Source organism: Danio aesculapii, chromosome 1 (assembly GCF_903798145.1).
Source record: "Danio aesculapii chromosome 1, fDanAes4.1, whole genome shotgun sequence".
Taxonomy (NCBI): domain Eukaryota; kingdom Metazoa; phylum Chordata; class Actinopteri; order Cypriniformes; family Danionidae; genus Danio; species Danio aesculapii.
Window position 1 is genome coordinate 13823564 of NC_079435.1, and position 71907 is coordinate 13895470.

General features: G+C 35.5%; 5 protein-coding genes across 9 annotated transcripts in view; 4 read left to right on the top strand and 1 right to left on the bottom strand.

Annotated features, from left to right (window-relative positions):
• Window positions 1-2098: 2098 nt before the first annotated feature.
• On the top strand, window positions 2099-11232 carry LOC130226339 (H-2 class I histocompatibility antigen, Q10 alpha chain). Of its 2 annotated transcripts, none has more exons than XM_056456619.1 (7): window positions 2099-2214; window positions 2613-2885; window positions 4832-5119; window positions 6967-7248; window positions 7663-7788; window positions 9466-9492; window positions 11029-11232. In XM_056456619.1, exons 1-7 carry the CDS (start codon window positions 2151-2153, stop codon window positions 11094-11096), a joined length of 1128 nt encoding a protein of 375 aa, XP_056312594.1. In that variant the 5' UTR covers window positions 2099-2150; the 3' UTR covers window positions 11097-11232. The 2 variants fall into 2 exon arrangements, with proteins under 2 accessions (XP_056312594.1, XP_056312595.1); XM_056456620.1 differs by lacking the exon at window positions 11029-11232 and adding an exon at window positions 10027-10082.
• Window positions 11233-15611: 4379 nt separating this feature from the next.
• Window positions 15612-25454, top strand: LOC130226367 (H-2 class I histocompatibility antigen, Q9 alpha chain-like). 2 transcript variants are annotated; one of them, XM_056456621.1, is made up of 7 exons: window positions 15612-15719; window positions 16887-17159; window positions 22457-22744; window positions 22819-23097; window positions 23219-23343; window positions 23728-23760; window positions 24141-25454. In XM_056456621.1, exons 1-6 carry the CDS (start codon window positions 15656-15658, stop codon window positions 23743-23745), a joined length of 1047 nt encoding a protein of 348 aa, XP_056312596.1. In that variant the 5' UTR covers window positions 15612-15655; the 3' UTR covers window positions 23746-23760; window positions 24141-25454. The 2 variants fall into 2 exon arrangements, with proteins under 2 accessions (XP_056312596.1, XP_056312597.1); XM_056456622.1 differs by lacking the exon at window positions 24141-25454 and having other exon boundaries at window positions 23728-23761.
• Window positions 25455-28701: 3247 nt separating this feature from the next.
• Window positions 28702-36125, top strand: setd4 (SET domain containing 4). The gene is made up of 10 exons (XM_056456626.1): window positions 28702-28915; window positions 29016-29111; window positions 29227-29264; window positions 29353-29441; window positions 32610-33039; window positions 33795-33969; window positions 34046-34127; window positions 34863-34943; window positions 35510-35633; window positions 35729-36125. Exons 1-10 carry the CDS (start codon window positions 28840-28842, stop codon window positions 35858-35860), a joined length of 1323 nt encoding a protein of 440 aa, XP_056312601.1. The 5' UTR covers window positions 28702-28839; the 3' UTR covers window positions 35861-36125.
• Window positions 36126-38265: 2140 nt separating this feature from the next.
• cryzl1 (crystallin, zeta (quinone reductase)-like 1) lies at window positions 38266-48953 on the bottom strand. Of its 2 annotated transcripts, XM_056456623.1 has the most exons (13): window positions 48529-48953; window positions 47993-48070; window positions 47467-47539; window positions 47337-47381; window positions 47185-47253; window positions 46584-46717; window positions 44323-44434; window positions 43951-43971; window positions 43454-43552; window positions 42061-42173; window positions 41872-41977; window positions 39003-39048; window positions 38266-38836 (listed from the first exon to the last, which is right to left on the bottom strand). In XM_056456623.1, the coding sequence occupies exons 1-13, from the start codon at window positions 48592-48594 to the stop codon at window positions 38737-38739; spliced, it is 1062 nt and encodes a 353-aa protein (XP_056312598.1). In that variant the 5' UTR covers window positions 48595-48953; the 3' UTR covers window positions 38266-38736. The 2 variants fall into 2 exon arrangements, with proteins under 2 accessions (XP_056312598.1, XP_056312600.1); XM_056456625.1 differs by lacking the exon at window positions 43951-43971 and having other exon boundaries at window positions 48529-48952.
• A 2397-nt stretch (window positions 48954-51350) lies between these two features.
• itsn1 (intersectin 1 (SH3 domain protein)) overlaps window positions 51351-71907 on the top strand; it is a 100213-nt gene continuing 79656 nt past the window's right edge. For both annotated transcript variants that reach the window (XM_056456627.1, XM_056456628.1), the window contains exons 1-2: window positions 51351-51520; window positions 70343-70406. In XM_056456627.1, the coding sequence (XP_056312602.1) occupies window positions 70379-70406 (28 nt within the window). In that variant the 5' untranslated portion in view covers window positions 51351-51520; window positions 70343-70378. The remainder of the gene's footprint in view (window positions 51521-70342; window positions 70407-71907) is intronic.

Sequence of the window (71907 nt, forward strand, 5' to 3'; positions counted from 1 at the left end):
AATGGTTTTGAGTTACCTTAACTTTTTGGATTTTACAGTGTAGTCATTATTCATGCTTATACAAATTTATGTCACATGTATATTTGAACCAAATAATAAGTAACAAAATGTTAACAAGACTTTTGTTGAAATTTTTATACAGAATAATCAGCTTTCAGTGTAATTATTATGATTAAAAAGTGGAATATGTAACGTGTAAATTAAATGGTAAGTTTGAACTAAGTTTTATTTTAAATGCAATAACAGTTTTTCCCATAGGCTGTTTAAACAAGGTCTGTCAGTAATAAGTGGTCTTTGCTGCCATCTAGTAACGTAATGACAAAACTTGAAGGGAATTTTGTATATTTGTTTAGAATCATGCCATATGTGCTTGAATAACGGAAGTTTTAAGTATTATTCCATCTGCTACTTGCATATTGTAGTTGTTATTATTATTATTACACTACACACTACATTTTGCTGTTGTCTATTTTGCTAGATAATAGGTATATGTCCTTTTAATTTGTTGTAATTCCTCTAGTATTATAATATTATAATAGTAGCATAGGGAACACTATAAATAAAGTATGAATACTAATATAGTATTATTCATAATAAAATTATAGCCTTATACATAGGTATGCACATTTCATATTATATTTGCTATTATTAATCTTTTTAAATATAATGTATTATTTTATTCTAGATTATTGTATAGGATTTGTACTGTCATAATAATGTGGGATTCATTCATTTTTTAATATTACTGTTTTTATTCACTTTTATATAGAGGCTACTGCTGTACATTATTGTTTGCTATTGTACTGTCAAATCTCTCTTTAAGAGATCAGATCTGGAGCAACTCTAACACTCCACAAGGTGCTTGGAAACAAACATAGCAAAACTGTACGCTTAAAGAGGATTCCAGCACTACTTGTGATAAAGGAGATACATTTAATGATAATACAGCTCTTTTATACCATAAAATATTCAAAATACGTTTCAGCTTTCTGGAGTTTTTCGCACCAAAAAAGTTCAGCAAATGCAATACGGATAGATATCTTCAAATATAATTCAAACAGAATAAGAGATATCGTTACCTTTGCGAATATATGATGCATCTTTTAGAGAAATCTACAACATCATTAGAGATATCTTAAATTGAGTTTTGACTAGTCAAAATATTACAGATATCTTGAATCTGCTATCTCTAATTGTCATTCTGACTAGTCGAATTATAATTATCATTCGTCAAAATATAATTAGAGATATCTTTAAATATATTGATGGATAGTCTGAACAAAAGCTTAACCCTGTACCGCATGGTGTTGCCATTTTGCAACATGATATTTATGTTCATTTCCCTGGCACTGTTTCTTAAAGACCAACGTTCTAATTTTTTGTTGGAAAGAGAAGACCTTAGCTTAGCCAATAATGTGCTTTGGTTAAGTCACATGACACGCTGTAGCCCGATTTCTGACAGACTGGCGTTTATAGTCGGTAGCTGCTGAATGCAAATGTAAACGTGAATAAAAATAAAGGATCAAATTATGTCAGATGCACAAAAAAAATCTGAAACATCAACAGTGAAGAAGACAGTTCAGGTAATTTAGCTCAGAGGCATATAAAACAGGCGTAGTATATAGAATAATAAACATTAGCTAGTAGCTACATTTTTCTGATGCATCTGGATGTATTAGACTTGTTATTTATTTGTTATTATAATATTTACTGGAGACAACATTTATATTTACTGTTATTATTATTTGTTTTCAATAATATTCAGCAAAAAAAAAAAAGCCTGAAATAAATGAAAGCTGATGGAATATGAGTTGTTGGAAAGTATAAGGTGTCATTTATACATTCTGTGTTAAAGCTTATAATACTGCAACACAAATTAAATCACTTCAAACAACAACAATATTAATTAGCCTATTAGGAAAATTCTAAATGAGAAATTTCGAAGATAGATCCACTGTTGGACGTTTTTCTTAGTACTTTAAAAAAAATTTATTTACAGCACTTCAATTTAAGCCATTCTAAGAAAAGAAAACAGTCAAATATTTTTTCATAGATTTGACATAATGCGTACTTGGGTCCAATGCTGAGCCGGCTTGCCATACGTTAGTGAAGGGGAAAACAGACACACGGCGGCCTCTTAAGGCTTTAAAATGGCTGTTTTTGCCGTTTTGTTTTCGGCAGTGATGCTCCTTGCTGTTGTACCAGCCTGGACCGGTGAGTCTGCTGTTATTTTCACTCAAAAATAGCAACTCTTTTAAGGATATTTCTTAAATACCGAAATTAAATTAATCGATGTCATTGTTGTTCCTCAGGCTGCTTATATAGCCTACGTATTCCATCGCCTAATATTGGTATATGTCTTAAAGGTTTATATGCCTGTTTTGGTGGGTGTTGGTTATTAGATCTGTTTATGGCCTCCCAGGCGTGTCGCAAATACTTTCGGTTCAGGAAACTTCCTGGTTCCGCCTTCAGTGTTGCCAGATGGAGCTGACAACACTGACCGCCTTTTTAGGTTATGTTGTGCTTGCGGATCTCTACCGGATCGAATAAAATGATAATATAATTAGATTAAAACACTGTTTTCTTTATTATTTATTCTTTTTTCAATACAGAAAAACACTCCCTCTACTACATATACACAGCTTTATCCAGACCTGTCGACCTACAGGGCATCTATGAATTCACTGCAATGGGTTTGCTTGATGACAGACAGATTGACTATTACAACAGCGAACAGCAGAAGAAGATTCCTAAACAGCACTGGATGAAAGAGAAAATGCAGGAAGATTACTGGGAAAAAGGCACCCAGTCCAGAAAGAGCAAAGAACAGTGGTTCAATGTGAATGTCAACATTCTGATGGACCGTATGAGACACAATAAATCAGGTGAGGAATGGTTATCTGTTTTAACCTGCATATATGCACTACTGGACAATAGAACATGTAAATCAGCATATTATACTGATGCAAAAAAATTCAGATTTCAAAAACACATGAATAAATTAATATTTTTTTAAAATTACATTTTTAAATATTCAAATAGAAATCAGCTTTTTGAAAATTACATATTGACTTTTTGCTCTGTTTGGATCAAATAAATTCAGGCTTGTTAAGCAGATGTGACTGATAGAGGGAAATATTCTACAGAATGTGTTAAAAAGAAAAGGTTAAGTTTAAGTTACATCACAAGTCTTTTCTGGGTTTAATTTTAGAGACTGCCACTTAAAGATCATCCTCCATGTTCAGTCGTGGCCTGTATTTATTTCAATGTAAGTGAGAGTCGTAAAGGTGTTAGAAAGTTTAGCTAGTGCCGTAAAATCAATCTGTTGCAACTGGTGCTATTGCTCTGTTAATCTAATGTAAAAACCCCCAGGGTTGCCATCCAATAGGAAAAAAATTAAAGTCTGATGGCTTTTTGTTTGGATGTTGCATTTTTATGTAACTATTTTTATCTTCTGTAGTTATGGATAAACAATGGTAATGAAATTTATTTGATTTTTGGAAATCACCAAGCGACCCCCTCTCATTGTCCTGACCCCCACTTTGAGAACCCCTGACCTAGGAGACCGGCAGCTTGAATTCATATTAAACAGCTCTATAAACGATGTCTGTGTCCTTATCATTCACAGGTATGGATAAACACTCATTTAAAGTGGTCTGTGTGAAATATTTATAATCTTTACTCTAAAGAAATGTTTGGAAAAGATGTTAGAATGTGTTAGTTCTATAAATTGATTAGTTTTTGGGTTTAATCATATGGTAAACATTATAGCCACTCGTGGTTAGCAAAAGTAGCTGAAGCAAATGATTAGTTAATGGTTAAAGTTAAAGTGATGTGAACAGAGCATGTAGTGATGTAGACATTCAGAAATATGCATTAGATCCTTTTCTAAACACCTTCATGTTAAGTATTTGTTACATTTTGTTATGAATGTCAGCCAGATTAAGTTTATATGGTGTATATTTTTGTAGTGATCTTCTTCTAAAATCTTTCTGAAAGCATAACACTGTCCCATACTCATCCAAATATTCAATTTGAATAGTAATAAGTGATAGTAAGAGTTTAATGTTTTAATGCGGGGTTTTTGGTTTTAAAACCAAATAATTTGCATTCTTAATAACTTAAGGTTATTAAACGAGTAAAAGGGAAATGTATTTAATTGTATATTGTTTGCATTCTTCATAAATATATTAACAAGTGTTAATATAAATGTTGATGTAATGTAATTTGGAAAGGGTGTGAAAGACAATGTTATATTGATTTAATTATAATGATTTGCATCATTTTTGCATTTATACAAGTAGTTATAGATGAGGGTAAGAAATATATTCTTTTAATAATTATTGTAATATGACTTCAGTATCTCAAAGTGTGACCAATACTGTATTCTAAGAAGGGTTTTCAAGTGTATTGAGTATTTTTGTTCAATGTATTAATGTATTTTGTTCACATAGAAATTCTAGTTACATTGCATTGAGTAATATGAGTATTGATTAAAGTGACACATTTTATTTTTATCTTATCGAGATGCGTTTGGTTTTATTCCTGAACACTTTGTACATTGTGTTAGCTTTAAAAAATTAATTATCTTTGTTATGTTAAACTGCACTCGAGCAATGCTATAAGATGTCTGTCTCCTTATCATTCAGTTTTGTGCATGATTTGGCTTGTGCCCGTCCAGATTCCCTTAGGTCTGGAGCGGGTAACACAGAGGAGACCTTTTTAGGCATTAAAACGCTTGACCTGTATTGATTATATCTTTATAACTTTATATCTGTATAATTTTTGCTTTAGTTTTTTCATCTCACAGTTTAATTGGTGTCTGTTTCAGATGTTCATGTTCTTCAGTGGAGACATGGTTGTGAAATTGAGAGTCAGGGCAATGAACTCCGGTTTTCCAGAGGCATTGATGAGTACAGCTATGATGGAGAAAACTTCCTGGCTTTTAATGATGCGGAGTCTCAGTGGGTTGCCCCAGTGGTCGCAGCTCTTCCAACCAAGAGAAAATGGGATAATGTGCCCATCCTAAATCAGTACACCAAGGGCTACCTGGAAAAAGAGTGTGTGGACTGGCTCAACAAATTCAGAGAATATGGAGATGAGGAGCTCAGACAAGTCTGTAAGTAAACATACAGCATTCATACAACCCAGGCTCATTCTGATTATGTACAGCTATATAGGTGAATTACCAACCTACATCACACATGACGTCACACGGGTTCATCTCCGCATACCGGTGGCAAAAAAGACCGATTGCAATAGCAAACATTTTGGATGCCAAAACCAAAAGTCCAAAAATGCCAACCGCAGACGTCTTTAACTAACAGGCATCAGAAGAGCTGAATGGAGTGAGGACCTAATTTAAAATGCTCGACTCTGCAGTTCTCATTTCATATCAGGTAAGTTCACGCTATGCTGAATTATACACATTACTTGTTTTTGATTGCAGCAATGATTTCAGCAAAAACAGTTCAATTTGGTGAATTAAACTGCAGACACTGAACGCTTAGAATGAAATGTAAAAATCTAAGTTCACATACCCTGCCGTACAGGTGCAGTTCACTGTCAGAATGCAGTTGTTTTGCTTGTTGATAATTACCCAGGCCTTGTGTAGCTCCGTCTTCTTTCCTTGTCTTTGGCTAGGCAGAACCTGGGTTTTTAGCACTACACAGTTTTGAATCTGGTAATCATGGAACATTATTTTTTGCACATGACCACACAGAACAAAATTGTAGGCATCTAAAGACTTGTAGGCCTTTAACTTCTGTCTTGTAAAATTACTTGGAGTTTCAATGAGATTGTATATTTCGGGCTGGATGCTTGGCCATTTCGTCTTATCCAATATTCATTGGGGGGTTGCTAACGCAAATGGACCTGTCAGATGAACGCCACTCACTTTAACGCTAATTTTGCCGAATCACTTTGCTTATCACTGAGTGACGAGCTGTTATAATACGTTAAAATCACTATGTAAATTCATTCATTCATTCATTTTTTTTTCAGCGTAGTCCCTTTATTAATCTGGGGTCGCCACAGCGGAATGAACCGCCAACTTATCCAGCACATGTTTTACGCAGCGGATGCCCTTCCAGCTGCAACCCATCACCGGGAAACATCCACACACTCACTCACACACATACACTTTGGTCAGTTTTAGCATACCCAATTCATCTATACCACATGTCTTTGGGCTTGTGGGGGAAACTGGGGCACCTGGAGGAAACCCACACGAACACGCATCAGATGTCATTCCCTTTCTATAAATGCTAGCGCTCCTGGTTTTTTTCTGCAACCTCGCTGCACGCGCATCCTGAATATTTACAAACCGATAATTCGCCTATACATTTCTGGAGAGCGCCAAATACATACCAGGAGCTACGTTTTTTTTATTTTCACGAATTCACCAGAGGCCGTTGCGTATGCTTTTTGTGATCTCAAATTTCTTTTGCGAGTGCCATTCGTGCCTGCTGTTCTCGCGTAAATCCACCAGAGGCTGACCGATGGACTAATCGACTGACCCACCCCCTTCCTTCCTAAACCCAACCGATGGTGTTTTCAAAAACAATCCAGAAAAAGAAAAGCCCTCGCGGCAGTCTGATTTATACCACGTTTTCAGATTTTACCACATTCGCACCCTGTTATTTACTTGTTTATTTTCTTTTTCGTCATCGCGGTCAGCTCCACTACACCTTACAAGTCTGCCAACGTACATGGCAAGCCACTGGACAAACTGGTAACAAACTGGTAACCGCCCATACGGAGGTAAACGATCAGCTGATAAGCGAGAAAAGGAACGGCATTATACCACCCTCTAGCGTTTGAAATGCAGCCAAACGTTCCTCTGGCTACATAATTTGCCATCGTCAGAAATGTTTATAATGGTATGTTTTCAGAATGAGCCTTTGTTGCATTCATTTGGTTAGTGTTATAGAATTGATTGATAAAAAATTCTACTTGTAATTTCAGCTCCCCCAGATGTTCATGTGTTTGCAAGGAGCATTATCAATGGCAAAGCCAAGCTAAAACTCATTTGTCTGGCCACTGGATTCTACCCCAAAGATGTGTATTTGACCATAAGGAAATACCGCACGGCACTGTCTAATGACGTAGAATCCTCAGGAGTTAGACCAAACCACGATGGGACCTTTCAGCTGAGAAAGAGCATTTACATCTACGAGGATGAAAAAGCAGAATATGACTGTTATGTGTCCCACAAAACCCTTGGAGCACCAATTATCAAAAAATGGGGTAATCAAAGCATACAGATTCAAAAAGCATGACAAACGCTGGAAACTTCCACTTCACTTTCTGTTGTTAATATTTAAAGGAACAGCTCAACCCCCCCTCCCTACCCCCCAAAAAATGTTCTCACCCTCAGGTGGTTCTAAACTTTTTTTTAAATATCTTTCTTGTGTAAATATTATTTGTGATAAAATGATATGCTGAGGAATGTTGGGGAAAAAAACAGCCGATGACGTCCATGTTAGGAACAAAAAATGTTAGGGTCAATGGCTTCTTTTCCCCACAACATTCTTCAGAATATTTTTCATTTGTGTTCAACAAAAGAAAGAAACTCAAACAGGTTTGGAACAAGTGGAGGATGAGTAAGACTGTACCTTTAAATAAAATGGTTTGTAAATGTTTTACTTTGCATTTGTTTAGATGGGAAATGCAGCGAGCATTTCTCCAAGGCGACGCTCCTAGGTATAATTGTTGGAGCGATAATCGGAGCGGTGATTGTGCTGACAGTCATTGGTGTGGCAATTTTGGTCTTAAGGAGGAAGAAAGGTGAGTAGAGACTGATACAGTAGATTATCTTTTTCCCCTACATTTTTTAAGTTGAGTATGTGAATTGAATAATGTCACGAAAGAGTGTTTGTTTCAGATGTTTAAATTATGGCTGTCAAAATTAGTGCGTTACGCACGCAATTAATTTAAAATATTTAACGCGTTAAAAAAATTATCGCAGTTGCAGTTTTTTTCTTTCCTGTTGTGGCTGATGTGTGTTTAACGTGCAAAGAAATATGGATAAGACCAAGGAAGTGCTTTTAGAAGGAAAGTTTGGGTATAAAACAATTATTGTCGCATCACCAGGCTATCCAGCATTTCCAGGCTATCCAGTGCTTGAGTTTCAAGCAATTTCGGGTGTTTCATTTTTAATCTTTGTAAATGAACTCAGTGAAAGTGCCAGATGATGTCGCAAGCTGTCAAAGACAGCCCATTTCTCTGTCTTTAAGTTGATTCCATGCACCCTCAAATGTTTCATTAATTTTGATGTGTTTCCTCCCTCCACGCAACTTTTGTAAAGCGTCTGCTTCACGTTGCTGTGTTAGAATCATTGCTTGTAAAATTCAGCCATACTTTAGAACACTTAGTTTAAGCAAAAACACGATTGTTCGTGTTGATGAATCTGAAGGGAACCCTTGCTCACCGAGTGCGCTGTACTGCGTGCATTGTCTGTGTGTGTGTATTTATATTTATGTGTGTATGTGCATGCGAGCGTGTGTGCAACAAGAGCAAATGCCTGACATCGCTGACTGTCCAAAGTCTCTTTAAGGCATTCTATATGTATTCTCTAGTCGTTCCGGTGTCCGTATCCTCAAAGCTGTTTAGAATAAAATGTTTAGAGATGGTGTGACCAAAGTCCCTGTAAGAAGTCTATAGTCTTTGGTACATGCCTTTGATGTACCCCTTGGCCACAATGTCCCCCGATAATGTCAAGAGACTAGACCAGGGGTCACCAATCTCGGTCCAGGAGGGCCGGTGTCCCTGCTGTGTTTAGCTTCAACTTACCTCAACACAGCTGCCTTGGTGTTTCTAGTATGCATAGTAAGACCTTGATTAGCTTGTTCAGGTGTGTTTGATTAGGGTTGGAGCTAAAATCTGCAGGACACCGGCCCTCCAGGAACAAGTTTGGTGACCCCTGGACTAGACTGTCTTAGCAACTGGCTAAATGTTAAGGAGGACTAAGCAAAACTGTTTCTACTTTATGATTAATGTTCTCAACTCGCAATACAACTTTACAATGAGTATAATTGTTTGTATTCAATACTTTATTATTATAATAATTTTCCATTTTCCATATTGGCAATGCCTGTATTTTGGATTTTTTTTGTAGTCCACTTAGAATTCAACGAGGAAATAATTTTAGTTTGTTATTGGCATTAATTGTTTTGAAATTCAACTGGCATTTACATGAAATTTCGTGACTTATATGGCGTTTCGTCATTAATCATGATTAATTACAAAAAAGTGTGATTAATTAGTTAATTTTTGAAATCATTTGACAGCCCTAATTTAAATATATAATGCTGAATGGATGTACTCAAGATAACATTACTGTACATTGGGTTAAATGTCTAAATCTGTCTAAATCAATGTCTTTCTATCCAATTGTATTTATTGTTATTTTTGTATCTGTATTAAAACTATTCTAAACTGATTTTTATCCATCACACGCTTTAGCTCTCAAGAAACCCTTTTACAAAAACGGTAATGGGCCATTTATCTAATTTCTAAAATGTAATCAGTCCACAATAGGATATTTCACTGTTTCTTTAACATGAAAAGAGTGCAGTTATCTAAACACAATTTATAATGGTTGATGTATGTAATTTTAATATATCAAAAAATAAATATTATTTGCAGGTCTTTTTATTTTAAAAGCAACAGCAAACTTGAATTGCTTAATAGCGACAATACAACATTTAACTATGAGTGTGCAAAGTTTCTGAAATGATTTGTTGATGGTGGACTTATTACAGGAAATAAGGAATGCTGTATATGTGTGTTTTTATTAATGCACTAAAATGTAACCGCATTATTAAATGCATCATGTCTTCATGCTATCTAAACTGGTGTGCAAAGCCTTGATGACACAACATCTGTTTATTGTCATTGCTTATTTCATTGTTGTTGTTGTTGTTGTTGTTGTTTGGCTGCACAAAATTTTGGTAAATCTTTTTAAAAACAACAAAGTAGCTTCTTATGTACAGCACACTTTGACATTTCAATGTTTCTCGGCAGGTATTGGGGATAATGATCCAAGTGCAATACCGCTAAAGTAATGATCAATTTGATCTAGATACATTGAACCATCTGGTAAGTAAACTAAATGTTATACTATTGCAGCAAGAGGGCTCTCACTATACTGTATAGCACTTTTCTGTTTTTACATAGGCTGCAGGAAAACAGGTTGTCCTTCCCATGATGACTATATTTTGCAAGACACTGTTCTGCTTAAAGTGCAATTTAAAGGCTTAACTAGGTTAATTGGGTTAACTAGCAAGTTAGGGTAATTAGAAAAGACAAAATTCTTAGGGGGTCTAATAACATTGACCTTGCAAATGTTTTTGTATAAATATTAAAAACTGCTTTTATTCCAACTAAACTAAAGGTTTTTTTTAACTATTACAAAATAATAATATCGAAAAATAATTACAATTTAAAAGGAGGGCTAAAATGTTTTGCTTTCAACTGTATGTGATCGAAGGATGACAACAGAGAAGGTGACAGCAGTGTGCAAATTGAGTCACTTCTCCCACTTCTGATAGTTTTACTGAGATATTGAGATTTCTTTTTGAATTGGTTATTAACATTATAAATGTCCAGCGTTAAATAAGCATAGTCCATTCACCCTTGTATAACGTAAATAAATAGTGTGTTTTAATGCTAACAGATTGCTGTGGTCAACAAATTTGTAAATTAGCCATGATATGGGCCTACGCTATTAAGCTAGCAGGGATAGGAATCCAGTGAGAGGTTGAGAGAAGACTTGGGAGTTTGATGGGAATATTTTGATGGGGGTCCAGGCTGCAGTTACGTCCAGAACTACTCTAGGGCTGTGATGCATGCACAACGATGTAGGTAGCTATTTTGCCAAAGTTCATTAGTGATGTTTACTTTATGGAATGCTACGAAAATATATTGATTTCAGATGTGTTGGTGTATTATAGCTGTAGTTCTATGTATTAGTACAAATTATTAGTATAAAATAAATAAATAACATGTTTATGTTTTGTATTTCAGTGAGGGAGTCCAAAAATAAACCGACAGCTGCAGAAGGACAATCTACTGGTGGAGATCTGAAAAGTTAAAGTCGGATTATTTTGGAAAATTTGTATTTGCAGAATGACAGTTGAATCACTTCTGAAAATGTGGTTTAGTTCATTATATTTTTTCTTACCTTATTACTCCTACATCTAAAATATGAAAGTAGACAAATTTTCAATACCAGTTTATTATATATATATATATATATATATATATATATATATATATATATATATATATATATATATATATATATATATAAATTATGTTTGATTTAATATTTCTTCATGATATAAGATGCATCAGTGTTATAATGTACTGTATATATTCATGCTGTTCATTAAGGGTCTTTATTAAGCTATGTCATAAATGTGGTTTATTCCATTTAATACCACTGTTTTTACTGTACTGCCCTCTAATGTGCATATTATTTCTGGTGTTTCTGTTCAAGTCTATTAATCTGTACATTAATTTGTCCCAATATGGTTTATTGAGGTAAAGTTGGCACATTCTGACTTTCTCCTTAAGTATATAGTTTCAGAAAATTGCTCTTTGCTAATTCTAAATAGGGAAATTATATTAGCAGCCAACGACTATCAAAGTACAACATTGTTCACAGTCAAAGAAATAGTGCTAATGTTGTTATGAACTCATACTCATGGTACTCATATTGAACTCATATTCATGGTAAACAATATAGGGAGCATCTCTTAAGTTGTCACTGAATGAATGCATGAATATAAAACCAACTTTACCTCAATATATAGTTTTGCCTGTGTTTAAAATCTGAGCACCTTGTGAACTTTTGCACTTTTTTGTTAACAATAAGATGATTGTACAAAATGGATATTGTGATCATTATTGTTATTGACTGTAATTAAAAACTAAAGTGTTTTAACTATTCAGTTTTTTTTTTTTAAAGGAAAAGCACTTTAAAGCTGTTTCTCAACCACGTTCCTGGAGGACCACCAACACTGCACATTTTGCATGTCTCCTTTGTCTGTCACACCCATTACAGGTCTTTCAGTCTCTGCTAATGAGCTGACAATCTGAATCAGGTGTGTTTGGAGACATGAAAATGTGCAGAGCTGGTGATCCTTCAGAAACGTGGTTGAGAAACACTAGAGTATCTAAAGGAGGGTTAAAGTTGTTTTTCGGTAGATTTGCTAGCACTTTATTTACTGTCATGTATATGTACAGTAGTAAATTGAAACTCAGTCAGTCCAGTTGTTCCAAGTTGAAGTTCAGTTTAGTTCAGTGTGGTTAAATGCAAATGCAATAAATAATCTTTAAATTCACAATAGGTAAACTTTGCCATTAATCTACAAGCTTCTAGTTGACCATAAGTATACTTACTGTAAGACCTCCTTACCCTTCTGCTAGCCAGTATCAGCCTATGCAATGTTTCACTCATTTCACTTGACACTTTAAACATTTCCTTGTGACTCATGTTAGCTGTAATGGTAACTTGTTTACATGCTTGAAGCAGATTCAATTACAGGCCTATACCTGTCGTTAGTGCTAGATTGGGCGGATTCTAACCATAATCATAACCTTTGTGGCAGTCTCTCGATTTATTATTTTATTTTAATAGCAATAGTATTTATGTCTGTGGTTAATAAAAGGAATGTTCACCCAAAAAGTGTTTCAAGCCTTTATGAGGTTTTTTTTTTATGTCAGATAACCTCAATAAACAATGCCATCCATAGTAGGAAAAACAAATCCAATTGCAGTCAATAGTTACAGGTTTTACAAGATCTTATATTCATTTTCCTTCGGCTTAGTCCCTTTATTAATCAGCGGTCGCCACAGCAGAATGAACCGCCCACTTATCCAGCATGTTTTACACAGCAGATGCCATTCCAGCTGCAGCCCAGTACTGGGAAACATCCATACACACTCATTCACACACATACACTAGCCAATTTAGTTTATTTAATTCACCTATAGCACATGTCTTTGGACTGTGGGGGTAACTGGAGCACATAAAGGAACCCACGCCAACATGGAGAGAACATGCAAACTCCACACAGAATGCCAACCTGTCTCGGTTTAGTATAAACTCAGACTCGAACCAGCAACCTTCTTGTTGTAAGGGCGATCGTGCTAACTGAGCCAGATTTCATTTTGTGTTCAACAGAAGAAAGTAAATAGAAAGAAAATAGTAACTGATGACAATTTTCAATTTTAGTAGAACTGTCCCTAAGTGTGAGAACTTTAACTATTCTTCTTACTATTCTTGACTACAAATGGCTGCTCCCTCAAATGGTGCACTTTTTAGGGGTAACTACAAGTTTCGATTTTGGATACAGCAAAGTAGGGAGTAGGTTTGACAGCTGTATTCCAAGGGAAAGTCTAGAAGGGATACAGCTACGCATACTCGCATCAATAAAATAGCATAATTATTGACACTGTACAGCAATAATTAAGATTTAAACATTACTGTGAGAATTGGGATGGGGGTAGACGTTAGTAGAATACAATTTAATTGATATTTTACTAAATAATATTAATAATTCTCTGTATTGCTGTTTTACGTTACTATGATAGTTGTAGGTTTAGACGTTAGTAAGAAATAATATGTCGTAGAATAAAACGTGTAAGTACCTTGAGTTTGTGTTAGCCACGAACCTTATTTAAGCGATTTAACCTAAATCCGAGAGGCTGTTTTAACATGAAGTGACACGACATCTGACGTACAGATGCCACTGCCACATGCCACTGAGTGTAGCGACATTTCCGGCGACACGTCCGGTTTTCACTGTCATATTACACCACTCAGTGGAAACGGGACTTTATAAAGGCTCTTTAGGGGCGTGGCTTTTGATTTTAACTGTCTCATAACGGTTCAACATGTTCACCATGGCAAGCCGTTTTAGCATGAAACACCCCATACTAGTCATAATTCAGTTTGACTAGTCGTTGCAATTAAGATATCTGCAATGTGACTGCGACTATTTATAATATGCATTGAAGATATCTAAAATGTTAATTTGACTATTCGTAATATACATTAGAGATATCTACAACCCTATTGTGACTAGTCATATTGTTCCATTGAAAAATATTTGCAGATATCTACAAATGAGTTTTGAGTGGAAGAATTGTAATTAGAGATATTTCTAATTACAATTTACTTGTGACAATTCAATTGGAGATGTCTATAATTGAGTTGCCACTAGTGCAAATTATAATTCAAGATATCTCTAATCAAGTTTTTACTAGTCATAATCCATTTAGAGATATTTAAAATTATTATATATTATTATATATTTAAATATTTTAAAAGATTTCTCTAAATAATCTACCACTAGTCGAATTACAGTTGTAGATATCTTGAATTTAATTTTTGACTAGGCAAAACTTAATTAGAGACATCTTGAATTGGAATTATGACTAAGAAAATTATGATCTAAGAGGATCTTTCTGTTTTACCATAAACAAGGTCTATCAGTAATAAGTGGTCTTTTGCTGCGATCTAGTGATATAATGATAACCCGAAGGACACCTTTACATTTTGTATATTTGTTTAGAATTATGCCACATGCTTGAATAACTCAGGTTTTAAGTTTTAAGCCATCTGCTACTTGCATATTGTAGTTGTTATTATTATTATTACACTACACACAGTATTTTGCTGTTGTCTATTTTGCTATATAATAAGTATCTGCCTATGTCATTTTAATTTGTTGCAATTCCACTATTATTATAATAGTATAATAATAGGAAAGACTGTAATTATTGTATGAATACTATTATATACATGTAATATTATTACTTATAGTATAAAAACTAATATAGTATTATTCATACTATAATTTGATATGCACATATTGTTTCATATTATACTTGCTATTATTAATCTTTTCAAAATATAATGTATTATTTTATTCTATATTATTGTATAGGATTTGTACAATAATGTGGGATTTATTTCTTTTTTATTAACGTTTTTATTCACTTTTATATAGAGGCTACTGTTGTACATTATTGTTTGCTATTGTTTACTGTCAAATATCTCTTGAAGAGATCAGATCTGGAGCAACTCTAACAATCCACAAGGTGCATGGAAACAAACATAGCAAAACTGTACGATTAAAGAGGATTCCTGCACTACTTGTGATAAAGAAGATACATTTAATGATAATACAGCTCTTTTATATCATAAAATATTCAAGTTACTGGAGTTTTTCACACCATAAAATTTTAAGTTCATAACACAGATTCAACTAAGAGCTAATGGAATGCAGATATCTTCAAATATACTGACTAGTTGAAATGGAATTAGAGATATCTCTAATTACCTTTGTGAAAATATGAGACATCTTTTATAGAAATCTACAACATCATTGGAGATATCTTCAACTGTATTTTGACTAATCGAAATATATTTACAGATATCTCCTAATCTGATTTCTTACAATCGTAATTGCAGAGTCACTCTGACTAGTCTAATTATAATTGTCACTCGTCAAAATATAATTAGAGATTAAAAGATCTTTAAATATATTTATAGATAGTCAAAACAAAGGTTTAAATGCTAAGCCGGCTTGCCATACTGTAGTGAAGGGGAAAGCAGACACTCTGCTGCTAAGGCTTACGAATGGCTGTTTATGCTGTATTGTTTTCGGCAGTGATGCTCTTTGCTGTTGTACCAGCCTGGACCGGTGAGTCTGCTCACTCTGCTGTTATTTTGAGTTAAAATAGCTACTTTATGGGGACTTTTTAGAATATTTCTTAAATACTGAAAGTAACTTAATCGAGGTCATTGTCGTTCCTCAAGCTGCTTTTTACTCTATATAGCCTACGTATTTCATCGCCTAATATTGATATAAAATCTCTTAAAGATTTAATATGTCTGTTTATGGTCTGTGTTGGTTTTTAGATCTGTTCATGGCCTCCCAGGCGAGCACATGTTTTCGGTTCAGGAGACTTCCTGCCGGTTCCGCCTGCACAAACTTGAAACCGTTGCTCGAATACTATTAAATAATAATATAATTAGATCAAAACACTGTTTTTAGAGCACATTTTATTTGAGATGACCTGTTAATAAAAACTAGGCTAAACTTCTTCATCTTTTACTGCTGCATATTTGAATAATAGCGCGCTAAAATCATGGAAAATACTGTTTTTTTACTGTACGGTTATATTAGAAAATCATTTAAAAAAATATAATTAAATTGTTTTCTGCCAACTCCACCAGATTATTGTTCTACATGTCCTGAAGTACCACTGTGCCCACTTTTCATATAATATTACTGTTGCATATTTGAATAATAGCGTGCTACAATCATGGAAAATACAGTGTTTTTTACTGAAGAGTCATATTAGAAAAATCATTTAAAAAATCTAATCAAATTGTTTTCTGCCAACTCCACCAGATTATTATTCTACATGTCCTGAAGTACCACTGTGCCCACTTTTCATATGTTAGAATATTGTATTTTAATACTTACTTTGCAGTACATGAACCTTCAATGATAAAGTAAAAAGGGGGAGGTGATAACAAATCAATCAGCCAGGTTTCTTAAAGAAACGGGACCCTTAATGACTGGGTGAACATTAAATTTGGGCATGTTCAAATTTTACAACTTTAATAGGATTTGGCTGTGCCAAACATAAGAGTAATGAGTAACTGCTACAGATGTTGCAATACTTTGTCTATAGGTTGAAAGGAAAAGACAAAAACATCCTAACCCAGTCTAACCTGATTTGTTTGTGATAGTCAGATGTCACCACTTCATCATGAAACTATTTTCATAATGTATTGATAAAAATGATCATGTGGATCGTGTGTTTTTGACATTTTCATGTTTTATTCTTTTTCAATACAGAAAAACACTCCCTCTTCTACATATACACAGCTTTATCCAAACCTGTCGACCTGCCGGGCATCTATGAATTTACTGCAATGGGTTTGCTTGATGACAGACAGATTGACTATTACAATAGCCAACAGCAGATGAAGATTCCTAAACAGCACTGGATGAAAGAGAAAATGCAGGAAGATTACTGGGAAAAAGGCACCCAGTCCAGAAAGAGCAAAGAACAGTGGTTCAATGTGAATGTCAACATTCTGATGAACCGTATGAGAAACAATAAATCAGGTGAGGAATAGTTATAATAACTTATATATATAATAACTTTTCTTTTTGAATATATTTTAATGTCATTTATTCCTGTGATTTTAAATCCACTTATATGATTCTTCAGAAATCATTCTCATATGCTAGTTTACTGTTTCAAATTATATTATTATTATTATGATCATCATCAGTATTTATTAACAGTTTACATAAACTAGAGTGTAGCTAAAAATTCAGCTTTCGAATCACAGTAATACATTACATTTAGAAATCTTTTTAAATGGTTTCACTTCTACTTTTTGCTCTATTTGGATCAAATAAATTCAGGCTTGGTGAGCAGAAGAGACTAGGGCTGCAACTAATGATTATTTTAATAGTCGATTAATCTGTTGATTATTTCTTCGATTAATCGATGAATCGGATTAAAAAAAAACAAGAAAAGCATTCATTTCCATCCCTGAGCTGTTGTAATAATAATAATAATAATAATAATAATAATAATAAAAAACTAAGTAGTTTTGTCCTGTTTTCAATGCAAATATCTAAAAAAAATCTTAAATCAAGATACATACTAGACACATGAAGTAGCAAAAGAAATAGTCTTGTTTTCTGAAAAAAACCCACCTCAAATTAAGTGATTATTTGCTTTAAACAAGCTAAATTTTTTGCCAGTGGGGTAATAAAAATAATCTTAATGAGATGTGATCTCAAACTGAAGTTTTGAGCAAATCGTAATTTTCTCATGCCATTTTTCTTGTCCAGTCTTGATTTAGGATTTTTTTAGATATTTGGGCTGGAAACGAGATGAAATGACTAAGTATAAAACAAGCTTTTTTGCAGTGTAGCTGTACATGACAACAGATGGAAAATTAAATGATCTAAAAAAGGCGAGGGAATAAGAACGTGTCTTTAGTCTTGCAAAGTGCAAAGTAACTCTACCACCGCTGCTTTACTTCTGTTATCTCTTTCATGGTGAGTTTAAGATATTCTGGAACTAGGAGTCAGTTTTGTTAGGCGTTCATTTTAGAACGTTTACCCTTAATGTTTCCATGTCAACACGTCATGTTTGTCACGTGACACACCGCAGCCACAATAGCACTGTATGACAGATCGATCCCTTTTTTTTGTTTGTTTTTGTTTTTTGTTTTATTTTAACATATTCACACGCTTCCTCATCATGTCATCAGCTACCTGATATTCCAATTCAAATAAACGTGTACGTGATCATGATCTATAACGTGAGATGGGTGTCGCCATGTTTACTTGTGGCCGCGCGTTTGCCTCATTCATAAAAACAGAACACGAAGGATTCAGGTTCGTGTACATTGCGTCCATTCGATTTTTGATTTTGGCTTTCGTTTTTTTGGTTCAGGGTAGGAAAACAGATAAATGACTTTAAAATTCATTATACACATGTAGGCGGTGCTGAAACGCCGATTTTCCTCTGATTGGTCAACCAAATCTGAGCTCGTGACTTCGCTCTCAAAATAATAGCGCTCTAGTGGATCAGCACCCAGGTATCAAATAATTATTATAACTAGACTAAATTAGCAGTATTATTAGACATTTATCATTACAATTTATCATAAAAATAACCGCCAAAACTTGCTGCTATGCACCTGATGCTGAGCAAAGATTTCCGAGCAGCACTCGGTTTCATGATAATTATTATTATTATTATAATTATTATTTTTATTATTTAGTGTTTTTTATTGTTTAGTTTATTCTTGTTTTAGTTTATTTTTATAGTTGGTATGGCCAGAATAAGAACACATTGGAACACACACACACATTTTTATATATTGCCACCAGCCTATTGTCATTATTTATTTGATAATTCATATTTATTTTATTGCCACGCCATAGTAGGCCTATCTTAATATTATTTTTGGATTATTTTGTTGTTGTCTCTGTTATTATTACTAAGCATTATTTCAGCTAGGCTACATTATCGATATTTCATTTTCTATTATTTGATTTATTATATATATATATATATATATATATATATATATATATATATATATATATATATATATATATATATATATATATATATATATATATATATATATATATATATATATATATATATATATATATTTTTTTTTTTTTTTTTTTTTTTTTTAAATATATATAATTTTTTTGTAATGATTGTTCGATTATGTAAAATAGGCTACAATAGGATTGGTGGCTCATTTGAGAGCCGAACCAAAAGTAGTTTAAGCCGCAATGCCTATTTCTCATGCATTCTCTCTCACACAACAAGCCTTCCTTTCAAGACTTTCTAAAAAGCTGAATTAATGGCTTGTGTACTTGTGTACACTAATGGCGAGTATCTGTAAATTAACAGTTTTCCACATTTTGTGATTCATGCTTTTATTTTTTTATTATTTATGCTTTTGAATCGCATTATGAGACCTCGATCTATCTTTTGACAACTTTTAACCTTAAAAAGCTGAAAACAGTGCAGGGTTTTATGAACATTTTTAATAGTTTAAGAGTGATACATTGTCTGGGTTGGTGTTGTACATTATGCTGCAAAAACCTTATACATTATATATTTCAAACATCTAAAATGTCAATAAAAGTTACTTTGTTAAACTGTGGAGTTGAATTTTCAACATCAAAAGTCGACAGAGCAGAGATTAGAGTCCCATAATGCAGTTCACAACCATAAATAAATTGAAAACTCAAAATATGGAAACAGATATCAACAGATTTTTTTTTTTACAGTGTAGCCTATTCAGGACCGGTGTTCAGTTTTATATTAAATTGGTTAATTAGAGTGGTAGTTAATTTCGATTGACATTTGAAGCTGACAAAATGCGCTACCCCTGTTTTTACACCCTAAGGAGGTAGATCATTCTGATAGACATTTGAAGCTGACAAGATGTCCTAACCCTGTTGTTTTAGATGAAAATATGACAGATTGAGCTACCAATTGCACATTCTGAGAATGTAGCACAGATCATCGGATTACGCTCTAGGCATGGGCAGCCCACCCAAACGTCTGTCTTGCCCACCCAGTCAAAAAGACAGCATACGCATACTTTAATTATAAATTCGATAAAAGCAATCTAAGGCGGGCTCTGTGTTGAAAATGGAAAAAGGGTGGTTAAAATCCCCGACCAATCATGCAACACTAAACAGTTTGATTGTCTGTAAGTAACGGCGTGCTCCTCACTCGCGACTCACGAGGCTTGTTAGTATGTCCAGGATTACAGAGAAGCTGTTACTGACGCAATTCACAAAGTCCAGAAATATTTGCTTCAAGTAACCAGCGCTGATGGTGATGATGCCTCTGTCCTGGATCCGTGTCATAAACACCTCCGTTTATTTGCACAAGTGGAGAAAAGCCGCAAACTCTCTGCATACACTCCATTTCTACAATCTATCTACTGTATCAGGAATGATACACTCAAGTTGCGATTTTATATGTATCTCGATGCTGAACACATACGATATTATCGTGATATTGTATGCTAAAAAACTTATTTTAGGCCCAATCCCAATTATATTTTTGTACCCCTACCCCTTCCCCTTAGCCCTTACAACCGAGTGTGAAGGGAAAGGGCTTCAAAATTTACCCCTTAATAATTGGGACAGCACCACAGCACCTGCACACATCATCATATGTCCTCACAATATCATGCTTCATATGAGTTCAGATGATCGCGAAATGTTATTCCAGTTGTGTTATTTTTTTGGTATTTATCTTCAGGAAATCACTGAAGGCAAATATCATGTTGTCATAATGATCTAATGTGGTAATAAGATCGTAACTGTACTGTGTATTTACACAGTGGCCATATTCATCTATGTAAACTCACAAACACAACATTATAGCAGACACTGTAAAAAGCTCATTCTCAGCCACTAGACATTACTGACAGGGTATTCGAGTGTCATCAAGTGTCAGAATGTTGTGGGACTGCTGCTATACAGGAGTTATTATTATGGATTATAGATCGCAAAATTTAGCGTTTTTTTTTTTTTTTTTTTTTTTTTTTTTAAAGCATGACACGCGGTTATGAATATATTAAAACGTGTTTGTTTTTACGTTGTGGCGGGTGTATTCTAGGAAATTTTCTTACCCCTTGGTTTCGAGTGTGGTCCTGAAAAATCTTCGTTCAAAGGGCTATTCACCCCTTCCCCTTAGCCCAATGCCTTCAAGCTAAAGAGAATTGGGACACCCCTACTTCTTGACGTGCACGCGCAAAACGAGGGGCAAAACGTTTTTATTTAATTTATGCATACGCAATGAATGTATCAGGTATATGTGGTTCAAATTAATAGGTAAATTTAGTTGATCCGCAGAGGACTATTATTTTAAAAGCGAAGTCACGAGCTCAGATTTTTGGTTGACCAATCAGAGGAAATGGGCGTTTCAGCACCACCTACATGTGTATGATGAATTTTAAAGTCATTTATCCGTTTTCCTACCCTGAATCAAAAAAACAAATCAACTCGAGCCAAAATCTGTTTTTTAATTATTTTTTTCGTTTCCTCGTTTTTAAAATTTCGTTTAAAATCAAAAATCGAATGAACACAACGTACACGGACCAATTCAGCACGTGGCTGGTGAACTTAAAGAAGAATAGATTCAACTTCATAGTTACTTTCACTATGTGTATCTGATATGAATCATACACATCTGCAAATTATTTTTGAATGGATTGTTAGACTTCCTTGTGTGTTTTACAAACTCTAAATATATTGTTTTACTAGGACTTGTGTGTATTTACAGGTCTAAAACGTAAAATAAGCATTAGACGGTTAAAACTCTGCATAATTGTGATAATCTGACACATCTTTCTCTGGCTCAGCGTTAGCCAATGTGGCAAAGCTCAGTTTGATTTTTTTTCAGTTGCCGCTCGTTTAAGGGTAAACGAGCTAACGCTAACTTGTCATGCTTGTCAAGCTGGATAAAGAGTAAAAAAACCCCAGCACCAGGGACTTTACGGTCCTCATTTAACAACAGAATAAAAGTAGGATTCTGTAGTGATTTACCCTGCTGTTGAACTCCTCATCCCTGTCTATGAGGCACCGAACTCTGTATCAGCGTGTGAGAGAGACCGTGTTCACTCCGCTCCGTGCTGAACTGAAGGTTTTTTTTTTTGAAAACACAATAATGAAACGTCCTCGTGTCGCGCGACACAACAAAACGATCATGAAATTCGTTGCCAACTATTTTAGTAAACGATTTTTATCGATTTAATCAATTCTTTGTTGCAGCCCTAGACCTTTTTAAGCATTAAAGATTTTTTTCAAGCTTTTGATTTTTCATCTCACAGTCAGTTTAATCGGTGTTTCAGATATTCATGTTCTTCAGTGGAGACATGGTTGTGAAATTGAGAGTCAGGGGAATGAAACCCGCTTTTCTAAAGGCATTGATGAGTACAGCTATGATGGAGAAAACTTCCTGGCTTTTGATGATGCGGAGTCTCAGTGGGTTGCCCCAGTGGATGCAGCTCTTCCAACCAAGAGGAAATGGGATAATGTGCCCATCCTAAATCAGTACACCAAGGGCTACCTGGAAAAAGAGTGTGTGGACTGGCTCAACAAATTCAGAGAATATGGAGATCAGGAGCTCAGACAAGGCTGTGAGTTTATATACAGCATTCATTTGGTTAGCGTTATAGAACTGACTGATTAAAAATTCTACTTGTGTTTTCAGCTGCCCCAGATGTTCGTGTGTTTGCGAAGAAGATAATCAATGGCAAAGCCAAGCTAAAACTTACTTGTCTGGCCACTGGATTCTACCCTAAAGATGTGATTTTGACCATAAGGAAATACCGCACGGCACTGCCTGATAATAAGGTAGAATCCTCAGGAGTTAGACCAAACCATGATGGGACCTTTCAGCTGAGAAAGAGCGTTTACATCTCCGAAAAAGCAGAATATGACTGTTATGTGTCCCACAGAACCCTTGACAATGCAATTATCATCAAATGGGGTAATCAAAGCATAGAGAAATAGCACCTTAAATTCAAATCACATCGCAAAAGCCACTTTTTTGTCAAAACTAAATAAAAATTGTTGATTAAAATTAAAAATACATATCTTTGTATTTTAAGATGGGGAGTGCCAGGACTGCTCTTCAGAACCTCCCATAGGTATGATTGCTGGAGTAATAATCGGAGTTTTGTTTGTGCTGGCAGCCATTGGTGGAGCAGTTTATTTTCTAGACCAAACAAAAATGGTGAGTATAGACTGATAAATGATCATTACCAATTAAAAAAAATGTTTTTACAATATTTTTAAAGAAAGTTTTTTCACTGTAAAAATGTCTTTAATTATTGATTAGTTATTCGTTTGAAAATGACCAACGTACCATTTATCTCATTCCCAAAACGTAATCAGTCTTGATGGTTCATTGTTTTAAGAGAAATTAGATTACTTTTGGGAAATGTGCCAAACTGGTGGAATAAAACTGGTTTTCATGTGCTTATATTCTTTATTAATTGTAAGTTAAAATTAATATTTGATCAAAGCACAGTATAAGTGAAATGTCCAGGCTGTGTTGAAGAGAGTAGCATTGTCTTTTATTTCTTAATGATGTGACTTGAATATCTGCATGTTACAGGAAACGAGCACTCTTTGATATCAACTAGCTCTGGTGAGTTTTTATTCAATGATAAATTGTCACAAGCCTTCTTATTATTGCACTAAATCGCTTGATGAACAGCATCATGTCTTAGACTTAATATTCTCTTGTTGTTCATTACTGGGCTTAAAGGGAGGCTTAAGGGGTGTTGAAACTGTTTTTGGTAGCACTTTATTTACAGCCATTAGCAGTATTACTGAAAAATGTGCCAAACTGGTGGAGAAAAACGTCTTTACTTCTACATTATTCATTAATTATAAGTTAAAATTAATATTAAATCAAAGTGCAGTATAAGTGAAATGTCCAGGCTGTGTTGAAAGAGTAGCAATACAACATTTACCTGTGATTGACTTTTATTTCTTAATGGTGTGACTTATATCTGCATGTTACAGGAAACAAGGAGGAGAAACACTCTTTGCTACCTGGTTCAGCGGACCATTCTTTTTTTATTCAATTATAGATGCTTGCTTATTTTTGCACTAAAATCAAATTGCTTCATTAAATGCATCATGTCCTGCTGCAAATTTGTCAGTTTAAAAATTTTCTTTCTTTTTTTTTGCTGGACAAAGTTTTGGCGAATTGTTTTAAAAAATAACATGCACCGCTCGCTTTGACATTTCATTGACTTATCCAGCATACATTTTACGCAGTGATCACCCTTCCAGCTGCAATCCAACACCAGGAAACACCCATACACTTACATTTACACAGCATTCCCCTCGGCCAATTTAGTTTATTCAATTCACCTATAGTTAATGTCTTTGGATTGTGATGGAAACCAGATCACCCAGAGGAAACCGATGCCAACACTGGGAGAACATGCAAACTCCACATTGAAATGCCAAATGACGCAGCTGTGGCTCAAACCAGTGACCTTGCTGTAAGGTGATCTTGCTACCCACTTCGCCACTATTTTATATATATATATGTATATGTGTATATATATATGTAAATGTCTTTTATAGCTGCAAAATTTTTATGAAGTAAATGTGTTTTTATTTATTTAATAGATAATGTATTTTCTATTTAGGCTACTTAAATTTATATTCCGGCTACCAAAAACTGAAGAGTGCCTGCCCGAGGGCTACCAGGATTTTAGAAATTTTGCAAGCCCTGTGTGATCTAATATTTCTTCATATTAAGATGCATCAGTGTTATAATTGATATTTTGATGTTATTTATTAGTTATTCACCCTTAATTAAGTTTTATCATAAATGTGGTTAATTCTTTAGCTGTCATTTATAGCGCTTTTTTACAAAAACTGATGAATATCACGGTTAGGGCTGTCCTCTCATGTACATATTATTTCTGGTGTTTCTGTTTAAGTCTGTTAATTTGTAAATTTGTTTGTCCTAATGTGGTTTATTGAGGTAAAGTTGGTTTTATATTCGCACATTCAGACTTTCTCCTTAAGTATATAGTTTCAGAAAAGTATTCTTTGCAAATTCTGAATAGTGAAATCATATTAGCAGCCAATGACTATCAAAGTACAACATTGTTCACAGTCAGTGAAATGGTGCTAATGTTGTTTTAAACTCACACTTAAAGGTGATTTCAAGCCAAATATTTATAGTAAACAATATAGAAAGCGTTTGTCATAAGTTGTCACTGAATGAATGAGTAAATATAAAACCAACTTTGTCAATATATAGTTCTGGCTTTGTTAAAAACGGGAGCATCCTATGAATTTTTGTACTTTCTTGTTGTCAACAATAAAGTAGTTAAAAAAAAGGATTACTGTGTTATTGCTTGTAATTAAAAATCTTTCAGTGTCTGCTAATGAGCTGACGATCTGAATCAGCTGTGTTTGGTTAAGGAGACATGGATATGTGCAGAGCTGGTGGTCCTCCAGGAACGTCGTCGAGAAACATTAGAGTATCAAAAGGAGGGTTGAAGCTGTATTTCGGTAGTTTTGCTAGCACTTTACTTAGTCATGTATATGTATAATTACTGTAAGACCTGCTTAATCCTTTTGTTAGCCAGTATCAGCCTATGCAACGTTTCACTTATTTCACTTGACACTTTAAACATTTCTCTGTGACTCTTGTTAGCTGTAATGGTAACTTGTTTACTTGCTAGAAGCTGATAAAATCACAGGCCTGTACACCTGTCGTCAGTGCTAGATTGGGTGGATTCTAACCATAATCATAATCTTTGTGACAATCTCTCGCTTTATTTTATTTTTAAAAGAAATTGTATTTATGTCTGTGGTTAAAAGAAATGTTCACCCAAATAGGTTGTGATTGCCGATTTGTAGTTGTAGAGCGAAGATGTTATCAAATTTGCCGTGCACACGTGTGTCTGTCATTTTGTTTTTGTGAATGACATTTTACAAATACACAACTATTAATCTGCAACTTTCACAAGTTGATTATTGTCTATGTGTTCAAATCGAGAGATTCAGCTGTTCACATCAGAGCTGTGAGTGTACATTTTAACCTACACATACAAATATTATCACAAGTTCTAACATTTCGATTTGTAAGCTCTCGAGTTTTGCTACTGATTTACCTTCATACGGGAGGGGCAGTGAATCAGCCACATCAGTGGCACCAGTCAATCAACAATAATTTAGTGGCTGCAGTGTTGCCAACTTAGCAATTTTGTTGCTAGATTTAGCAACTATTCATACTACCCTAGCAACTTTTTTATTTCTTCAAAAAGCACCTAGCAACAAATGTAGCAATTTTTAACATTCATTTGGCTACTTTTAGCTATTTTTAAAAGCGACTCAAAAGAGCAGTGGCTGCAGGCTTCACTCAACACACACGAATCACATTCAAGTTAAATTGCTAGCTCAGATTGTTCAAACTGTTAATTTACTGATATTTGTTAACATGTATAATTGTTGGTAATTTAAGTAGCAATAAATTCCAATAGTGCAATAATTGTTGTCACAAGTACACAAGCTGTGATTGTTTAAAAGATGTAACTGTTCATTATCAGTGTTATATTTAAAAATTAAACGTTCTTATCAAAAAGTGTTTGTCTTTTACAAATAGTCAACTATATTTTTCATACAAATCTAAATGGACATATTTCAAGTAATGTTTTTGCTGAGATGGCCAGTCAGTTTGAGAAAACATGAATTATTTTGTATACTACATAAAGATGTAATTTTGAGTTGCGATTACGCAATGATGTCATCACGCAAAGTAATATGTTAATAAGAACCAATTAATTGTGCATCTGGATGTAATGTTTGAATGTAGTATACACGGCGCCTTATCAAGGTTAACTTACGCTGCTCTCTCTTTAAATGTTTATTCAGCCACTCTTAAAAAATTGATACTATGCTCCTTAACTTTGTTTGGAAGAATAAAACTCATTTTATTAGGAAATCTGTACTCATGAATACTGTAGAGAAAGGAGGCTTAAACGTTCTTGATTTCACAACTTTAGACAATACCTTTAAAATCAATTGTATAAAGAACTGTCTCAATAACCCATTGTCTATATGGAATCTGATCCTTAATGTAATCTTTTCCAAATTAGGTGGATTAAAATTTTTATTAATCTGTAATTATAATATGAAAATCCCCATAAAATTGTCCCATTTTTATAGGCAAATGTTATTAGCTTGGTCTCTCATATTTAAACACAGTTTTACACCTCATTCATATATAATTTGGAATAATAAGAACATCTTGTATAAAAACAAATTTAAACCAGTTATTGAAGAATAGAGATATGATATCATTCATGTGTCTCAACTTTTCAACGATAGTGATTTACTTTGTAACTACTCTGAATTTTTAGTTAAGCACGGAATTCCTGTGAGCCCAAAAGACTTTGCTATTCCACAAGGTGTTTTTATGCTTGTCATTCACTGGACCTTTGGAAAACATTTATTGGTAGAAACTGAAACTGCCTTTCTTTATCTAAATCAAAATGCAATAAGAAAACAAGAGCCCTGTTTCAGGAAGATTGTGTTACTGTGCCTTATGTAATGTCATATTGGAATGGTTTTGTGAATGATATTTCCTGGAAGAAAGTTTGGTCATTACCCCACAAATTTTTTATAACAAACAAAATAAGAGAAGTTACCTTTAAACAGATTCATAGATGCTTTCCAGACAAGTGTAATCTTAAAAAACTTAAGAATGATATTAACACCAACTGTTCCTTTTGCTTAGTGAATCCTGAAACTTCTGTTCATTTATTTTGGAATTGCCCTCATTCAATGACGTTTCAGTGTGATGTTCTTGATTTTATAAAAGATTGTGAGAAGGATTTTGAATTTACATATAAGAATGTTATCTTTGGTTTCCATGAATGTGAAAAGGAATATAATACTTATTTCATGAACCTTGTTTTTTGTTGGCCAAATTTTATATTCATAAGAGCAAGTTTTGTAAGTGTAAATCTTTTTTCCCTAAATTTAAAATTTAAATGAAAATGTATTTTGAGTGTATTGAGCATTCAACCAACTTAAAAGCAATACGAACAAGGACTTTGATGAAGGACTTGGCACTTATCTTGGACTAAATTACTAAATACCCCTGGATTGTTTATAAAAAATTATATTTAAAAAAAAAAGATTATAAAAAAAAGTATACACGGCGCATAGCGACATGACGGGCTTGTTAGATACTACGTGATGACGCCACTGACCTGCAAATTAGTATGTGACGTCATCAAGCAACATTTAGCTACTTTTCGGGCAGGCTTTAGCTACTTTTCAGTGAAATATTTGGCAACACTGAGTGGCTGCTATTTATTTATTAAAATATTGTGAATGTACGTAAGTACATTTAAATTAATAATATCAACAGCAAAATCATATTTTACATAGGGGTGTAAAAACACAGTTTCTAAATGCAAAGAACAAAAAAAAGTGATTTGTATCAATATCCTTTTTAAAATTTACCGAGGAAATGTTTAACCGTTAACTTCCGGCCGCAGCTGTATCCTTTCTATCAACTACGGTATTCCGATTGGTTCGACGAAAAGGGCGTAACGTGAACTTTATCACGTGACCCGGTTGTGTTTCGGCCATGTGAATTTATGTTTTTGTTTCTTAGTGCAATTTAGGATAGTTTTACAACTAAAACAAGTTTTAGCTCGCGCGGTTATTTGGAACGTTGAAGATGAATAAAACTAGATGTCGTGCTGGGAGACGAGCGAGGAAAAAAAGACGGAAAAAACACGAGGATTTCTCCAAAGGTAACGTACGTTATTCTGTTTACTGCTATGGCATTACAGTATGGTGTAAGCTATGATGATACAAGTTAAATAACTGTATTATTTACATTTGCTCTTGCAGTTACTTTGATTCACGAAACCCAATTTGTTCTATTGAGAAGATGGCTGAAAGAAAGAGGATTCACCTCACAGAGTCTCGTTCCTGTCAACTTCCATGGCAAGTAACCATTGTATTTAGTAGTTGCATTATCCATCCATCCATCCATCCATCCATCCATCCATCCAGTCAAATAGTTATGGTATTATAATTATGTAAACGTTGTGTCCCTCAGATACTGGAAGGGGGCTTATGGCTACACAAACTATCAAGGTAACTGTAGGATATAGTAATATGTAAGGTACTTTGTTTCAATTATGTGAAACCTTATTGAAAATGTATTTGTTTGTCATCTTTGCAGTCCAAAAACTCTGTGATTTCTTTACCTGAGGAATGCCTACTAACCACCAGCACAGTTCTGAAGAGTTACATGGCTGATTATATAAAAAGGTATTTGAATTATTTGACAATTCACCCCATATATAAAATCACAACAAATGATTTTTGCTCTAAACCAGGGGTGCCCAAACTTTTTCCTATAAAGGGCCAATAAGCAAAGTTGATTGAGGGTTGTGGGCCAAATATATACCAAACCATATATATATCTATAAAATTTGCCATGGGTAGTTTTCTAATTTAGTCAGTAATATTTAAAAACAACTAGAAAATGCTGCTTTAAATCATATTGACTACTGCAGTATGATATTTAATATTTTATAATGACCATATTGCAGTAAAAACATAACAATCCCATTTATAACATAAGTTCAATGCTGAATACACTAGTCAAGCATACATTGATTTGCTCGCAGATGTCTTGTGCAGTTTGCTGACAGTATTTACATTGTAACAGTCTGATCCATTTACAGTATTTAATTGAATCATTTAATTTCAGTTGGGTTTTTGTAGCTCAGCAATAAAACAAAGAAACAAACGGTTACGTTAAATTCGAAATGACGATCTCTGTCAAAAGCATTTGCCCCAACCACCTCCCTATCATACTTCCTTTTTTCAAATGGGTTGGCCAAATCAAAGGTTACCCGCGTGCCCTACTTTGGGCATCTCTGCTCTAAATTATTATGACAAAATATTTACTGTAGACTAGTTCATTGTGGTCATGTCATTGGCTCATGAACATTTCCTGTGTGTTATCAAACTATTTCATAGCTATAACAAGAGGCAATGCATCATAACTTAACGTTAAAACGGCTATCATAACATTATTTATCAATATGTGGCTCTTTTTAGATTCTTGTAAGCTATAGAAATTAAAAATTTAAAACAGTAAATACGTTGAGACCATTGTTTTTATTTACATTTGTCAAAATTGTCTATATAAACCAATGCACAGAATGGCATTTTAGTGGGTGTATTCTGTATATAATGTAGAATATATAATATAATACAGGCCTGTAGCCATGCTAATTAAAGGGGTGGTTCTTTTTTCTAAAAATGCAATTATGCAATCATTTCCCTCATTTTCTATTCAGTTATGAGGTTTAAATACTGCTTTTTAGGAAAGTTTAATCTTTGATGGATTAGCTCATCAGATGGTCATCATAACCACACTTTTTGATGTAGCAAAAATATTTCCAACAATTTAGTCAAAGAGTATACTATTTTACTACAAAGGATTTAATTACAAATGTGCATTTAAACTATAAGTTATTACAGTTTTATAAATAATATTATGAAATTTGCATTTTAAATTAAAAACTTTGAAAAAAGAAATATGAAAAAATACTTTTTATTAAAATTAGGGCTGCACGATATCGGAAAAAACTGACATTGCAGTATTTTCATTCACTGCGATATATATTGCCAGATAAATGCAATTTGAGCAGACTTGAGAAGATTGTAAAGATTAGGGAGATTCTGTAGGGGAGCGTATCTGCATAAAATATTTTAAAACGACAAGCATAGTTAAATACAACAGACAAAAGATGCAAATAAACAAAGATTTATGATTTTCTGGGCAGTAAAACAGTATTCAGAAGCAGAAATTAAATAATCACTGTATTATATTAATAATAATAATAACAACAACAACACTGTATTGTTTTAACTGGGTACAAATGTACAATTAACCGTTAAAGCTCAGACGTTTCATTTATTGTGGCCAAATGTTGAAGTTTGCTCAATTCCTGCAGTCAGGTCTTAAAAATCCCATGCAAATAATAAACTTTATCTCGAAGGTTAAAATATGAAACTACTCGTTAATTGTAACGTCTAGTCATTAGCCCCTTTCACACATACAGACCTTTCCAGAAAATTACTGGCAGTTTTCCTGAAATTGTGTGTGAACAGGCCCTTTTTGAAAATACCGGTAAATTCGTTCCAGCAATTTGCCTGAAAGAGAAGTTGTAACATTACTGGCAATTTGCAATTGTCTTTTATAAACTTTGATGGAAACCGAAATCGAAAGCACACATTACTTCAATGTCATTATGTTTCCATTAACCAATTAATGGCTTGTAGGCGAAGCAAAATGTTCACTTCTGCCCACTGTTACTAATGGGATAGGCTGCATGTACAGCCCTGCCCCAATTTGCAGGCTGCAGATGAGTGTACTTGGGAAAGAGCGCGTTCACGTCTAGAACGCGCTGACGTGAGACGTCTACTCCAGCCAATCAGACACATTCACATCTTGCTCTGTTTATGAAAATAAAAGCCTTTGAATATTGTTCTAGACTCATTAACTACTAGATGTTAGTCAGATAAAGTTTCTATGTTCCTTCTTAATGCCAACTGTGTAAAAGATTATCGATAAAATGCTTATAATAAGCCGCTGTTTGTTTACCTTCAAACTGCTTCAGTTCCTTGACGTGTGTGCACATGAAGCTGCTGGTGAGCGCCAGCAAACACACATATTATTTACATTTTGACATGCGAAAGTGTTCCTTCATATGTTTTCATATAAGTTGTTCATAATACTTATCCATCCACAGAGTTTGTAAAGTAGTCAAATGTAGTCAAATGAATGCCAAAGCTTTAAATAAAAGTAAAATCATCAACAAAATCCCGACCCCTTCTTTACAAATACAAGCACAGCCAATTAGAGCTCTTTTGTGGGTAATGATGTCAGAATTTACAGGTATTTTGGAATGGACGTGTGAATGCTCTTTTCCGGGAAAGTTCCGGAATGTCCTTGCCTGTGTGAGCAGTGCTTTTTTGAATTTACCAGTGAAGTCTTTCCAGTAATTTTCCGCATATTTACCAGTATCACAGTGTGAAAGGGGCCAATGATAATCCCAACTACATTGCAGATATTGATGCTGAAACAATATATTGTACAGCTATAGGCAAATAACAAACTGGCCAGATCATTTCCTCAGTCAGATTTTGGCCATTTGAATTATTAAAGTTGAATTTGTCTTAAAGCCTTCTTCTGTTAGTTATTTTCACAGTTTATAATGGCATAGCAGTCAAAAATGGGACAAAAGTGCTCATGCAAGGGCCATATTTTAGACTTTGTCAGTGAAGGGTGGGTCTTTCCATCCACCCGAACCCCTCCTGGCCTGTGATATATGTATTCTATAAAAAATAAAACAGGACACATTTGAATGTACAAGATCTTATTGAAATCAGTTTGCTTTTCCTCTCTCCTCCTACCTGTAGATGGCATCCTCCCATATCTCCACTTCTGGCTCTTTGTTGTTTCCTTATATCTGAGAGGCATCATGGAGATGCATCAGAGTGGAGCCCCTACATTAACATCCTCCCAAAGACTTACACGTGCCCTGTGTACTTCCCTGATAACATCATTGAACTTTTACCCAGGAGCCTGCAGAAAAAAGCCACAGAGCAGAAGGAGCAGTTTCAGGAACTCTTCAGCTCTTCGCAAACGTTTTTCCACTCACTCCAGCCGCTCTTCAACCAGCCCACAGAAGAGCTGTTTACCCAGGATGCACTGCGGTGGGCTTGGTGTAGCATTAACACGCGTACGGTTTACATGGAGCATGATCAAAGCAAATATCTGTCCAGGGGGAAGGACGTCTATGCACTTGCACCATACCTTGACCTGCTTAACCACTGCCCTAATGTCCAAGTAAGATCATATAAACAGTTAAAGTCAGAATTATTAGCCCCCCTGTATATTTTTGCCCCAATTTCTGTTTATTGGAATGAATATTTATTTCAACACATTTCTAAACATTTTTTAATGACTAATTTTCTAATAACTAATAATAAATTAATTTTATCTTTGCCATGATGACAGTACATAATATTTTACTAGAAATTTTTTAAGCTACTAGTATTCAACCTTAAGTGCAATTTAAAGACTTAACTAGGTTAATTAGGCAGGTTAGGGTAATAAGGGAAGTTATTGTATAATGATGCTTTGTTCTGTAGACTATCGAAAAAATATATTGCTTATTCGTTCATTCATTCATTTTTTTTTCGGCATGGTCCCTTTATTAATCTGGGGTTGCCACAGCGGAATGAACCGCCAACTTATCCAGCATTTGTTTTATGCAGCAGATGCCCTTCCAGCTGCAACCCATCACTGGGAAACACATACACACTTATTCACACACACACATACACTACGGACAATTTAGCCTACCCAATTCACCTGTACCGCATGTCTTTGGACTGTTGGGGAAACCGGAGCATAATTCTGACTTTAACTGTATTCATGTCATTCTTCCTTGATTGAAAGGAAAATTTTCAGCATCTTTACTCCAACAAGTCTTCAGAAATCATTCTTGTATGATGATTTGCTCCTCGATAAGCATTTCTTCTTCTTATTATTATTATGAAAGTTTAAATCAGTGTTTCTTAATAATTTTTTATTTACAGGTTGAAGCTGGCTTCAACAAAGAAACTCGCTGCTACGAGATCAAAAGTGTCTACGGCTGTAAAAAGTTCCAGCAAGCGTTCATCAATTACGGTCCTCATGATAATCACAGACTGCTTTTGGAATATGGCTTTGTTGCCCCTTGCAACCTCCACAGTGTAGTATATGTTGATTTAGGTAAGGAGCGTTCATAGCAAACTGTGAAAATGAAATATCGTTGAACTTCTTTGATCACAGTTTGTTGTTATTGTAGAAACACTAAAAGTGTGTCTTGATGAAAAAGACAAGCAGCTGAAACAAAAACTACTCTACCTAAAAGACAATGACTTTTTAAGGTAAGAAACATGGGTTTACTATTATAATAACATGCTTATTATGACAAGTTTCAAGGCATTTACCACTAAACTGTGCAAAGTTTTGTGTTTGATTAGATCTTGTATGCTTAAGAGGCAACATTTATTTGATGCTTAATAAAGTAGGAATGTGAGAAAATGATTAGTATTATAAATGTATTAACAGAATTTTGTTGAACAGTTCAATCAGTTAAACATGAACAGACCAAAACTGGCAGTAAACACATTCGTAATGTTAGAGAATATAGATTTTCCTAAATAAGTACTCTCTAATCATTAAAAAATCTAAATAAAGTTGTATTAAACTTGTAACCTTGTTATTACTGATTTACTATATATCTAATATAATGCAACCTTCGTAAGCACAAGAAGCTACTTTTTAAAGAGTTTTTAAACCCCCAAACCTGTGATTATTTATCATTATTTAATATTTATATACCATAATTATAATAGTTTGCTGTTCAAATAATTGTTATCATATTTGTTAATAAATGACCACGTATAGATGTGTATATAGACATGCATGTAATTAATATTAAATCTATTTAGTTTTTGTAGATGCTCAAGTTGTTATGTTTGATGCTGTTGATGAATTTTCAATCTCAAGGCGTTTAGTTTTATTATAAATTCTTGCATTCTGTTGTATTACCGTGTTTATAAGGTAGTGCTACTAATGCAACATTAAATCAGGCTTCATATGCTTTCATTTGTCAACAGAAACTTGACGTTTGGGATGGACGGCCCTTCCTGGAGGCTAATGACTGCACTGAGACTACTGTCCCTGAAACCTCAGCAATAGTGAGTAACTTTACATTCTGAATGCATTGTTTGCACACATTAAATGTTATTGTATGCCAGTCATTTCAGTATGTTTAGAACTAAAATAAAGGGGTAGTTCACCACTTTACTTCAAAAAATCTTCAATTTGCATACACAGACATTTAAACCCACATGCAGACATACACAATATATATATATATATATATATATATATATATATATATATATATATATATATTGAACATTGTTGGAAACTGGTAACCATTTAACTTCTTTAATGTTTTTAACTATAGAGGTCAATTCTAAAACTGTCCAACATTCTTCTAAATATCTTCTTTTGTGTTCTCTAGAAAAAAGAAACTTTAAAAAGTTTGTAACCACTTGATGGAAAGTGCTTTTTAATTTTGGGTGAATTATCCCTTTACGTCTGTTTTAAAAATATTAAATATATGGCATACAATAACACGTATACAAGACAAAGCAATAAAGATGACAACACTCTAGCATGTATATTTGTATTATCTACTTATGTTATATTCTATCTTCTGTATTACATGCATTTCATATTTTCTGTCATCCTGCAGTACCAGTTGGAAGAGTGTCCTGCTGGGGGCAGCAGTGAGCCAGGATAGAGAGGTCTGGTGCATTGACTCTGCCCTGAAGCTTTGCAATAACCTCACCGAAGACAATGTCAAAGCACTAGAGAGGGTGAGTCTAATTAAATCCCATTCATTCTTAATGCTGCTCATCTTCTAATTAAACACATGAAACCACTTACAGCACAAGTCGTTTCATTTGTACAGCTAGCGCAGCTCAAAGAGGGTGCGAACCTGTCTGGCCTTGAACAACTGTGTGTGGTGGAGAGCCTGAGAAGAGAGGAGCAAAACATTCTGGGACACACACGAGGGCTTCTCCAAAACCTCCTGAGACAATAGTCACTGTGGTAACAGTAGGGTATTCGCAACACTGACCAATCAGACGCCTGCCAACATTTAAACCCAAGCCAAGACTGAGTGTACAGCCAACAGATACGGGTTAACCATTGAGCTACTGTACAGTCCTTAAAGGCACAGTTCACCAAAAAATTATTGATGTTGATAATTTATTGTTAAAGTTCACATGAACCGGAAGCTGCAACCGTTTTTTTCCGTATTGTGATGCAGTTCCTAGAGAAACGGAATATTAAATGAGAAAACAGTGGGCGTGGCTTGTTTTTTTATACTGTGAGCTGATTGGATGTAGTAAAGTAGGCGTTTCATTCACAAAGATCAGGAAAAGGGTTCCAGGAGAGTTAATACAACCTAACAGACACCTTTTACTCTCCATTTCTGTTTGTTGTCAAAACTGACCATTGAGGGTGGCATGGTTAAGTATGTTAGCCACGGCCAATACCTCAGTGAGACATAATCTGACAATTTAACTGAGAACAATGACATGACATGCATAGATAAATTGTTCACAACAACCTCAATATGGTTAGTTTTGACTTCAAGGCCACCCGAGTTACAGTTACTGATTTTAGTTACATTCAAGAGGATTCTTTATTTACTCAACCTTTGGTATTTAATGCAAATAATGTTTAGTGTCTTGCACAGACTGATTTGTTTTGGTTTTGTAAAAGTTCAATGTGTCATTTTACCCTGAAAATAATTGCACATCTTAAGAATGTTCATCAGCCAATCAGAATCAAGCACTGTAGTGTAGTTCATTTCTTTTCGTGTTGTCATAACACAATTTAAGCATAAGAAACAAAAGAAACTTTGGTGATTTGATATGCGAAGTGTACTCCTAAATTTGGAGAACAGATTTGAAAGACAGTCTATTTTAACAGATTTTTAGCATGTTGCTGTACACTACTTGACAAAGCTTTGATCCCAGTTTTCAGAGCAACAAATAATAACTTGACTTCTAGTTGATGGAAAAGTTGCAGAAGGTAGATTTTTCTGATGAATCATCTGTTGACCTGCATCCCAATCATCACAAATACTGCAGAAGACCTATTGGAAGCTGTATGGACCCAAGATTCTCACAGAAAACGGGTAGTTTGGTGACAGAAAAATCATGGTTTGGGGTTACATTCAGTATGGGGGCGTAAGAGAGATCTGCTGAGTGGATGGCAACATCAACAGCCTGAGGTATCAAGACATTTGTGCAAACCACTGGAGAGGACAAATTCTTCAGCAGGATAGCGCTCCTCTCATACTTCAGCCTCCACATCAAAGTTCCTTAGGGCAAAGAAGGTCAAGGTGTTGGCCAGCCCAGTCACCAGAAATGAACATTATTGAGCATGTCTGGGTTAAGATGGAGGCATTGAAGATGAATCCAAAGAGTCTTGATGAACTCTTGGAGTCTTGCAAAAACACTTTCTTTGCCATTCCAGACGACTTTATTAATAAGTTATTTGAGTCATTGCAGAGATTTATGGATGCAGTCCTTCAAGCTCATGGGAGTCATACACAATATTAACTATTTTTCCACTGCACCATGAATTTTCTATTTTCTATACTGCACATTATTTATATTATGTGACAAGACTTTAGTCTAAGCAAAGTCAGACCTTACTGTCCTAATTAAATAATTAAAAATCAAGGCATGATCATATTTTATTTTGGTGAAATAAGCATAATCTAGAGGCCTTTGCCTTTCATATAAGTCACTCCTGATACCAAATGATCAACTAGAAGTCAAGTTATTATTTGTTGTTCCTAAAACTTAGATAGGCGACAATTTCTTTTTATATATACAGGTTTATACATCTTGAAATAACCCCAAATAAACCTCCAAGTTTTTTTTTTTCTGATGAGTACTTCAGCGAGTTTCCTATAATGGGTTAACAGCAAATTGGAATTTTTGAGAGAACTAACCCTTTAATTCAATAACCCCAAAACTATAGGAAATATAGTCCACCCTATGAAAAATTATAGCAATCACGTTGTCCCAAATTATTATTTTTTTCTTCCTTCTTCTATGAAACATCAAATAAGACTCTTTGAAGAACGTTATTGTGGCTTACTATTGACATAAAGCAAAAATAGAACAAATACTTAAATAAAATCTAACAAAAACAAACCAAAATCAATAATTGGACATCAATAATATTAAGCTGAATTACTAAAACAACAAAAATAAATAAGGTTTTATGAAAGTATCATTTCACATATCCTATTTGCTACCAGATACAAAGATACAATTTTTAGTAGAATTATCCCTGTGAAATATCATCTGATGTGGGATTTCAGAGTTTCAATCAATTTTGCTCCTTGATAAGTGTGCGACAATTTGGGAATTTGACGACAATAGCACATTTAGCACAATGGGATCTTAACAAACACATCTCCTATTGAAAGCAAGCAAGCATCATCCTGAGAGTTTAATAGGAGACTACTGATAATCAGATACATACTTTGAACAATGATGCAAGATTCAAGTCACTATTATAGGCTCTTTTCCACACAGAGATGCACATATCAATAGCCAGGAGACATGGGATCAGATGGTGCCATTAATAATCCATAGGGAATGCTTGAGCAGGGAAAAACCTGTGTGTCTATAGTGTGTGTCAAAACTAGAGTTGCTTAGCAAAAATGTTTAATGTAAATATCTTCAGAGGTTTATATCAGAACACTTTACATTTAGCTGTTTATTTAGTAATAATCTACATTTATTATTTCATTGTTTTGTTGAAATGAACATGACTTCTGTTGAAATGATTTTAAATAGCAACAGAAATGTACAGATGTCAGCCTTATGTCAAATAAAACATGATGAGAATCAAAACAACATTATTGGAAAACATATTTAGGAGTTCGTTTCAAAGCTTGACGACTATTCTCTTCCTCACTTGCTTCCTCTGTACCATCTCCATTGAGACGGTGGCTTCATATAAAGGCACAGGGTGCTCTATCTGTGGCCTAAACCAACAAACAAACAAAGACAAATTCATCTTCAATCACACCACAAAGCTGATTTCACACTTTTTTCTTGCTGTATTACAAACGCAGCCCCCGTGGATTCAGATTTTATCATTTCGATTGCAGTGTTGTGTACTTAACACATTGATTTATTCCTCATTCTCACCTAAAAGTCCCCATGCAGAGTTTATCCATCACATCCTTCAAGATATCTGAGAGAAAGCAGATTAAAGGCAAATAACCCAGTTACAGAGAGGAAGCCACGTGTCTTGTATGTCGCTGACAAGGTCGATCCAGTAGCCCGAGGACACTGGGAGAAAAGCCTTAGGTCCAGAATACATCAAATTGTCACGGACTAGCCATATGCACACTGAAGATCCCAATGACCTCATTACAACATACAGTTGGAGTCACAATTATTAGCCCTCCTGCAATTTATTTTTCTTTAAATATTTCCCAAACCATTAAGAGAGCAAGACATTTTTCACAGTATTTCCTATAATATTTTTTCTTCTGGAGAAAGTCTTATTTGTTTTATTTAGGCTAGAATAAAAGCAGTTTTTAATTTTCTTAAACCATTTTAAGGTCAATATTATTAGCCCCATTAAACAATTTCTTCGAATAGTCTACAGAACAAACCATCGTCATACAAGGACTTGTCTTATTACCCTAACTTGCGTAATTAACCTAGTTATGCCTTTAAATGTCACTTTAAGCTGTATAGATATTCAAATAGTCAAATATTATTTACTGTCAACATGGCAAAGATCAAATAAATCAGTTATTAGAAATGAGTTATTAAAACTATTATGTTCAGAAATGTGTTGAAAAAATCTTCTCTCCATTAAATATAAATTGGGGAAATAAATATACAGGAGGGCTAACAATTCAGACTTCAACTGTATCTAGTAATTTCAATAAAGCAGCTCTGATTTCATGTAATCAGATTTCTAGAATTCTGTGATATTGTTGAAATTACTGATTATTTTGAAGCTGGTGAATGGGGGAAAAAACATTCACAGCCAGTCAGAATTCATCTAGCTAGAGTTTAAAGTGCTAATTAAAGTGATAGACTGCATAATTGTGGTACTCGCTTACATTAACCTCCACCTTGCTCCGGATGTCGTGGCATCAACAACAAATGCCACATTTAAAGTCACATATATCTCAATTTTTCAAAAGCTCGGTTTGAACTTTAGATCATCTTGAGCACATTTAAACGTTTAAAGCACTTGTGACTGCTATGTGACTGGCTGATTAGGGTTTTTTCGAGTAGATCAAAGCTAACAAAACACATCTAGTCTTTTTCCAACTTGTAGCCAGAAAGCTTATCTGGACAGTAAGCAGCTGGATATTACTGGATTGTGGTGCTACTGTATATATATATTTTAGGGTTTCTGCAGGTTTCTTAAAATTAATTTTAAGACTTTTTAAGACAATTTTAAGATCATAATGAATGCAATTTTAGACTTATACAGAGATAAACAATAAGGATATTTTTCTAATGGCCCGGTTACTTCTGTAAATAGTTTTTGTATTAATGGAATATCATGTAAAGCGATGTGTTGCTTAAGTTTTCTTTCCCTGATTAGGGGATTTAATTTGGAGAATTTACTGTACAAATGTCTAACAGCTGTGGCTAATTGTATCTTTTTGCAATAAAACTTGAATATATAAAAAAATAAGTTTTGAGAAGGATTAAAGATGACAGATTGGGTAGCTTTACTTGTAAATAGAAAAATTAAGACCTTTTTAAAATGATTTAAAACCTACAACACAATTTTTCAGTGAATTTAAGACTAAGGCCTAATATTTTGTTTTTGAAATTTAAGACATTTTAAGAACCCACGGACACCCTGATATATATGTATATGTATATATGTATATATATATATATATATATATATATATATATATACACACATCCGCACATCCGCTCACTGGGCCTTGAGATCTGGTCCTTGTATATGAAGCAATGTTTAGTACACATACTAAATATGTGTTTCATCTGCACCTTTGCCTCAAGAACCACTGCTGAACCACAAACCATTTGTTAAAAATTAGATATAATGTCTACATAATAGAATGAAACAAGTCTAAATACGCCAAAATAAGTCTACGTTTTTCACTAGGATCAAGACAATTATGAAAAAAAAGTTGAGCTTCTGCATTTAGACAACTTTGATGTGGTCAAATATATCCAAAAGCCTATTATTCCTAAATGAAAATTCAGATTTAAGTTGGGAACAAGTGATTTCAAAGAAGCATGACCAATTTTAATGGCGTGATGACCCTTTTTAACAGTATGACTTCAGCCAACTACTTCAACAGTACTTCAACAGTACTTCAGCCGGCTGTTTGTTACTGTTATAAACATGAAAAATGCTGTTCCTCTACGGCAGTTCAAATAAAATGGCTTTGATTATGCTTTTATTACTGATTGACATGGTTATAGATTTACTAAATTATAAATATCGTTTTACACATTTGCATAAACGACCCAAAAAAGCCTGATCTTTTATAATTGCTGGTCAACGCTGCGTATATTATTTAAGTTACCAAGAAGTTGAAGAGATGTACGTAATGAAGTGGCCAGATAGTATACAATTAACCTAATTGTGCGTTTCTGGCGATATTAATAAATGTATCATTCTTAATACTGACAGCCTTTTAGGGTTTTGTCTAAAGATTACAGATCTAGAGATATTGACACTGGCCTTGATTACCTTGAAGTAAATTCATGAATCAATATCAATAGAAATACATTTACTAGACTGAGGTGGGCTCTCATTATCAGAAGTTACCAATAATAAACTTACTGCAACATTACAGATCTAGAGATATTGAGAGTAAAATACATTTACTAGACTGAGATGGACTGCTTAAACACTAAATGTTGACTGATAAACAAAGTCAAGACCTGTATGCACTATAATAAACAACTAGACCAATTAGAAAGCAGTGTTAGTACATTAATAAATATTCAATATTAAATATAAACGTTCAATATTAATGAACTTTATAGTAAAAGATACGAAGATATCGGCCCTGCTTGGCACGGGACGCTGTCCACACTTCATCATTAAGAAATGAGAGCGATGCTGCCTTCAGGAAGAGAATGTGGCTGTCGGGAGGGTCCAGCTTGGGGGGAAAAGGATAAAGTTACTTCATAAATAAGTGTATTTAAATGTAAAAACCAATTCTAAAATCTATTAGATGCTGACCTGTAAGTGCTGTTCTGTGGTGACCCAATGACCTCCAACTGAAAGCATGGTGAGGAGGTCGTGTTTATGTGGCTGTTTCGTCTGTGCTTCTGGCTCTTCATCATAGAGTCTCACTGTCCCAAGAGAAACTCAAAATCACAGACCGCTAACTGAAAATGAACCATCTTTTAGTTTATAGCCTGTAGACTACTGGCCAAAAGTTTATGGAGTCAAATTAATACATTTATTCAGCAAGGATGCATTAAAACAATCCATCCCCAGCATTTAAAAGGATAGCATTTAACATTTTTCTTTCCAAATTTAATGAGCAAGTATATTTTGAAGTCGTCTTCCAAACTGTGTTTATGTCTTATATTAAAAAATGATTCTATGAGATTTTTGAGCGAGATGCTAATGGTCTAATCCGATTCAATGATCTATGCTAAGCTAAAAGTGCTCCCGCCAGACCAGGAAACCGGCTAAACGGATTTTAAATAATGACAAATTTAATGAGCAAGTATATTATAAAGTCATCTTCCAAAGTGTGTTTAGGCCTTTTATAACTGCTTATATTGGGTCAATTTACAATATTTTGGATCAGTCCCCCTGTTTTATTTACTAACCACTAATTTGGTCAAAGTACGTACAGCTTTAAAGGAACACTACTTCTTTTGCAAATAGATAAACCCCATCAGAGTTAAGCAGTGAAGATTTACCATTTTATAAACATTCCTTCAGTCGATCCCCGGGTCTGCCGGGACCACTTTTAGCTTAGCTTAGCATAGATCATTGAATCAGATTAGACCATTAGCTTAAAAAAAAGATTGAATTTTTTTATTTAAAGCTTCAGCTTGACTCTTCTGTAGTTACATTGTGTATTAAGACCAACAGAAGTGAAAAGTTGATCTTTTGTAAGCTGATAAAGATAGAAACTATATTCTTATTCTGGCTTAATAATCAAGGGTATTTGTAGCAGTACCGTGGCTGCAGGAGGCACAATGATATTAAGCAGCGCCGTTACTGAGCTGAGGACTATTTTCACATGCTGTGTAATATCATTGTGCCTGCTGCAGCCATGGTACAGCAGCAAAGTTCCTTGATTAATAGGCTGGAATAAGAATATAGTTCCCAACCATATCAACATAGAAACTGACAAGAGACGCTAATGGTCTAATCTGATTCAATGATCTATGCTAAGCTAAGCTAAAAGTGCTCCCGCCAGACCCGGAGATCAACTGAATGTTTATTTACACTAATTACTTGTAAAATCAGCACATTATCCAAAACAAAGTGGAGTGTCCCTTTAAGTAATAAAATAAATACCCCTACTAATACTTAGGACAAAACGCCAGTATTAACAGAACTAAAGGCAATGTTGAAATGATTATAAACGTCATATAAATTGGTAGTAAACCTCCTGAATCAACGATGATGTCAACTCCAAGACCTCCAGTCTCTTCAAGGCACGAGTCCACCAAATCATCCTTTGCGTCCCACACTCTGATCACTCGAGCTGAAAGAAGAGATACAGTACACTTAAAAGAATCCTCTAATACACATAATTAAGAAGTGTTTCAATGTATTAATGGTGCACACAAAGGTGATGTAGAGTACGACGAATGATTATTCTCAAAGATCATATCCAATCAAAAAAATATTTCTGCTGGGTGTTCAAACTACTTATTTCAAATGAGCTGAATCAACACTATTCTCTAATTGGGGGGGGGGGGCAACTTAATTGTTTTATGTTCAATCTGCTTAATTTTGCAGAAACAATTAAGATAACGTAAGTGATTTGTGTTAGGACAGCATGAAAGAATTGTGTGGAACCCAGCATTTTTTACAGTGTTTGCTGTGAAGCTAATTGTAACATGTCTGCATATGCTTACAGAAGAGCGAGCTATAACTTACCCAAAAGTGATTCCTGCACACCTTGAGCAAGTGCAAGCAGAAGGAAAGGCAAAGATGAAGAAGAAGATCAAATGGCAAAAACAAAAGAAGAAATGCTCAAGGCAGAGATGAAATGTAGATAAGACACTATCTGAAAATGTGTGATGTGAGAGAGTTTAAAGACAGACCAAAATCTAGGACAAATGAAATCTGATTTTCAGGAGGACTCAAGAGGGCTTGAATCTTTGAATGGCAGCACTTACTGCAATCTTTAATCTTTAAACTAAGACAGTCTGCTATGGGTGTGCTATATCTGTAGTTAATGTATTGTTAACTATGCGCAAAATATCTTGACTTCCATTCCTCTTCACAAAGCTTCAGTTCAGTACTCACCCACACTCGGCCGGAGCTCTTGCAAGAACTTCTGGTCCTCCGGGGACAAAGCCGTAGCCAAGACTTTCACACCATGATAGTGGGCAAGCTGAATGGCCAGAACTCCAAAGGGCTGCATGCACACAAAACAGGAAGTCCATGATAAAGATTTGATATATAGGGAGCCAAATAATGGTGGTAGAGCTGCAGTGCTGATCCTGATATGAGAAGACAACTCAAACTAAATTATAATACATTTTTAATATAACAGAAAATCACAAAATTTGACCAGTTTTAACATAAATCCACCTTATTTTTCGTGAAAGTCAGATTAATTTGCTGTTAACGGCAAATAACTAGAAGTAAAACAATATGCAGGAGATAGTAGGGTTGTGTCATATTGACAAATGTCTATGTTTTGGGGGAAAATTTCATTCATTCATTCATTCAATAAGCAAATCAGTTGTTAAATAACAATTACAATATTATTATTATTATTATTATTATTATTATAAATAACAAATACAATATTCATTCATTTTCTTTTCAGCCAACTTATCCAGCATATGTTTACTACTTTTACTGCTTTTTCAAACTACTCATTAATAATGAGTTGAACCAACACAATTCTTTAGGTTTTTTAGGGGGACAACTTAATTGTTTTCTGTTCAATCCACTTAAAGTTGTAAAAATTCTGAAGTTAACTTAATCGATTTGTGTTGGGACGACATGAAGGAATTGTGTGTAACTCGGCATATGTCAGATTCATTTGTCAGATTCAAGTAAAACAATATGCATTAGATAGTAGGGGTGTGTGATATTTACAAAACATCAGTGTTTTTGGGGGGATTTTTACAGTTTCATTAAGTAAACAATATTCTCTCATTGTTTTGCGAAGTGAGCAACATACTCAATGTCAGTTTGGACACTGCTATAACGATTACAATATTAATACATACAATAAACATTGCACACCCCTAAAGGTAAATAACTATAAAGCTGAAATTGTAAGTGCATTCATGCTCTAAACAGCATTAAACGATGTGTGTGTGTGTGTGTGTGTGTGTGTGTGTGTGTGTGTAAAGAGACCTAAATGCCACTTCAGAAGTGTAAATCAGGCAAATGTTATTGTAACAATATGATACAAAAGTTCAGCTTGCGATATCAAACAGCATACAAAACTATTTTGTACAGTTAAAAATAACTAGAAGGTAGAAGCAAATAACACTGTGTCTCACACATTCAAATAGTTGCATTACTTCAAAAATATTAGACTTTTTATTGTTTTATTAAAGAAATTATTTATTTTCAATCAGCAAGGATGCAATGAATATTTTGCAACATTCCAATTTGTATTTTTAATCAAACCAATGCATCTTTGCTGTGTTTAAGACTTAAAAATATGTTGTTGTTTTTTTTACCAACCCCAAATATTTAGAGTTTTTAAATGGTAACCCAGCAGGCACAGGATGTCAACATGACGTCAGATTGACGTTGTACCCCATTGTTGTGGGGACGTTGCATTTTGTTTGGAAATGAAAATCGGGTAGACGTCAGAACCCAACCTCAGGCTGACATCAATGTCCAACCTAAAATCAACCAAATATCCTGATCAAACATCAACATATGATGTTACAGCTTGACGTTGTGTGGACGTTACCACTATGATGTCTATCAGACATTGGATTTTGGTCCAACATCAAACAAAACATCAACCAAATATCAATGTTTAATGATGTTACAGCTTGACGTTGTATGGACGTTACCACTATGACGTCTATCAGATGTTGGATTTTGGTTGCCATACCTGACGAATAAATGTCAGTATTTGACATCAATATGACGTTGGTTTAAGATGTCAGCTAGACCAGTGTTTCCCAATCCTGTTCCTGGAGGCACACCAACAGTACATATTTTGGATGTCTCCATTTTCTGACCCATTAACTTCAGGTGTTGGAGTCTCTTCTGATGTTATGATAAGTTGATTCAGGTGTGTTTGATTAGGGAGAGGTTGAAAATGTGTACTGTTGGTGTGCTTTCAGGAACAGGGTTGGGAAACAGTGAGCTAGACGTTGGATTTTGGTCACTTTCCAACACAACCTAAAATCAACCAAATATCAACGTCATAATAACATTGTCCTTAGACGCTGGGTAGACATTGAATTTTGGTCACCTGACGTCACGACCTAATTCTAACCTAATATTAACATCTTATGACATTGTGTGCCTGCTGGGAAATTTCAGGAAGATGTTGCACTTTTGTCCTTGGTGGAGATACCTACAGACGCCCCATCCAGCACCAGTACAGTCTGTCCTGCTGCCATTCGAGCCAGCGTATGAAGAGCGGTGTAGGCCCTGAGACCATCTTTAATTACCGCTGCTGCTTCAAACCAGCTCACTTTCTCTGGCTTGGGAACTGCACATGCAAAGCAAAACATATTTAGTTAGAAAACTAGCGCGTCTTTAAAGGGGACCTAATATGCCCAGTTTAAGAAGATGTAAAATAAGTCTCTGGTGTCCCTAAAGTGTGTATGTGTGATGTTTGATCCAAATTGTGCAGTTTGGTGACTGTCGCTTTTAATTCAAAATAATAAACTCTAATGGCTAACAGCTGCTTCTCACTCAGGGCTGTCTATGCTAATGAGGGAGAGAATGGCGCTAATGGGCGGGGCTTTCCCCCTCCCCATATACAAAGAGAATGTCAATCAAAGTGTTTCTGCAGACTGTTTTTATGAAGTGTGATTAAAAAAATGTGAGAAATATTTTCACAATGAGATGCTGGCTATAATCACACACAGTTTCCACAAAAAAACCCATATAAAAGTGATTTTTGCATAATAGGTCCCATTTAGGAACAAGGTAGAAATGCAACATAAACCATACCTAGATTAAATTCATCGATAAGCACGACTGAACAAAGGCCAGACTGCTCAGCATCCAATGGGAGAATCCCTGAGGAGAAATGCAAATGTTTATTTGATTATGCACACCTAGAGCAGACTCTAGCAAAACACAAAGTCCAAAGAAGTTCTTACCCACAACCTCATCGTCTGGTTGGAAAAACATCACTTTAGGTCCCACTGAAAAAAAGATGTGCATCCCATCAGATTCATCAGGCAAGTTTATTTGCTTAGTGTCCGGAAGTAAATATACAAGAAGTCAAACCTTGAAGAACAACCCCAGTGATCTCCCTTCCAACCGGAACATGCTCCTTCTCAAGCTTGAGGTCTTCATACATCTGACAAATACAATAGAATAGATGTTAATATGATCATGTTAATAAATAATATCCAACGTTTAAAACATGGTAAAGCTTGTAACACTTGATTTGCTTCATTGCTGTTTTGGTTAATTAAATCATCGTTCATGATCTTTTTGTGAAGATAAAGTGTGAAGTGTGTGTGTTTGTGATAATCAGGACGCAAATGTGCATAACAACATGGATATAACACTGGTAAAACAAGGAGATGGTGAATTATGAGAACATACAGTTTTTTTTTTTCAGAAAGTAAAACAACACACAGTTTACTGTTAGGTGGAGGGCAATAGAAAATACAATTTGCATAGTATAAAAAGAATGGGAACCAATAGATTGTCCCCACAGTTCACAAAATCAAATGTGTGTGTGTGTGTGTGTGTGTGTGTGTGTGTGTGTGTGTGTGTGTGTGTGTGTGTGTGTGTGTGTGTGTACCTTAAAATCAACTGGGCTTAGTGCACAGCTTTTAACTTGAACTTTGACCTGATGGTTGCCAATATTAGTGGGTAAACTCTGTCAGCAAAAAAAAAACAGAAACAACATCATACGATTAGATTGATTGTACATGATATAGAGAGTATATTAAATTCAAGTAAAGTTTCTAATGCTTCAAATAACTTCTGCTAAAATAAATGATCATTTATTATTATAATAACATAATTATTATTATTATGTTCCGTCATCATTTTACATAACAGATTTGACAAGAACTGACAAGATTTGAGGTAATTAATTAAACTATTTGAACTCTAAATTGCTATTTAGCTGGGGACTTTTGTAAATAATAGTAAATATTAATGGAAACTTTCAAATAAACAGGACGCAATAAGGCTGTATGGATATTTGGTATATTTTGTATGGATATTTTTTTTATTTACATTTTTTTAATGCATATTTTTTCTCTTTGACCCATATACAGATTTAAAAGGGAACATAAAAATATATCCAACAGATACTGTGAAAGCTCTCACCGTCTCCTGTAAGACAAACTTGACATCCTCTTGGTCTCCTCCTGGTTTGCAGTAAAGTCCCTTCATAGTAGTTCTAGCTGTATTTAAAGCGACTAATGGACACTTAAGTAATAGCAACAACCTGAATTGAATATTACCTTATATCAAAATAACACTCGAATGTCATTTAATGCATGTGCAATCTCTTAATTTGCAGTTGAATTGTGCTAACTCAAAAACACAAAGTCCAAATCATCCGGAATACGTCATTCTTGTAAACCATCTAAGCTATTGTTTTCCTTTCCATAACTGGCGTGTCTCTGTTAAAAACGCGAAGATCGGTGATAAAATATCTGCATCTGTTATGATGTATAATATATTTTGCCTGTAGCTGACTGACTGCGGTAGTGTTTTGATCATTTCCTGCACGTGACTCGAATCGAGTGACGTAGGGTGAGTCGAAATGGAAACGAGTAGAGAGGACAACGACAAACGTCACGATGTGTGGGAGATTAGTTTAGATAACCTCTTGGATATTCATTCATTTTCTTTTCTGCTTAGTCCCTTTAATAATCTCGGGTCGCCACAGTGGAATGAACCGCCAACTTATCCAGCATATGTTTTATGCAGGGGGAAAATCACTGGGAAACGCTTGGATATTTCCACCAAATAATGTCCAGTCAGTAAACACTAATAACATATCAATCAAGTGTGACGTTTGATTTGTGAAATTTAATGAAAACGTGACAATAGCATTGGGAAGTCTACAAGGCAGAAGATGAAACTAACTCTTTTTTAAAGATTGATGTAACTATGAATAATGTCTTTAAAAATACCAGAGAACACAATGGGGAAACATGTCCATTATTATTTATTATTAATTATTATACTTGTAGTAGTCGTTGTAGAAACTATTATTATTGTTGCATGTGTTAATTGAGGGCCCTGAATGAAGCTCTACTTTCTTAGCAAGAAAATATGTTGCATTGAATAACATATAATATGTTATAATAATGTATAATAAAGTACAATAATGTAATATGTATCTATCAATTTAATTTTAACGAATTGGCTGTAAATACACTTGACCAGCAGTTCTCTAACCACTTCACTCATAGACCAGGTTTAGTTATCATTTCCCAGAGCTACTGGATGCATCTCTTACCTTCGCTGTAATGACAAAGCTGTCATTTCCAAACAGAGAACTCCAGAACTTGGAGTGGCTGATTTATTTAAACAATTGAGATATATATTAAATATGTTTCAAAAAGCATGACACAGTATGAAGGTCTCTGGTTCGAGTCCCAGCTGCCTCAGTTGGCATTTCTGTGTGGAGTTTGCATGTTCTCCCTGTGGGTTTCCTCAGGGTGCTACGGTTTTCCCCACAGTCCAAAGACATGCTGTATAGGCCAATTGGATGAACTAATTTCATAGTGTATGGGTGTTTCCCAGTACTGGGTTGCAGCTGGAAGGGTGTGTGAAGCATATGCTGGATAAGTTGGCGGTATAATCCGCTGTGACAACCCCTGATGAATAAAGGGACTAAGCCAAAGGATAATGAATGAATGAATGAATTATAGGACTTTGTGACCTGAATTCCCTTCAAAATAGGTTTACAGTTTACACATTAGGTTGCTGAAATTAATAATAAAAATAAACCTTAAGATGATTATAAATTTAGAAGCTCCAGTAATCTTAGTATGCCCCCATGTTTTTCTTTTACCTCCAGTTTTTAAATGAATGACAAATTAAAATAAAAAAACTTAAATCTTGATTTAAGCCATTTTATCATTTAGTGAATCTGATTTTTGTCTTATTTTAGAATATCTCCTGGAAATTTGCTGAGGCCTTTAGTGGGCCCCGAACACAAAAGAAGATATTCTGAAGAAAGCTGGAAACCGGTAACCATTGACTTCCATAGTATACTATATGTAGTATAGTATAGTCTACTAAAAAACTCCATGGTTAACGAATTCCAGCATTCTTCAAAATATCTTCTTTTAAGTTTAGCAAAAAAAAAAGGTTTGGAACCCACCGAGAGCGAGAAAATAATGAGTAAATGTTTATTTTGCGTGAACTATCCCTTTAAGATTCTACAGTATGCATTAAACAGAAGTGCTATCAGGTTATGTTTTTGTTCTTTTGTCTCCTTTTGTTTATTGCTAATTTCATAGCTTGATTCACGCAAACCCGCATTTTATTTTATATATCTGTTGTTGTTTTCATTTTCTGTGTATTATAATCATTTTTAATTCATTATTAATTAATTCATTCGTTTTTTCTTCGGCTTAGTCCCTTTATTCATCTGGGGTTATAACAGCGGAATGAACCGCCAACTTATTCAGCATATTTTTTACACAGCGGATGCCCTTCCAGCTGCAACCTAGTACTGGGAAACACCAATACACACTCATTCACACTCATACACTACGGCCAATTTAGCTTATTCAGTTTACTTATACTGCATGTCTTTGGACTGTGGGGGAAACCAGAGGACCCGGAGGAAACCCATTAGAACATGGGGAGAACATGCAAACTCCACACAGAAATGCCAACTGACCCAACCAGGACTCAAACCAGCAACCTTCTTGCTGTTAGACAACAGTGCTAACTACTGAGCCACGGTGTCACCCTTATTATTAATTATTATAATAATCTTGTAAGAGATTTATAAGTGTAATTATGTTTAACCACCCTGTTCCTCTACACGTTTTATCAATTTTAAATAAAAAGTGCCATGTGTTAACTTGGGCCGCATTGCGCCCTCTGTGTGCAGTAACCAGGCAGACTCGGACGCCTCAATGACGTCCGCACGTTTCATTTTCCCCCTTTTACTTCACTACTGCCGAAGCTGCACGGAGGAAACGCGGAGCCACACAAGCAGCAGCCAAATACGCCTGGAATTTACCTCGAGCGTCAAAAAAGGACAGAAGAGCCTCCGCCTGTCACCTCATGCCCCTTTAGTTGATTCCCTCGCAGAGCGCTGGAGTCATAATGGAAACTGAATGATGAGGTAAGAAGATTGTTTTTGAGCTCGGGCCGATTGTCCTTTTTATGACAGTGACTGCGGGAGGAGGAGGAGGAGGAGGAATCTGTAGGATTTCAGGGCGCGCTTCGTCTCAATACACTAGCATATGCTATGCAACGGTCACTCCAACGGTCATTTTCATTCAGAAACCGCATCAACAAACACAATAGTCATTAATTCATAAAAAACAGGCCTCCGTAAGCTCTCTTTCTCCACGCCGAGATTGCAGCTAACGTTAAACCTCTGCTCTGATTTACTGGTTTAGTTAGCACTCTTGCTAACGGCTGGTCGTATGTTTTTATGAGTGACAGCAGCTCAAAAACTGCACCTCTATGGTAAAACACATGGATATAGTGTATTATTTGGACCTCAAGAGTGCCGAGGGGCATGTGTGTTACATGTAGGATGTAGAAAGAGTGAGTTTAGTCAGTGAAGACCACCAGCTCATCTTCTCACATGGCTGCAGGTCTCATCTGTAGCACTTGCATATGGAGATGCTCAAGTATGCATGATGATGATGATGACTCCATCTTTTCTCCAGTACACATGTGTGTTTGTGTGTATGCACTGGTCAGGAGAAACATGGGTTATTATCCTGTGATTATGTCTGGTGATTAAGGCTCAGATCCTGTAGTGCAGTCTGGCTGTGGATTTGGGTGCTTTGTCTTTAAGCCATCGTCCTGTATAGTATGTAAACACTGTCAGATTGGAGGGTGGTTTACGAGATCATATGAGCTGTGCAGCTGGAGACTTTCCCTCAGGTTGGGCTGGTCGTAAACCTGTTCAGGTCCTGGTTTATACACGCGTTCCTTGATCACAGGAAAGCTTGCGTTGGCAGAAAGGTGACCTCAGACTGTCACAAATTGACAGATTCAAAGTAACATTTAGAGTTGCTGGGATGGATTTAATATTCCAAATTGACAGGCCCAGAAGTAAAAGTGCAATAAATGTTGATCAAAATAGGAAGCATTAATCTGAATATTGAGTGTTTAAGAGCATTATAATATTCAAATGTTAATCAAATGTTGTTAATATTCAAATGTTATAGGTCTAAACATTAACCTGACTTTCATGGTCACTCTAATGTAAATGAGAAAGCATATCTGCATATTATCAATATTATAAGGCTTTTTGGAGGCATGCCATTTTATATTTGAAGATATATATATATATATATATATATATATATATATATATATATATATATATATATATATATATATATATATAGTTTCCGCTACATTCATTCTTCCATGGCGGGGCGCCATGCCAAAATTTATCCCGCCACGGTTTTTTTATAGCGGGTGATAATCGCACCAAAATTTATTAAAAGGTAAGGGAATTATAACACTGCAAACTTTTCTGTAAGCGTAGTAGTGCTCTGCGTTATTAGTTTAACCCTTAAGGTTACATGCTGTCTGGCTGACTGACAGGTGCGTGAGGCCAGTAAAACATGACGTATAGCCGTTTCACTTTACTTCAGGACACTTTACTTGCTGCTCTGTAGGTCTATTGGAGACATTAATAAATATTCCCAGCAAATCTTATACATGTTGGAGACATGCTTGTTACATAAAAACACTAAATCACACTTCAGCACCATTTATTTAAGAGCGCACAAGAAAATGCACTTGAGCAGCGTATATTTGAGGGGAGGGCAAGAAGTTTTGTGCACGAGCAGAGGAAATCGGCGCTTAAGGCAAAGAGATTCGCATGCTCGTAGGCTATTACATAAATGTGATCTCGACTTCTAAAACTGCTCATGACATTTGTCATTGAAATAACGCCACAGGTACTGTACATAGATCTGTGTAAAAAAGGCCTTCCTCCACAGCAGGAAAAAATCCCAGAGGAAACACTGATATATATATATATATATATATATATATATATATATATATATATATATATATATATATATATGGAGATGACCTCAATCATTTTGGTGATGTAATATATATTTCTCATTCATAAAAACCAATTCTAGGAACTTTTAGCTGATTGCACAACATCTCTAGCTCTATTGGAGGTGTCAGTGTCAGTATAGTTAAAAAACGCTATAGGATTTACTAGTATATTTTTATGTGAGTGTCTGACGACTGAAAATAGATCTGGTTGGAGATATCGCAGCTTGTTACTTTTTATCTTGCTCTTTATTGTTAACATTTATTATTTTTTATTTTATCAGGATAAACGTTTTCACATTCTGATTTCAATCCCTAATTATTAAATTGTTAAAATGACTATAATTAATAAAAATATTCTTAATAATAAAACATTACGTGTTCTTTGGAAGAAAGTAGTTGCATTATAATGCTATTATATTGTCATCCTGGCATTATATAATGAGTGAAATAAAATTGTCTTAAAATAACAATAATATTATTTATCTGCAAAATATTTTGGTGCAATATATCATGTAACGAAAAATAGATATCGTGACGGGTCTAATCGAAATGTTTAGTTTTTTCCAATATCGTGCAGCCCTATTTCAATAAATGTTTAACATAATACGTGTGCTTCAAAGCGAAACTGAACAGCACTTTCTTAGCATTTGTGAAATATGCATTTAGTCAGTGGAAGCAAAAAATGCATTGTTAGTTTTCTCTCATTACATTTACACAGGGAGTATTCCAATAGCGGTGGAGCATGTAAACATTTTTGATGGCATCAAAAAAAAAATGTAATCAGAAAAATGGCTTTTAATGTGGAAGTAATCTTCATGTAAACGTAGCCAGTGTCTATGGCGCTCAGAGCGACGTTTAGATGAGGATAACGCAGCATTTGAAAGCCTCTGTTTTAAGTGCAGGCTCAAGAGGAGCTTATTGTTAGGCTGTGCAGTTCATGAGTCATTAGGGGCTGTGTGTGTGTGTGTGTGTGTGTGTGTGTGTGTGTGTGTGTGTGTGTGTGTGTGTGTGTGTTTTTTATTTTTATTTTTTGCAACCTCAAGTTTATCTGGCCACTTGCCTCTCCTCCATCCAAAGATTCTCCGTTCTCTATTCCCCATCCCCCACAGGTGTACGGCAGAGATTTAGTCTGGGGTGCGAGATAAAAGAGATCCGCAATCCACTGTGCACCGCTCGGTCTCAGCAGGATGAATGATAGGCCAACTATGTGTGTGCGTGGCTGGTCTCTCTCTTTTTTTTTTTTTGTTCACTGCTGATATTCGCTCTGCCCTTTTGCTGCTCTCTTTGAAATCTGTTTCTCTTTGTACGATCGTTGGCTCAGAAGCAGCTTTTTTTGTCTAGATAATTAGGTTAACAGGAAGAGAGAGGGACCCTCAGTCTCTCACCCCAATGGTCTGCCCCAGTAGGCCTAAATCATTTCGGTTATTCCCATCTACTTTTTGCTGAACATGTCGATCTTTTAGGCTACATTTACATGACAACAATGTAGCAAAAACTGGAAAATCTTTCCGTTGCGTTTTGAATAGTTAAACTTCTACTCAACAACGTTTCCAAAATGGTCTGTAATTAGTTTACAAATATCTGCGAAAACCACCATAAATGGTGTATTACATATGTCAGGCCGGTATTTGGCATGTTCACTTTGTTAGTAAACAGTAACCTGTAGGGAAGTGACAACGTGCTGGGCGTTTTTAATTTGTTGTGCGTATAAGATGTGCCTCTGATTTTGGTTTTTAACGTTAAGTTGGGCTGAACCATAATTCGCGTTTGATTGTCGTGTGCAATATTCTATAAAGCCAGCTCTGTAATCCGCTGTGAATCTCCGGCACCTGTGTTCAGCTAGAGCAGCGTTTAAACAGTGTTCATACGGTCATGGAAAACCTGGAAAAGTCATAAATTTTTGACATGGCGTTTTCCAGGCCTGTAAAAGTTTTGGAAAAACCCACAAAGTTTTGGAAAAGTCATGGAAAACAGATATCTGTATACTTAAATAAAGGTTAGTTGTCTTTACTTCTTTTTTGTCCTTGGCCAATCACATACTTTCACGTTATTAGCGTGGTGTAAGCATTATCTAAGTGAAGTTTCATAAACTAATTTCGAGAGGAGCACGTGATATGATTGAGCACGACTGGCCGTTCATCTGTAATCAGTAATAATCCAATCAGAGTGATCCTAGATTACTATAAATGGATCATTTTCTTTCTACTGCTCTATCTTCGTTTGAAAGAATCCCCCCTTCCACCCCATCTCCTCCTTTTCCTCCCTTTTCTAAAGGGGGAGATCTCGAGACCTACCTGATCTTTGATCTCCTGATATGCTTATTGACTGGGCGGGAGCCCTGGGCTCAAATATCTACGAGCTCAGGGTTCTCTCCCGGGACAGCATGCCAAACCTGCTTTAAACGCCAAGCATATCTAAGTGGGAACTCTTGGAATCAGTTTTAAATAGATATAAATATAAATCGAAACTAAATAGATTGCTGCGCGTTTTACGATATGCTGTAATAAATTTTAACATGCATTGTTTTTTATTTTACCACACATATGTAGACATTGCTTGAAACATTAGGTCGTGAAAATTTAATAGAAAGTCTTGGAAAAATCATGGAAAAGTCATGGAATTTTAGTAGTAAAAATGTGGATGAACACTGTTACTACACAAAGCCATATTTTACTGCCAAACTATGCAAAACATCACATGCTATATCAACATGCGATAGTCAAATCGCAAATAATCATTTTGCGATTATTGATAGCTGTTTTCGTAGCTTCTCGGTGAACTATGACCCTTTGAAGTAAATGTTGCTCATGTTAAACAAAAGCACATGCAAATACCACATTTAATGATGTTTTTGCTCAACTTCATTAGCTTCATTTGAGTGTTTGAATTAAGTCCTTCTGTGAAATGAGATATCTTTTTACACAGAAAAAAGCAAGCAACATATTTCATTATAGCATTCTAGGCAATGACAAATGCTTTGCATCATTACATACTTTATTATCAGATAAATTATAAGAAGAAAAACTTAGAAGCTATATCTTATCCTACGTTTTTCCTTATTTTCCTCAGGGCATATTTGTTTTATTTTTTACTGTGCGATTCGGACTTCAGAGGAAATTTACCACTGATCACATTACCGTACTTTACTTACATAATGTGCAAGACAATTGCAGCTTTTGCTAAATTGCAAATGCAATTATGTGTTGATATATTGTTCAGACTTAATGTGAAGTGAATCAATGTTTTGCTGATGAACAGTTAGGAAACAGTTAAGCAACAACACTACCACCATATTCCGTCATTGTTTTGCAGGTTTGTTTGCTTTGCCTTTAATCTACACTCCCCTAATCATGTGCTATGCATGCATGATGTCATCATTTTCAAAGACTTTTGTCCATTTCAGGTGTTTACACAGACATGGCAACAGCAGAGCATCTTCTGAAAGCTCTTTTTAGTCCCTAAAACAATGTTTTCATGTAAATAAACAGGCAAATTGCTTAAAACCTTTTCACTTTTTGGCTGAAAATGTCATATAGATGGCCCCTAAGAGTGTTCACACTTGTATTTTAGAAAATTATACATTAAATTGGGGTTCAGTTAGAGTTCACGCTAGGGCTGGGTGATAAAGCGATAATTAAACAAAGCTAAACAGCACTGCTGTACCAATTGTTAGTATGCATTTATACCTAATGTGTTGAGGATAGTGTTTCTCATTCAGTTTAATACATGTTTTTGCAGATGATATTGTTTTACTCAACTCAAATGTACATCTGCATCGTGAAAAAATCTGTTTCATGATTTGAACTCACCCATTAAAACTCAGCAAGACCTACAAAATCAATTTACTGCTACTTAGGAGTTTAAATGAACAAAAAAAGCTGACTTTAAACTAAGAAATCTAGATTTGACATTTCTCGTGATAATTATCAATCAATATTGACTGATATCAACAATTTTACTGTATTTTATTTATTTAATATTTCTTTAATCATTTTAATATTTGACCTGAATATTCAAAACAACCAAAAAAAAAGACCTTTAAAACTTTATATTCTGACAGAACTTACTAAACATCCAAAACAATGTTGCATGGTGGCTGAACGTGTTTGTATTTTTATCAGTTGATTATCAGCATTTTCATCAGTTGAGAACTCTAAAAGAAGTCAAAAAAGTGCCAGGAATTCATCTTGTCACACACACAAAGGAAGATCTGATGCAAGTGATTGTACCCCTGTGCTTATGCATGTGCAGAGAAGGGCTTATGATTTTTTTAAATGCAAAATTCATTACGAAAGAGCATGTATCTTAATAACTTGGGATCAACTCAACTAAGTGATTACTGTCTGAATAATGTCTACACATCCTTAGAGAATCCTAACTATGGTCACATGATGTAGTCTTCCCTCGTACATCATGTCTAATATTTGTATTTTGCTTGAAGATATAGCAGCAACTATTCGGTGGTCTGTTTGTCAGAGTTGCATGTAAAATCACTTGTTATTACCTTTTAAAAAGTTGTTGACAATTCTCATATTTTTGTTGTCATACTGCATATTTTGCACTGAATACCACCTATTATTAACCTTAATGCTGCATTGGTTGTTAACAGTATTATTTAGCATGTTATTAGCCATGAATCCTGTGTGTTTGTGTGTGGTGTCTTGCACAGAGCACTGTAACCTTGTCTTATCATTGGAGAGCAGCACAACAGTACAGGTCCTCTTCCGGAAGCTGTTTTAGTCTCATGGGTGAATTTCTCAGTATCGCCTGAGCCAGGCTCGGATTCTGCTCAGACAGAAGCGGTAATATACATTGAAGATCTGCTCTCTGTTCTCAGTGTTACGGCTGAGCTGTTCTGCCTACATCAGCAGCAGAGAAAGCACTTCTGCTTCTGTGTTTACGGCATTCTCTAAATGCTTCAAGATGGAACTGAACAAATGATCCGAGGTCAGATTTTTGGTTCAGACCCTGAATCATGAGCAATGTGAAAGTGCTTGAGGATGTTATGAAATATTGGTTAGGGTGATTTGCTGTCAGTGATGGTAAAAGCTGGATTCCTCCGCAAGTCTGGACTGCATTAAAGGGGTCATGAACTGGCTTTTTAAAAATATTTTATTTTATTGTCTGAGGTCCACTTATGAAGTTTGAGTGGTTTTTACTTACAAAAACTTCAAAATCAATAAATGATATGCTTTTATTCTAACCGGATTTTGAAGCCAGCTCTGGAGACATGCAGATTTTCTGGGTGGTGCAAACTGATGGACATAAAGTAAAGAGTTAGAGATCATTCAGTATTGTAAACTTTTTCTTTAATTTTTGTGTTGAATCACAATAACAAAACCTCTAAAATAATGAAAAGAGAGCTTATGCCTTGTCTCATTGAACAGCCTACAGTATTTGTTAGGGCTGTGTGATATGGGCAAAAGAAACCTATGATTTTCTTGAGTTGAGGATTTTTCTGAATGTTGCCATTTAGATTTTAATCATGATTTTGACATACACAGACGTTTTACAATGTGAATCTGAAACATATTCACAAAGGAAAATAATTAGATTTTTATCCAAAGCTTTTTAATTTTGTCCAGTTTGTCCAATGGTTTGTTAGTTTGTCATCCTCTGAGAAAACGGTTGATGGTTGCCTAGCAATGACAAACGACAGAGGAGTGCGAGCACAACGTGAGTTGAAAAGTGAGTTTTAGACGCGATATGTGACTGGCAGGTCTTATAAATTAGATTTAAGATTAGATTTAGATATCGTGCATGTTCAAATTGCGATTTCGAAAGGATTTCCATTAATCGCACGGCCCTATATTTTTATTCTTTTAATTTTGTTAGTGTGTTTAAGTGAAACATTTATGTTGACCTTTTCAATGAATTTATTTCGTAAAATAATTGTTTTGTTCTTCTTACTGACGTGCGTCAGGAAACGTTGAGATGTGTTTAGGCTGCTAATTTTACATATAAAATTAAACCCCTAAAAAGATACGGTATTTTAGACGGGTCAGATCAGTATTGATTGTGACTTTAATTTATTCCAAATGCTAATAAACGGGAAAAGCTGTTTTTTTTTTATTATTGTTTTGTAAACTCTTTGTTGATAAGATATAAAAAATTTTATTCACAAATTTACAATAATTATTTTAAAATAATAAACAAATAAAATGATTAAAAGGCTAATAGATAATGTTGGAAACTTTACACTCCTCTCCATAATTTTGATTGTGTGTGTGTATCTTCTGCAGAAAAGCTTATGTAGCGACTGCGAAAACCTGTGATGTCATAGATGGGCATTTCAGGATTTGCTGTTGTCAGAGCCTGCTGTCAATGACAGCTTTTATTTCAGAAATGAGGACGTTTTCACCTCAGACACCTGCAGGACATTGTTTTAATAAGATGACCTCCAATATATCAAAAGCTCAAGAGAAAATTTAAATCTCACTACATGACCCCTTTAAATGTAGGTATGGTGCAGACTGTGATTCATTGATTAGTGAATGAAAGTATTTAGGCTGTCAGTGGAACTAAGAGCATCTAAACTGACTCTATCTTATCCTCTTATGCTCTGAAAGTAAACCAGTGGCTCTGCAATGGTCCTTTTTAGTTCTGTATCTGGTATTGATGCTGACAAAGTAGATATGGCATTCATCCTGCCAATCTTTTGATTCAAACGTCTGCTTTTGTATTGAATGTGAGCAGTGTGTCGAAGTTTAAATGCGCTGTTTTTCCATCTACTCATGTTGTGGAGTCAAAGCAGGAAAGACTGTTATGCTTCTGCGAGGAATGCAAACGTGTGGGTTTGTTTGGCTTGAGTTGTTCACACAGGACCCCAAGCCTTCTTGGAAGGAATGCAGATAGGAGTGTGAGTGTGACGTTGACACTATTATTAATATTCACACTCCCTTTGACCCCAGGGTCTCACATCACCTGACTACTGAATCCACAGCTGGGTGTGTGCGTGTGTGTGCGTGTGTGTGCGCGTGCATGCGGGTGGGTGGGGATGAGTGTACGTAGCTACATGTACATAGGGCTGTGCAATTAATCGAAAATCCGGTTTCGATTTTGATTTTGGATTCTAAGGATTATGAAAAAGCATTAATCAAGATAAACGATTATTGCATCATAAACCAGTTTCCAGTTGTACACATTTGTTGCTCTGCAAAGCTCAACTTCACATGAAAATGACTAAAAGCATGACCTGTAATGTAACGTTTGCAGCACGGGATGCGCATCGTTCATTGATTCATGTATTTAAAAGCGCGAATGAGACCGCATGCTTCTGTGTGTCATCTAAAGTCATGTTAACGTGAGCGCTTTAATGGTCAAATAGGTGTCAAAACGCAGTGTTTAGAGATTATCTATATTAATCCTTACTTGTGTAATAAACAAATGAGTTGAGAATGAAAAGACATGTGAAAGAGAAACCATTAAAGTGACAATATTGCGCAATAGTGCGCAATATTCCTGCTGCCGCCTGTTTTTATCATTATTAATCAAACGACAAGAAGAGAAAATCCCTCACTGTTCTTGACTGAAGGACTTTTGTAGCTAAAGTGTTTTTCTTACAGTGAAGATGCTTAAAGCACAGTTTGTTTCATATTTTTATTCTGTTGTTTTTATTTCTCTTTACTTTGCAGGGAGGAAAATAACTGCATAAATGCAGTTGAAGTCAGAATTTCTTAGCCCTCCTGAATTATTAGCGACCCTTTCCCCCCTAATTTCTGTTTAATGGAAAGAAGATTTTTTTCAACCCTTTTCCGAACATAATAGTTTTAATGACTCATTTCTAATAACTGATTTCTTTTATCTTTGATATGATGACAGTAAATAATATTTTACTAGATATTTTTCAAAATACAAGCATTCAGATTAAAGTGTGATCCAAAGGCTTAATTATGGTAATTAGGCAAGTCATTGTTTAACAGTAGTTTCTGTTGCAGACAATCAAAAATATTTATTGTTTAAGGGGGCTAATAATATTGACCTTAAAATAGTATTCAAAATATTTAAACCTGCTTTTATTCTAGCTGAAATAAAACAAATAAGCCTTTCTCCAGAAGAAAAAATATTATAGGAAATACTGTTAAAATTCCTTGCTCTGTTAAACATCATTTGGGAAATATTTATTTTAAAAAATTCACAGGAGGGCGAATAATTTAGACTTGTAATCGTTTTGAATAATCGTGATTACAATTATGACCAAAATAATCGTGATTATGATTTTTCCCAAAATCGAGCAGCCCTACTTGTACATTAAGGTAAAATTCAGATAAATACAAAACACCCCTGTAAATCAATGGTCCCAAACTCATTTCCTGGAGGGCCACAGTTTAACGCCAACCATCTCCAACTCACACCTGCATAATAGTTTCTAGTAGTCTTGAACACCTTGCTTAGTTTGACCTTAGTGTGTTTAATTAGGGTTGGAGCAAAACAGTGCAGAGCTGCGGCTCTCCAGGAATGGAGTTTGAGACCCGTGCTGTAAATCCTATATTTTCCATATTTGCTTTACCCAGTGACACAATTGTAGCACATGACATCACCTCCCTTTGCCCCTCCCTCTCTCAGTTCTGGATCAGCGATGGCGGGGGGGATAGACTGCTCATGAATAAGAGAAAATCTAAATTCGTCTGAGACGTGCAGGTCTTCTAAAACACTGGTTTGCTTGTGTTTCCAGTGTGTTTCCTTTTCCTGGGCTTTCATTCAGAAACGCCAGTGTTTGAGAGCATTGTCCTGAGCTAAAGCTTCATTAGAATCAGAAAAAGGGTGACAGGAAAAAGTAGGTCAGATGCTCAAAGACAACACACACACACACACACACATACGGTCATTAGCAGGGCTGTGACGAGGGCCGGTTCTACTGTGTGACAGTGTCACTAGCACTGCAGTGTTTTACAGTGCGCTCTGCCAGTGAGAGAGATGGTTTGACTCACCAGTGTCCTGTTTAATCAGGGGAACTGGATGTTTTCAGTATTGAGTCAAGCTCTCTGTGGAGGGCTTAGTCCTCCATCTTGAGAAATACCCTATTGCTTCAGATTAAACCTCAGACAGTACAAACACACCCTGGAGCCAGTGGTATTCAGACATAATGGATTTCTGTAAATGGTGCGTTCGCTGTAAAATAAGAATTGTACACTGCTTAAAATACAACCCGCGTACAAATTAATTACCAAAGACTGGTGTTGTTCAGCATGAAACAACTTCACATTTAAATGTCAAATGCATGAAGGGGAAAATAAAGCATCCGGATCAGTGTTTTTTTGCAGAGTCTGTAGGCGGGGCGATATGATGCAACGTGAATGTGAAACATCATGATTTCCACACAGCTTCAGGTTCTGCTCTGCTCTCTGCCAGCCCTTCAGAAGAACAGTCATTAAAATCTGTCAGCAGTTGGATAACCACGTCAGCGCATATCTGTTTTTCATCATATTTCCTTTTCCGTTGTGAAAAGCACAGTATTTTTTTTTTTTCAAATAATTAAGATAATTACTTCCAGTATCATCTCACTCCTTTAGTAATACGTTTCTTTTCTTAAATGACTTATTTAAAGGGGACCTATTAAACAAAAGTCACTTTCAGAAGGGGTTTAAAACAGTTGTGTGGCAACAGTCTGTGAGTTTAGCCAGTTTCCATTGGTCAAAATGCATTCATTACAGTGCTTCCCACAGGTTTGAAATATACTTGAGGTGGTAGCTAGATTGAAATATTTTTTTTTACCCACATTACATAAATAGTTAATTATATGCGACAAACAAAACATAACTAGATTGTTAACAACATTTGAATTTATTCTCCACGATGGACGTCCAGCGTTCTCCAGCCTCCGGCGCCTAGACTGCAGCTCTGCACAAGACGTTTGAGCCAGAGGAGAAATGGTCGTGCCCAACTGAGCCTGGTTTCTCTCGAGGTTTTTTCCTTCACTTTCGCCAATTGGTGAAGTTTGTTCCTCGCCGCTGTCTCTACTGGCTTGCATGGTTCGGGACTTGTAGAGCTGCGCATTGATGGATTTGCTCTTCAGTGTTTGGACTTTTAACAGTGAAAATTAAACCACACTGAACTGAACTAAACTGAACTTTAACTCTTGAAAACTGGACTGACACAGTTTCAATTTACTATAATCTTCAATGTGAAGCTGCTTTGACACAATCTTCATTGTAAAAGCGCCATACAAATAAAGATGAATTGAATTGACGTAAATTAAGAAAGTGTTATACACTTTTTTTCTATGGGTTAAAGAAAAAAAACAAAACAAAAAAAGATCTAATATTTCTCTTATTTTATGCTATTCAGGAGCCATGTGCACCCACTGACAGGTAAAATTTGCTTCTCTCTAACTTTATCTCTCATTCAAGTTCAGGTTGCATTAAAGCTTTATGACATGTTGTCCAGTATTGCCGAAGCATTTTAGATGTATAAAATATGCAATATATTAACATCATCAAATTAATAAAATATACAGCAAATGGGAAATAAAATAAAAAAGGTATAAAAACAGACTCTAAAAATTATCTAAAAATTATCATAATTACAAGAATAAAGCGTGTAGATAATTTCAATAAGACAAATGAGTTGATTAGCCATTTCTAATGGCATACAAATATTTTGCAGCCAATTTAGATCTAATTTTGTCCTCTCCGATGGTTTAGTAAAGTTTTTCTGAGTCGTTTAGATTAATAAAGAATGATTTATTTTATGTTTGTCTCACTCTCGCGCCTGTGTGCATGCATTTGACAACAGCTTTAGAAAGCGAAAGCAAAAACAAATCCCAGACATTTTAGGAGATTTTGAGACGCATTAAGTCCCAAAAAGGTGCGTCTCTTTAGCAGGTCGCACACCGCATGTGCCGGTCAGTGCCGCGACACAGCGTGCACATGACATTTGAAAGTATCGCATACCAGACGCGCGCATTCGCATGTTATTTAAAATGAAACTATTCAGTGGCGCTGCAGAAATATGAACCATGTCCTGAGTCGTGGCTGGGTGGAGCTGGTGTGGGAAATGCTTGGTGTGGCGTGACGCTTCACTGAGCGGCGCTTCTGGTGTGCGACCCCCTTTTGGGTCTCTGCAGAACACGTGAGACTGTCTCTCGCGCACACAGTAGCTACAGAATGGGTAAATTAGAGAAGAGAAGGTTTTCCACTTCTTAATCAATCGTGGTTGTTTGATTGTATTGGGCGGATACAAAAAAAGTGTAAAAGGATGATAATAAGATCAAATAAAAAATGTGTCACTAAATATACTTGAGCGGACGATAATATACCTGGGCAACACGCCCAAGTAAAGTCTATGTGTGGGAAGCACTGCATTGTATTTTTTACACTTTGATTGACATTCTCCCTTTGTACGTGTCATCAGAATGAGAAAGCCCCACCCATTAGTGACCATCTCTCCCTCATTAGCATACTATGTTATTCTTGTTTTTGATTCGGCCACTATGCTGATTCATTTGAAGTTCCACCCAATATTTAAAAAGAGCACAATCTCATTTGAATTTAAAGCGACAGTCACCAAAAATGACACAATTCGGGCCAAAGCCTAAAAGGGGCAGTTTTAAAGAGTTATAAAACAATATTTGTGGCGTATTCTGAGCTGAATTTTCACATACACTCTAGGAGCATCAGATACTTATTTTACATCTTGTAAAAAGGAGCGTAATAGGTCTAATTTAAAGGGTTAGCATGAACGACAACAAAAAACATTTTCTCTTAATTTACTCACCTTCAGGATAAACATGAAACATTTTAAAAACATAAAAAACAGGTTAAAATTTTATTTATTTCTTTATTTCTTGTTGATACCTTTGACAACCTTGGTACCTTGACTCAACAAACAAAACATATAGTAAGGCAAAACAAATGTAATACTTCACTTTAATAATCCTGTCACATATTAGTGGAGTATTAATGCACAACATTGGCGAATGGTTCTGAGCATATTCAGAATAATCTGGAGCAAAAGCTTCCTGTTGCATATTGACGAATGTGTGCTGATGCTGTTTGTTTAATAACAGAGAGGAAAGATGCATGTGTTGTTGCAGTAAGATTACATTTGTCTGTTCAGTCTCAATCAGGAAGTTTATTTTCTAACATTCTCGCATGCATGTCCTTATGCATCAAGATGCCGCTGTTCCTGAGTGTAAAGGCAGGACCTTTGGCCAAGACTGCATTAATATTTCATTAAAAATAAGAATTGTCAGTTTTGATTTAATATGACTTTAAATGTCCTGATTATAAACTGTACGCTTTCTAGAATTACTACAACGGGTTTTCCCAGTGCTTGGATTAGCATGCTTGTTTGTGTTTTATTTGTAAAACCCCTTCAGTTTGCACAAAGCAATGAATTCCATTATTTAGCAACAGAAATGAAGAAAAGGGTGGAGGAAGAGTTTGAGAGGGAGAGAGAGAGACAGAGAGAGAGAAAAGAGAGAAAGAGAGAGAGGGAGAGAGCAGTCTGGCACTGATTAAAATACTTTGGCCAAGGTGCCCCTGGGTGTCTCTGCTGGAGACGTGTTTGTGTTTGTGTGTGTGTGTGTGTGTGTGTGAGATAGAGAGAGAATTCTCGCAGTGCGTTTACACAGCTGGGAGATAACTAGTCCCAGACTGAACCTACATCCACAGAAACCCAGAGCTCCAATTTCTTTTTTACCTCATCTCAAAAAAAATCTGCATACTACAGTATATACTACATTACATACTGAAACTGGCTAAACAATGGCGTTTATAATCCAAACCAGTATGTGGGGCTGTAATATTTTCAGAGAGATGCACAAAAAACAGAGAAGAAGACTTAAATAAAAAAAATCTTTCAGTCTGCATACGAGACAAACTCAGTGAATGCATTTTAGTTAAACTATTAAGCTCAGTAACTTCTACAACATGAACACAAGCATGAAGTATGTCATGTTGCTTTTGCATAATGTCAACTATGGTCGAGATATAGGCTGAGGACATCATAATTTCACAAAACATTCGAATGGCTGTTCAAATGAAAATGCAAGAGTGTCGATTATCCACTCTAGGATGCAGTTTAAAAAAATAGCAGAATCACTCTCCTAAAACAGTGAATCCATCTGGACGAAATGCAATATGTTACAAAATTTTTGCACATACAGCGAAATGCATGTCTATGTGGACAGGGCCTGAAGCCTTTGGGTTATTTTCGTTTTAATTGAAAATGAGAACTGCAACAACTCAGCATAGGTATGTGCTTATGCATAGTGTACAGAACAACTGCAACACTAGAATTTTCTCTTAAGAAGTAACTCATGTTTACTTCCTCATGAAGCTGCACTGAAATGATGGTAGTGGCTGTGTTTTCCATGCTGTGATTTAAATGCTGTGTTTATTTACAGTCGGGAAAAGAAGGTAAATGTTTGATGGGTACTTGGTTAAAAAATAAACGTAAAATTTACTGGACTAAAAGATTTCAAACAGCATTTCAAACAGCAAACAGTCTTGCCAGACTTTTCCAATAGAAAACAGAGTTGAAACTTGGGTCAGTTGCTCCAATATTATCTACATCTTCAATTAGAAAAAAGTGTTGATTTTATTTATTTATTTATTTATTTATTTAATTTTTTTTGTTTTATGTTGACTTGAAAGTTACCATGAAAATTTCAAGCTTCTCTTTATTTTAATGAAAATTTGATTTCGCTCTCTTATAAACTTATATACTAATAAACTTCCCCTATCACTGTCCTAAGTTAAGTGACAAGATTCCAGTGACAAGTAATTTGGCTGTCTGCACCAAACTTGACGTGACATGACAGAAACATTTAAATACCAGACACTGCACTCCCAAAGTAATATTAAAGGCTTTTAATTTAATTAATACATATTAAACCTCTTTAACATTATTAGGCTACTGAGTGACTGATGTTGTTGGTTTGCACAGAGTCACCGTCTGCTAGTTAGTTTATTTTCAAGATCTGAGGTGAACTTTCTGCTGTATGATGATGGCCGATAGACATTACGATGCTGAGCCGGCATCGCGATCCTCCTCCCCACCCCCGTCGCAGCAGCAACCCGCTCACGAAAAATACACACGGCCTCGTTTACACTTATACGTCTTAGATTTAAAATGGCATTTTAGAGCGAAAACGATCCACGTCCACACTGGCATTTCATCTAGCATTTCTGAAAAGCCCTCCTTTCACACTATACCCCTGAAAACATGTGACCACAAACACACATACACGTGCTGCAGCGTACGCGTGCGTCTGAGCTCCAGCAGTCAGCGGATGCTTAGAGCACAAAACCCCAGAGAGCAGTGCACGTCAGACAGTTTATGAAGGATGTACGGCTGGATCGCGTCTCACTATAATGGTTAAATGTGATATTTAATTAATCTTGTCTCTATCTAATGACTCCTCGGTCTTTTGAATCTATCAGGTATTGTGTCACAGCGTCAGTACACTGCTTCAATCTTTCGCATTCATGCTTGTACTTAGTCATTTAAGCGAAAACCTCAGATACTATTGGTTGGTTCCTGTTGGTTGTGCACCTTTTTTATCGAAGTTTGTCGACGCCATTATAACGACACAGATCTATCTGCCTATTCATGCCAGAGTGATTGACAGGTGGTAATTTGTGTGTAACTTATCCTTATTTATTTATGATTTGGTTATGGCTAAAACAAAGACTATACGGGTCGGGTAGTTGAAACAGTAGTTGAAACAGTAGGCTACAAATCATTATGAAATAATTAATTATTCATAAATAATTAATTCTTCGCCACTTAAGATGACAATGCCATCATCCATCACAACGTTTCACATTAGACATCATACGATGCCAAATTGGTCAACATTGCCTAACCCTAATCTGCTGCTGTTTTCAGTATGGCAACAAATGTCACGTAAAATGGCATTCAAACTCGCATTAGTAGCATTTAACACTGAATAAAGTCATAATCAGTACTTGAGGGGATTTTTGTCATAGTAGTTTAGGCTGTTGCACTATACTCTCACCTGGGGTTTATGCTTACCCGCTGAACTAGTGGCTGCAGCTCTGGGCAGAGAGTGTGTGGTCACGTGATTTGCGTTTTTAGCCGTGTACTGAATGAACAGAGAACTTTTCAGAATCGCTAAATGAAATGCCGGTGTATTTCCCGCGATTTCTCTCCGCCTCCCTTGCGTTTCTTCTCTTTGACTCTCGACTATTTTGACAAACACACACAGACGACGCACGCTCACACGGAGTCCAAAATAGGAGTTTGTGATTGGGCCAGCCCAATGTCAATACCGAAAATAGCCAATGGGCTGCAGAGTGTCACATGGACCGGCCCGGTCTGTCTGTCCGGGAAAAAAAGCATCTACTTTCAGAGAGTCACAGATCACAGCAGCGTCAATCAATAAGGCAGAATAAAACGATAGGCTGCTAAGCCTTTTATGGGGCGATCAAATCATTAGACGATGATCAGCCCGGCCCAAAAAATACGTCGGCCCACCGGGAAAGTGCCCGGTCTGCCAGATGGCAAGTTCGCCCCTGCGTGTGAGGATTATAGTGCGGTGGCAGCGGTGGCAGCGGCGGCGCGCACACAGGGCTTCTACATGTGGGGATTGTTTACATCAGAGTGCGCATCAGTTCTGCACAGCATATACGCAGTGTTTCTTTAAGCGGTTGATGGAAAATAAGCTAAGGCGCGTTCTAAGAATATAAATTCGGATCCATTATTTTTCACGGTATTTTGAAGTGCCCGCGATAACAATATCGTGCATATTCATTACCGTGATTTATCGCATTACCGAATACCGGCACAAGCCTAGTGTAGGGTCGAATCGAGATCGTGATCTTTTTCCGATTAATCATGCAGCACAATTAGATACCTTTTAATGCATGTTGCAGCATCGCATCATGTGTTATTAGGACATTGTGTTACTCTCGTATTGTCATGGAAATAAGGGCAACTTCTTACTCTCATTGGCAAATATCAATGATCCATCCATCAATGATCCGTCAAATCAATTTCTAATGTGCATAACCAAATTTTGCAAATTTTTTTACGTTACGTTACTATAAAAAAAAAAATGAAAAGAAAAGCAGCTTCTATTCTGTGCCAATGTGTCAACATTTTAAAACAATCCACTTGTTAAGTCGTAAATTAATCCGCAATTGGTTACTGTCTGAGATGGGGTATTTGCATAAAGCGATCTGATTGGATGATGCTTCGGTTGGCACTTGAAAAGTTGAGAAATTCCCAACTTCTGCAGCGAGCAATGCCAGTTCGGATCCACAATTCAGTTCGACAACACTTGACATCACCCATTCAAAATAAATAGGAAGTGTTGACACTGATGCCCTCATGAATGAGTGGTAAAGGTTAAATTCACTTGTTAAGTCTTGACGTATCGCTGACGTATAAAATACCATTTCTGGGTCCAAGCTGCTACTCGTTTGAATTGAGAAAATATTTGTTTATGGCCGTTTTTTAGTCCTATCACACATTAAAGTGAATAAATATAAAATCATAGTGTACACTGCAATGTCTGGACTTGCTGCATTACAAATACCAAAATTTAAGCAATTTATAAAAAATTCATCACTTTCTGGGCATCGGATATTAGGCATGGATATATATTGCCATTTGATGAGTCTCCCCATATAGTTTGATAGAGCGCTTGGACCCAGAAGCCGCTTTCCGTGATGTCACACTTAACAATCAGATAAAACTAAAACAAAAAAGACAAAAGTAGCTGACCTATACTGAAAATAGTGGAAATTTACTCGGTGGGTGCAGGAAGTTTTCTCTAGGTCAAAAGAGCTTCACTCAAAAATCTTTTCCTCTTTGTCGCCAAATGAGTGATTTTGTTTCAGGCTGATGAACAAGTTGTGTTTCTTTATGCTGTTTCTCAGAGGATGTTTGAGTGAAAGAGCTCAAGGTTTGTTTGTGTTGTTTTCTGCAGGAGTTTGAGGCTGGACGGCAGCTGACGGACTGAACCATGGCTCAGTTTCCCACACCCTTCGGAGGTGAGTTCATGCTTTGACAGACAGACTGATGCGCTCTACTGTTTGTGTGAAGTCGGGTGGGTGGCTGTGCATGGAGTGCTGTGTGTGTGTGTGTGTTTGAGTGAGAATGAATTGAAGAGAGTCAGTGAATGTCTGAAAGAATCAATGAATGGAAGAGAAACGCCCTCACAGCACTCTTTGGCTGTCAGTCATTTACAGGATTTCATGTGTGCTTTTCACTTTCTGTTTCTCTTTTTTGATTTTAGAGTAGTGTACAGTGGGATAAAATAAATAAAATATAAAAGACTTACGTAAAATTTAGATGTATTATCTAGATTATCTAGAGCTGCAGCAACCAGTCGATCAATTTATAATAATCAATTATTAATTATAGGAGAGTAATAATTATATTGTTATTATTGTATTATAATAAAGGAATTTTTAATTGACTGATTTTAACATTTACCTTTAAAATGTGAAGCGAAGACTCTAATTAAATAGGCTCTTATGGTTTTTTTAAACAATATTCTGTAATAATAGTATCTTAATGTAAAATGTACATCTTTTTGTTATGTGAAGGATACCTTTTGGCTGGCTTTGCATGCTCAACAGCAGTGCTTTTTTTTTCTTCTCTCTGTCTTGATAAAAATAAAGCCTCTCCTGTTTTATTAACTGTGTTTGAAATGTTATGAACTAAGCTACTTTGTATTTTTTTCTAGTAAATTATCAGCATTTTTCTAAATGCATGAAAGCATAAAAATGTTCTTTAATTAAAATGTATTTCACGTGCAGTTAATTATGGGGTGTCAAAATTAATTGTTTCTTCGGTCCACCGCTATGCAGACGCGAACAATTCGGTATCGGTTCAGTAATAATCACAACGGGTTATTGTGCACTGATGTCATTTATCTCATTTGGGCTATGTCGCATGTAGTTACTATGGTGAGGGAGGTGAGTGCGAGTATATACAACGCTCCAACTACTTAAAAACTTAGAAACTGTGCTCAATTTCACTACGTGTGTGTTTGCTGGATCAGTCTTTCACTGACACTTACAGCAGAGGCCCCTATTTCACTGCGATTGGGAGAATGAAAGTAAACTCCATTTCTCCCTCTCTCTCACTGTGGCCCATTTGACCTGCTGGCGTGACTTTTCCTCTCCTTTCGGCTGATTTACAACGATACTTCTGGATACAGACACGAGCGCGTGCCTGCAGAGTTTTCTCCAATGTGTCTATCATGGATCAGCTGTATATCATGGATCGTGCAAGAGCCAATCGCTGCCCTTTTTGTTGAGCGTGTGACCAATCAAAGGGGTGTAAGGCTGCACCCCTCACACTGCCAGGCTTAGTGCTCAAATCTGAATTATTCTCAGATCTGATTTTTTTGCAAGGCTGTTCACATCGTTCTTATAAATGTGGAAATATCAGATTTGCAGTGTGAACAGATCCCGCAAAAGTACAGATACGGACAGCACAAAATGTTTAATTATGCACACAATGTGTATAATGTTTGAAGTAAGC

What these genes read in the sequence shown, in the direction of transcription:
- LOC130226339 (XM_056456619.1), top strand. Translation starts at nt 2,151, where the DNA reads ATGGCTGTTTTTGCCGTTTTGTTTTCGGCAGTGATGCTCCTTGCTGTT. An exon ending in GGTCTTAAGGAGGAAGAAAG is followed by an intron (nt 7,789 to 9,465) that starts GTGAGTAGAGAC and finishes CACACGCTTTAG; the next exon opens with CTCTCAAGAAACCCTTTTAC. An exon ending in GAAACCCTTTTACAAAAACG is followed by an intron (nt 9,493 to 11,028) that starts GTAATGGGCCAT and finishes TTTGTATTTCAG; the next exon opens with TGAGGGAGTCCAAAAATAAA.
- LOC130226367 (XM_056456621.1), top strand. Translation starts at nt 15,656, where the DNA reads ATGGCTGTTTATGCTGTATTGTTTTCGGCAGTGATGCTCTTTGCTGTT. An exon ending in TATGAGAAACAATAAATCAG is followed by an intron (nt 17,160 to 22,456) that starts GTGAGGAATAGT and finishes TCGGTGTTTCAG; the next exon opens with ATATTCATGTTCTTCAGTGG. An exon ending in TCAGGAGCTCAGACAAGGCT is followed by an intron (nt 22,745 to 22,818) that starts GTGAGTTTATAT and finishes TTGTGTTTTCAG; the next exon opens with CTGCCCCAGATGTTCGTGTG.
- setd4 (XM_056456626.1), top strand. Translation starts at nt 28,840, where the DNA reads ATGAATAAAACTAGATGTCGTGCTGGGAGACGAGCGAGGAAAAAAAGA. An exon ending in TGTAGTATATGTTGATTTAG is followed by an intron (nt 33,970 to 34,045) that starts GTAAGGAGCGTT and finishes TTGTTATTGTAG; the next exon opens with AAACACTAAAAGTGTGTCTT. An exon ending in TCCCTGAAACCTCAGCAATA is followed by an intron (nt 34,944 to 35,509) that starts GTGAGTAACTTT and finishes GTCATCCTGCAG; the next exon opens with TACCAGTTGGAAGAGTGTCC.
- cryzl1 (XM_056456623.1), bottom strand. Translation starts at nt 48,594, where the DNA reads ATGAAGGGACTTTACTGCAAACCAGGAGGAGACCAAGAGGATGTCAAG. An exon ending in TAAGCCCAGTTGATTTTAAG is followed by an intron (nt 47,540 to 47,992) that starts GTACACACACAC and finishes TGTATTTGTCAG; the next exon opens with ATGTATGAAGACCTCAAGCT. An exon ending in TGTGCAGGAATCACTTTTGG is followed by an intron (nt 43,553 to 43,950) that starts GTAAGTTATAGC and finishes CTCTTCTTTCAG; the next exon opens with CTCGAGTGATCAGAGTGTGG.